This window comes from Podarcis cretensis, assembly GCF_951804945.1.
Source record: "Podarcis cretensis genome assembly, chromosome: 2".
NCBI classification, from domain to species: Eukaryota; Metazoa; Chordata; class Lepidosauria; order Squamata; family Lacertidae; genus Podarcis; species Podarcis cretensis.
Window position 1 is genome coordinate 5,378,638 of NC_137171.1, and position 63,172 is coordinate 5,441,809.

General features: G+C 45.9%; 4 long non-coding RNA genes across 7 annotated transcripts; 1 reads left to right on the forward strand and 3 right to left on the reverse strand.

The window, feature by feature from the left end:
- Positions 1-16,998: 16,998 nt before the first annotated feature.
- LOC307210776 lies at positions 16,999-39,321 on the reverse strand. 4 transcript variants are annotated; one of them, XR_013836094.1, is made up of 4 exons: positions 39,178-39,321; positions 38,975-39,001; positions 22,519-22,599; positions 16,999-17,127 (listed from the first exon to the last, which is right to left on the reverse strand). It is a non-coding gene; the product is annotated as an uncharacterized lncRNA (long non-coding RNA). The 4 variants fall into 4 exon arrangements; XR_013836095.1 differs by lacking the exon at positions 16,999-17,127 and having other exon boundaries at positions 22,427-22,599; XR_013836096.1 differs by lacking the exons at positions 16,999-17,127; positions 38,975-39,001; positions 39,178-39,321 and adding exons at positions 23,316-23,342; positions 23,538-23,660 and having other exon boundaries at positions 22,427-22,599.
- On the reverse strand, positions 30,364-31,657 carry LOC307210202. Its single transcript, XR_013835917.1, has 3 exons — positions 31,469-31,657; positions 31,247-31,273; positions 30,364-30,530 (listed from the first exon to the last, which is right to left on the reverse strand). It is a non-coding gene; the product is annotated as an uncharacterized lncRNA (long non-coding RNA).
- Positions 39,322-49,825: 10,504 nt separating the features above from the next.
- LOC307210802 lies at positions 49,826-53,542 on the forward strand. Its single transcript, XR_013836130.1, has 2 exons — positions 49,826-49,931; positions 53,222-53,542. It is a non-coding gene; the product is annotated as an uncharacterized lncRNA (long non-coding RNA).
- On the reverse strand, positions 51,835-54,817 carry LOC307210811. The gene is made up of 3 exons (XR_013836142.1): positions 54,739-54,817; positions 53,191-53,493; positions 51,835-52,710 (listed from the first exon to the last, which is right to left on the reverse strand). It is a non-coding gene; the product is annotated as an uncharacterized lncRNA (long non-coding RNA).
- Between the last annotated feature and the right edge of the window lie 8,355 nt (positions 54,818-63,172).

Consider the following 63,172-nt stretch of genomic DNA (forward strand, 5'->3'; position numbering starts at 1 on the left):
AAGCTGCTCTCCCTGTGCAAAGGTCAGAGGGGGCAGGGTTTCTGTTGAGGCAGGTGATTAGCTGTGGGAGGAGCTTATCAGAGCTTGCAGGGCAGCGGCGCGCGCAGTTTGATCCATCTTTTAGATTTAGGGGAGCTAGTCTCAAACGTTTGTTGGGGGGGAGTTATTTGTCCTGTCTTCACACTTTTTATGATGGAGGACCGCTGTAGCCACCCCCAACGACACGTTCTCAAGATGGAGGGTGAGGGAACAGCTGCAGTCGCCTGCGGTTCCTGCGCAATGTTTGCCATCTTGCCAAAGGTTGCAGGGAGCTTTACCTGCAGCAATTGCATGTTGATTGCCCTCTTAGAAGACAAAGTCCAGCAACTGGAGGTACGTGTAGCTATGCTCCAAAGAATTAGAGAGCTGGAGTTCTTCTTGGAAGCAACAGAGCACACCGTCTCCACCAAGGAGGAGACAGGGGACTCCCCTGAGAAGGAGGCTAGATCACCAACACAGGAGCCAGATATATGGAGAAACGTGACGCAAAGAAGTAGGAGGCCCAGGGTTCGCTCTGATTGTTTAGAAATACACAATCGCTTTGAGGTCCTCTCCCCTAGCATGGAAGACGAAGAGCAGACTCCATTTGAGGATCTCTCCCTCATTACAGTCGATCAGGTATATGAAGACGGGCAGCAAAGTCAGTCCTCAGGGAATGTGCAGGCGTGCTTGGAACGGACAGCTCACGGAAGAACCCCGACCAAACTTAAGAGGAGGCGTGTAGTGGTGATAGGGGATTCCCTACTGAGGGGAACAGAAGCAGTGATCTGTGGGCCTGACAAGATGTCTTGGGAAGTGTGCTGTCTCCCCGGGGCTAAGATCCAAGATGTAACTGAACGACTGCAAGGAATCATAAAACCCACTGACAAATACCCCTTCCTCTTGGTTCATGTGGGAACCAATGACACTGCAAGCAATAGCCTCCAGAAGATCAAAAGAGACTACGAGGCTCTGGGCAGGAAATTGAAGCAATTAAATGCACAAATTGTGAACAGCTGGTTTCGCAAATGGTGTAAACAGGAACGGTTTGGATTCTTAGAACACGGACTGCAGTTTCTTGAAGATGGACTTCTGGCAAGCGATGGGCTGCACCTCACAACGGTTGGGAGGAATGTTTTTGCCAAAAATCTCAGAAACCTCATCAGGAGGGCTTTAAACTGACTAACGTGGGGGAGGGAGACAGTGCTCCTGAAGGTAGGAGTCTATCAATTGATGAAGATGATCATCCAAATGTCATAGACCAAATGGAGCAAACAGCACGCAGACCTAGTGGTGGGAGGAAAAAATCCTTAAATAAGAGACACGGGGGAATGATTAATGGACTTCAATGTCTGTACACTAATGCGCAAAGGATGGGAAATAAACATGATGAGCTTGAGCTCTTGGTACAGCAAACTAAATATGACATAATAGGCATCACTGAAACCTGGTGGGATAAGTCCCACGATTGGAATGTAATAATGGAGGGATACAATCTATTTCAGAGAAACAGACCAGACAAGAAAGGAGGAGAAGTGGTGTTATATGTCAGGGATGTGTATACCTGTGAAGAGATCCAAGATTTAGAACCTCATAGCCAAAGTGAGAGCATTTGGGTCAAAATTAAGGGAGAGAAGAATAACAGGGACCTCATTGTGGGAGTTTACTATAGATCCCCAAGCCAAACAGAGGACATAGATGATGCCTTCCTGAAGCAGATGGCCAAGCATGCAAAAGGAAGGGAGATAGTAGTAATGGGGGACTTCAATTACCCGGATATTTGTTGGATGTCAAACTCAGCCAAGAGCATAAGGTCAAACAGATTCCTCACTGGCCTTGCAGACAACTTCATTGTCCAGAAAGTGGGAGAAGCAACAAGAGGAACAGCCATTTTAGATCTGGTCCTAACCAATGTTGATGACCTGGTTAGTGGGGTAGAAGTGGAAGGATCATTAGGCACAAGTGATCATGCTCTTCTGAAGTTTACTATACAGCGGAAAGGAGCAGCCAAGCATACTAGGACTCAATTTCTTGACTTTAAGAAAGCCAACCTCATAAAACTTAGGGAAGTGCTGGGTGAGATCCCATGGACAGTAATACTAAAAGGAAAGGGAGTTCATGATGGCTGGGAGTTTGTTAAGAGGGAGATAGTAAAAGCACAACTTCAGGCAATACCAATGAGACGGAAACATGGAAGGTGCCTAAAGAGCCAGGGTGGCTATCTAAAGAACTTTTAACTGAGTTAAGATTTAAAAAGGATGTGTACAAAAAATGGAAAAGGGGGGGAAACCACCAAAGAGGAATTCAAACAAATAGCCAGCACGTGTAGACACAAAGTCAGAAAAGCTAAAGCACAGAATGAACTCAGGCTTGCTAGAGAGGTTAAAAGCAACAAAAAAGGCTTTTATGGGTATGTTTGTAGCAAAAGGAAGAACAAAGAAACAGTGGGGTCACTCAGAGGAGAAGATGGTGAAATGCAAACAGGGGACACAGAAAGGGCTGAACTCCTCAATGCCTTCTTTGCCTCAGTCTTCTCTGATAAAGAAAACAATGCCCGGCCTGAAGAATTTGGAGCAAATGATTCAGCAGAGGAAACACAGCCCAGAATAACTAAGGAGATAGTACAAGAATACTTGGCTAGTTTAGATGTATTCAAGTCTCCAGGGCCAGATGAACTGCATCCAAGAGTATTAAAAGAACTGGCAGATGTGATCTCAGAACCACTGGCAGTCATCTTTGAGAATTCCTGGAGAACAGGCGAAGTCCCGGCAGACTGGAGGAGGGCAAATGTTGTCCCTATTTTCAAAAAGGGGGAAAGAGAGGACCCAAATTATTACCGCCCAGTCAGTCTGACATCAATACCAGGGAAGATTCTGGAGCAGATCATTAAGCAAACAGTCTGTGAGCACCTAGAAAGGAATGCTGTGATCACCAATAGTCAGCATGGATTTCTGAAAAATAAGTCATGTCAGACTAACCTGATCTCGTTTTTTGACAGAATTACAAGCCTGGTAGATGAAGGGAACGCAGTGGATGTAGCCTACCTTCAGCAAGGCATTTGACAAGGTGCCCCATGATATTCTTGTAAAGAAGCTGGTAAAATGCGGTCTTGACTATGCTACCACTCAATGGATTTGTAACTGGCTGACTGACCGAACCCAAAGGGTGCTCATCAATGGTTGCTCTTCATCCTGGAGAAGAGTGACTAGTGGGGTGCCACAGGGTTCTGTCTTGGGCCCGGTCTTATTCAACATCTTTATCAACGACTTGGATGATGGACTCAAGGGCATCCTGATCAAATTTGCAGATGACACCAAACTGGGAGGGGTGGCTAACACCCCAGAGGACAGGATCACACTTCAAAATGACCTTGACAGATTAGAGAACTGGGCCAAAACAAACAAGATGAATTTTAACAAGGAGAAATGTAAAGTACTGCACTTGGGCAAAAAAAATGAGAGGCACAAATACAAGATGGGTGACACCTGGCTTGAGAGCAGTACATGTGAAAAGGATCTAGGAGTCTTGGTTGACCACAAACTTGACATGAGCCAACAGAGTGACATGGCAGCTAAAAAAGCCAATGCAATTCTGGGCTGCATCAATAGGAGTATAGCATCTAGATCAAGGGAAGTAATAGTGCCACTGTATTCTGCTCTGGTCAGACCTCACCTGGAGTACTGTGTCCAGTTCTGGGCACCACAGTTCAAGAAGGACACTGACAAACTGGAACGTGTCCAGAGGAGGGCAACCATAATGGTCAAAGGCCTGGAAACAATGCCTTATGAGGAAGCTGGGCATGTTTAGCCTGGAGAAGAGGAGGTTAAGGGGTGATATGATAGCCATGTTCAAATATATAAAAGGATGTCACATAGAGGAGGGAGAAAGGTTGTTTTCTGTTGCTCCAGAGAAGCGGACATGGAGCAATGGATCCAAACTACAAGAAAGAAGATTCCACCTAAACATTAGGAAGAACTTCCTGACAGTAAGAGCTGATTGACAGTGGAATTTGCTGCCAAGGAGTGTGGTGGAGTCTCCTTTTTGGAGGTCTTTAAGCAGAGGCTTGACAACCATATGTCAGGAGTGCTCTGATGGTGTTTCCTGCTTGGCAGGGAGTTGGACTTGATGGCCCTTGTGGTCTCTTCCAACTCTATGATTCTATGATTCTATGATGGTCACTGAAGATGAGAGAGACAAGGAGACTTTTAAAAGCTCTAGTTTAGATAGTTGGAGGGAAATCCCAAGCCTGTTCTTGGATCCAGCTTCTCTTCCTTTTAAAAAGGCACAAACTAGCGATCAAATTGGTTGGCAGAGCTCATGAAGTGCTGGAGCCCTGAATGAATTAGCAAATGGATTAGTCCCATTTCTGAAACAATGCCCTATACCCCCCCCCCAAAATACACATGAAAATGTATGCATTTGCCATAAGCTATGGGGTATAACTCAGGATTTTAAGCTGCCGCTCATTTCAATCTCCATCTGAGTGGAGGGACCCTAAAATAAGCAACCTAAGAATAGGCTGCTGGATCAGGCCACTGACCCATCCAGTCCAGCATCCTGTTCTCACAGTGACCAACCAGATGCATGTGGGAAACCAGGAGCCCAAGACCCCTCTCCCCTCCCATGGTTTCCAGCAACTGGCGTAAAGCATTGGTGTATAAACACTTGTATACTGTCTGTCTGTCTGTCTCAAGTGCTTATGGCACCTCTGAATTGCTATCTTGTTCCCCTCCTCTTACAATGACTGGTTCTCTGCCACAACCATTGAGATTTTCATTGATTTTTATCGTCTACACCCGAGGGGGAAGACTACTTTCCCCATGTCATTGGTGCCAACATGCACCATGACCACTGGCTCCCCTGCACTGATTGGCTTGGCAAGCAATTCATCCGGCAGTTTTTATGCCCACTGCACACCCAACTATATATTCCAAACAATAGAGTCACCTACTACCACAATTCCTCCACCCCACTGGAGGGTACCTTCGGCATGAGAGGTTACATGATTATCCCCCAAGGTATGGGTCCCTTCTAAGGGAATGCTTCTGTCTTCCTCAAGATGATGATCTCATTCCTCAAGACTTCCATTCTCCATGACAGCAGTGGAGCTGTCATCATGGGCATGGGACCCAGATACCATGTCCCTGACCGCCACCTCCACCACACACACTGCCTCTCTTACACCTAGTTCTGCTACCTTAGTCTCAAGGGAACAAACTTGTTCCTAGGGAGCCAGGAGCTGATTGTACTTCTCACATACCCACAACTTCTGCCCCATAGGGAGCTAATCGTACATAGGGTAGTTGCTTTGGAAGACAATCATCTGGCATCCACACAACATGACCAGTCCAACAAAGTTGATGTTGAAGAATCATTGCTTCAACACTGGTGATCTTTGCTTCTTCCAGTACACTGATATTAGTTCGCCTGTCTTCCCAAGTGATGTGTAAAAATTTTCGGAGACCGTTGATGGAATCTTTTGAGGAGTTGAAGATCTGGAGACTTGCCGTTAAGAACAGTGGCCAACATACAGTTTAGATGTGGAGCATTATGGAAACTTGCATACTGACTGAAGGGATCCAAACATGGCAGCTAAGTTGTTAATTGTTGATTGCAGTGTCCCGTGCACAGCGGAATGATGAGGAATACGTGCACATACTCTATATTGCTTTATTTACATCTCAAAGCTGGTAGATTACAGAAAAACATCTTGCCTCTGCCGGAGCAGAGAAAGCATCCTCTCCCCTCTGAAGCACGGAGAGAATCTCACTGAGAACAGTGAAAAACAGGAAACCAGTGTACGTCACATCCAGTCTCCCTTTCCCGTGAGAAACTCCAACAGTACTCTGACTGGAATGTAAACATTGTCTTGTGACAAGCCTTTCGCTGCACAGTGAAGAGAGCAGAAACCAACATCCTCCCCCTTTCTGTGAACATCACTGGGCAGCGTGTTCGTACAATATCAGTACAAACCCAACTTCTGCACATAGGTACAGTGTTGATCCCTTGATACAATCTTGGACAATACATCAGCAGGAATTTCATTACCTGGCATATAGGACACCGTTACGAGTCCCTTCTGAATACGTTCCCTAGCATGTTGCACCTTCAATTGCAAGTGCTTCATGCTTTGCTTACAACCTTCAGAATTCAGCAAAGCCAAACATGCTTTGTTGTCCTGGTAAACCTGGATTGGACATTTGACAGGGATTTTCATGTCTTTGCACAATTGTAACAACCATTCACAATCTTTAAGTGAATAAGACAGTGCATTCAGTTCAGCTTCACAAGTACTTAAGCTAACTGTTGTTTGCTTCTTGCATGACCAATCAAATAGACCCTGATTGTACATATAGCAAACTCCAGACGTGCTTTTCCTGTCTGTTGTGTCACTTCCAAAACTTGCATCTGCAAATATCTCAAGACCACCAGACTTCTGATTGTTAAATCTCAGTCTGTAATGCATAGTGCCTTTCAAATAGCGCGCTATGCGTTTCAGAGCTTTCCAATCCTTAACAGTAGGATTGTTGACTTGTCTGCTTAGCAAATTACAGCTAACAGCAATGTCTGGTCTTGAACATCTGGCAATGAAGTTTAGCTTGCCTAGCACACTTCTGTACAGTGTAGTGTCAGAAAATGCTTCTTCAGTGTCATCTACCTGATAACCTGTTGTCATCGGTGTGTCTACAGGGTTAGCATCCATCAGGTTTAGTTTGCTTAACACATCAGCAATTTTCCGTGACTGGTGTACTAGAATTTTACCATCTTGATCTCTCTCTATTTCCAGAGATAGGTAGTTGTTTACCTCACCAAGATCTTTCATGTCAAAGTGTTCTTTCAGTTGAGCTAGGGCATTATTGTGCATTGTGACATCCTCCCGAAAGAATAATAAATCATCAATATAAAATAAACAATACAGTTTCTTTTGCCCCTCCTCTTTGACAAATATACATGGATCAGCTTTCCCTTGCTGAAAACCTAGAGAAAACAATACTTCAGTGAGTTTTGTGTGCCAACACCGTGCACTTTGTTTGAGACCATAAAGGGACTTTTTCAGAGCACAAACAAATCCCTGTTTTACCTGTACGCCATCAGGTGGAAGCATATAAAGTGATTCATCTAGAGATCCGTACAGAAAAGCTGTATTCACATCGTGGTGACTAATGTGTAGATTCTCCTCTGCAGCTAGCTTGAGCATAAGCCTAATGCTCTCATACCTCACTGTGGGTGAGTAGGTCTTGTGATAGTCTTCACCTGGTACCTGTGCAAAACCTCTGGCTACCAATCTGGCTTTGTGTCTGACTATCTTGCCATTTTGATCAGTCTTCGCTTTGAAGACCCATTTGCTTCCAAGCAGTTTCATTCCTGGAACTATTGGAACAAGTTCCCATGTTTTGTTCCTTTCCAAGGAATCAAGCTCAGCCTTCATGGCATTTAACCATGGCTCAGCTTCCTTTGAACCCAAATCCTGGATTTCTTGGAAACTTGAAGGTTCAAATACCTTCTTGGAGCTTTTAACAGCTGTTACTGCTATCTTGGCAAACTCATCAGCAAATCTCTTTGGAGGTCTGCCTTTTGTTGCTCTTTGTGACCTGCGAATTAGCCTTAAGTCTTCAACACTCTCCTCTTCCTTCTTAGGAGAAAAGTGACCTATTGTGAACAATGGTTCTTCCAATTCTTGATCAGAGCTTTCAGAGGGTCGCATAGAGGCTTTCGCACTCTTGAAATCCTCTGAATCACCTGATTCAGTTTCAGACTCAGAATCAGAACTTTCATCAGTGGGTGTGGGTTGCTGTGGTTGCTTTTGACTATCTTCAGTCTCATCACTGTCATCAGGGTAACATTGGAAAATTCCCACATTCTCCCCCCACTTGGCATTGTACTCAACACTTCTTGTGAGCTTAATTGTCTTTGAGTCAGTCATCCTTATTCTGTAAGAACCTTTCTCATAACCTAGAAAGATACCATGCAAACCACGCTTGTCTAACTTGGAGTTTTGTGGTGAGTGAACCCACATGTCAGAACCAAAAATTTTCATGTGTTTGATGTATGGCTTTTTGCCAAACATCTTCTCATAGGGGGTACAACCAATCGCTGAAGATAACCTGCGATTATAACTGTAAACAAAACACAAGAGAGATTCGGCCCAATAACTCTCTGGAAGATTGGCATCATGCAGCAAGGTTTTTAACCCTTGAAGCAATGTTTGATTTGCCCTCTCGCAAAGTCCATTCTGCCATGGCGAGCGAGGACTAGACAAATCGTGTCGAATTCCTTTCTTAGACAGAAAAGCTTCAAACTGCTGAGAAATGAATTCCCCCCCGCGATCAGTGAAAAGAATTTTTATCTTCTTACCATGCACATTTTCCAACCAAGCACAGAATTCCTTGAACCTAGGAAAAGCCTCTGATTTCTGCTTGAGATTGTACACATAAATATACCTGGAAAATGCATCAATGAGAACCATGAAGTACCTATTACCACCCAAAGAGGGCGCTAGTGGTCCAACCAAATCAGCATGAACAATTTGGTATGGTTCTGTAGCTTGCCTACTAGACACCTTACCTTTCGCAGCCATTTTCACCTTGTTTGCTGCGCATGCCTTGCACTTCATGTGGTACCTGCAGGGTTTAATAGTCATACCTTCAACCAAGGCAGGCATTTTAGATACTGCCTCAAAATGCAAATGACCAAATTTTCGATGAAAATCATGAATACAATCTGCATGCAAACTTTTGTTAGAACCTGCAATGCAACAAGTGTCATCCTGCACAACATCATCATAATACAAAACATATAAACGATCAACATATTCAGCATACAATACATAATCATTTTTCTTTGTGATGATGCACCTTTTGTTCTTAAAGGAAACGTCAATGTTCCGCTCATTCATCTGTCCAACGCTGAGCAGATTATGTTTGGCATCTGGCACATAAAGTACATTCTGTATCGATAAGTCCAAACTGTGAAGAACAACAGTTCTGTAGCCTTTACTGGGAATTGTGTGGTCATCCGCCTGGTGAATCGCACCTTCCTGCGGTGTAAAAGACACGAACAGTCGCTTATCATTGCACATGTGATGGGTTGCAGCCAAATCAACAACGAAGAAAGATCTAGACGTCTTCTGGACCTCTGCAACTTTTGGAGTGAAGCGTGAGACCATTGCTTTGGGCTGCGTTGTCCTGGACACCGGACCTTTGCCTTTGCTTTGGCCTTTTCCACGCGATGAGCTTTCGCTGCGCTGCTCTGTTTTGGCCCTGGGATATTTGCATTCCCTCTTCATATGGCCTAGACGTCCACACGAGTAGCATTTCACTGCCTTCAAAGCTTTGGCGCCATCTGGTGGTTCCACTGCACTCTGGGATGACGTCTGTGAAGACTCCCCCTTTCCCATGCAGCCAGCACCCCGGCGATCTGCTTCATTCAGAATCACGGCAGTAACATAATCCACTGTCAGCTGAGCGGTAGGCCGTACAGCAATCTGAGTCACAACAGACTCCCAACCTGAACCCAAAGATTGTAGTATCATGAAGGAATACACAGCCTCTGGAAAGTTGAGTCCTCTCTGTTGCAGCTCATGTCTCAGATTCTGCATCTCCATCAGATGTGTACGCACATCTCCACCTTCAGCAAGAGCCATATTATGCAGCTTGTTAAAATAAAACATAGTAGATCCAGCTTCTGTCCTCAAGTGAGCCTCTCTCAAAGCGTCCCAAATTTCTTTGGCTGAGGTCTTATCACGCAATAGACAGAGCTCTTCTGGGGATACTATCAATGTAAGAGTTCCCCTTGCTTTGGAATCTTTAGCTTCCCATGCATCTGTAATTGGAGCTGGGGGGGTGTCTGTAATAACTTCAAACAGACCCTCTTTCCGCAGAATAGCCTCTGCATAGAGAACCCAGTCCGTATAGTTTTTCTTATTGAGCTTGGGAATCCCACAAGCATCCTGAAGGGCCATCATGACTCTGGCATTAGCCTTCTGCGTCATCTCTGCTGCTTTAAACAAGCTGCTTTATACAAGCTGCGTCTGTGCTGCTTCAAGCCTCATTCCAAAGGCAAGTTCAAAACAGCCTCTGCCTGTGAGCCTGTGCCACTCTGCTTAACTGCAGCTGCCTCAAACCTCATTCCAAAGGCACTTTTAAAAGTTACTTTCGATTTCCCCAGCATAGCCTTTGCCTATGCCCGGCAAAATGGCCATAAAAGTTCAAAGTCCAGCCATAAAGCCATTAAATAGATGCTGGCAGGCTGCCCGGAGCAGTAGCACATACCTCATCAATCATCTTGACGCGCAGAGATAGCGTCCGATCCGTCCCTCTGCATTCCGCTCCTTTTGCCGGCATTCAGATGACTGCGTCTTTCTGGGCCCATAACCAAAAATGTTGATTGCAGTGTCCCGTGCACAGCGGAATGATGAGGAATACGTGCACATACTCTATATTGCTTTATTTACATCTCAAAGCTGGTAGATTACAGAAAAACATCTTGCCTCTGCCGGAGCAGAGAAAGCATCCTCTCCCCTCTGAAGCACGGAGAGAATCTCACTGAGAACAGTGAAAAACAGGAAACCAGTGTACGTCACATCCAGTCTCCCTTTCCCGTGAGAAACTCCAACAGTACTCTGACTGGAATGTAAACATTGTCTTGTGACAAGCCTTTCGCTGCACAGTGAAGAGAGCAGAAACCAACATTATGGAAACTTGCATACTGACTGAAGGGATCCAAACATGGCAGCTAAGTTGTTAATCGATTATACCTCAAACAGAAAGGGGCTTGTTTCAAATATTTACAAATTAGTATTAAATATAGAATTCAGCAGCTAGACTAATGTGAGAATGTAACTTAGGTAGCCAAACTGGTGAAGCATCCTGGACTCTGGTCTAGTCCAAGCCTCCTTTTAAGGGTATTTCTGCCCAATACAGAGAACTGTATTGAAAGATCACCTTTGAGTGTCACCTCACATGTTGTAAAATGCCTTTGAGCAATCCTAGACTGTTGGAGAGAGTGCCAACCTATTGGTTCATATATGCATGTGTAGTAAACTTCAAAGTTTTGAGGAACTACAATTCAGAGAAATTGGCTTAGTGGTGACATAATAAATGTTGCCCTCTCCACAGTTGGCTTTGCAGGACATTTTTGTGACAGATGTTGATATTACAAACAAAAAACAGGGCTATTATTGCCAGACATTGGAATAACTTCAATTAGAATCTCGGTATCAAAGGTTTGGCAAATAGCACTTTTGGGGGAAAAGCATACAAAATGTAAACATTAGCTGGTCAAGCTAATTGATATATACTTTGGTAGAGACCATTGCCTGGGCGAGATTTCTTTTATGCTGATTAAACATCTGCCTTACAACAGATAAAGATCCCCTCCTCGGTGAAGTTTTGTTAGACCCCTTTCCTCCCCCAGGGCTACAACGGTTTAACATAAAGGTACAGCAACTCGGGCTGTCAGTGGAACTTTTGCGAGCAATGTATCCACCATCTGCCAAGGCTATAATAAAAACAAGGTTGTGGGACATTGAACGCCAGGAACTAGCAGCAGCAGCAAAGAAAATATGTTCCCCTCTTCACTTTCAACTTCCTTGGGCACATGAAATTAACCATAATTATCTTGAATTTTTGCTTAATCCTCAAGAAAGAAGGGCATTTTCGCTGGCCAAGTTTAATTCAAATCCATCAAACCTCCTTTGGGGAAGGTTCTCCGGAATGGTGGAAGGAGAAAGAATTTGCCCATGTGAAGACCATCAGGTGGAAACTCTTACACACATGGTTCTTAAACGTAAATTATATGCTGATCTCCACCAGCAGTTCCTAGATCAACTCTGCATCCCCAAACAGAAACCAGAGTTGGGGGTCATACATTTATTATTACTGGGGAATGATCAGGAGCTCACCAAGTCAGTGGCTAAATATCTTTATTTGGTTTTTTGTCGTCGAAACACATTGCAGACGTCTGATCTCTCTGGAGACCTAGAGATGTAACGTTAGACTGCTTTGCCTTTTTTCATTTGACAATAGCTTTGTGTCACTGGGGAGGTGATAATTCTGTATTGATTTGCTATGGATGTTTGTATGTGATTCCAATAAAAGGTTTAATGATGATGATATATACTTTGGCTAAAGGCTGGTGGGGATTTATTGACTATGCCAATAGAAGAGACCTGGGAATGGCACTTTCCCTAGAATAGTCACATTTACAGACTTGGGACTATTGTTTTCCCTTTTGGTAATATTCTATGAATGTAACAGACATAAGATTGAAAAATGAATTTGCACAGGTTTATTTTCTATTTGTGTATATATTTTGATTTTTTTTTAAAGATCTCAGCTACAGCCAAAGAAATATAGTGCCATGAGATTTAAGGATAGGGGAAAATGCAGCTCTTCTTTCTAAAATGATTGATTGATTGACTTATTTGCCCTGTGGAAGCAGGCTGTGATCCCTGCCATCCAGTTGGCTGTTGGGCACATGGGAACCCTGTCCAAAGAATTTTGACAGGAGAGTGGGACAACCCACATGTCAATCATGTCATATAATAGTGATGACATGTAATTTCTATGTGATTGACAGGGATCTGGCCCATGAAACCAAAAAGATTATACAGAATTGCAGTGCTCTCAATCACTACTAGTTGTGATGGATAAATGGAACTCCCAGATGCAGTGGGTGTGCTAGGGATGCCATACGTCTGGATTTTTAAAAAAACAAACAAAAAAAGCTCAATGATTTCGGGATCTTCCAAAAAAGCTCAACAACTTTTGGGGTGTCCTGGTTTTTACCATTTGCAATTGATTGACAGAGGAAGCTTGGTGTTGCATTCATTTCCTGCTTGTTAGTGTCATAGAGAGTCAGCTGCTTGACCCCTGTGGGAAAGCGGGAAGCCCATCTAGGTAAACCTTTGCACCCTTGCTCAGATCTCGCATGGCTCTGTCTGCTTCGGTTTTTCCAATCTGAAGCCTATTGTTTTAAGAAAGATATTCTCTGTGTGCTGATATATGTGAAGAATGACTATCCACAATGTTCCTTGGAAGTACGGTAATTTGTGTAAATAATAAATTGCTTACCAATGGGATTAGGATTAGAAACGGTTTTACCCTTTCCCCCCAGACAACCTTTTAAAAAGTTCCACAGAAGACATATGCAGGCTGGACGTTGCCAAAAGGGACTTTGTGGGTAAGCCTCCAGTCTCCATTTGGCAACATCAATATGGTTTGCAGGAGAACCAATGCAAAACAAAGTGGCCACTTTGGGCAGTTGTCAAACAGATCCCACAAAGCCTTCATGCTCTCTCCCAAGTTTCTTTCCCCAACAATCACCCAGCAACAGCAACAAGGAGCAGCAGCCATGGAGTCAGACAATGAGATCAGTCCAGAAAAGTAGAGATTGCCTGGGGAAGCCCAAACAAATATCCCGTTGCCAACCTGGAGGGCTGGCAGCAGCCACGAACATCACCCCAAGGCCGCCCAGCTCTCCAAATAGCTTGCAGCACCCAGGAACACTGCAAGGCCCTGGCACACTGTTTCCTTTAAGGATGGGGGTACACCAGGGCCCCCAACAACTCCCAGCCCTATCAAGAGATGTATAATTGCTTTAAGGGGGACCTTGCAGTATGGACTCAAAGGGCAGAAAGGGTAATCATTTAACTGGGGTGCTCCTGCACACTAGCTCTCATTGTTATCCTGTTCTCGGGCAGACAGACAGCTACAAAGGAAAAGGCAGCAGCACCTGCAGCACCACTGGAGGCAAATAGGGAGAGAGAGCCACACCTGCAGAGAGGCAGGTGGCTGTCAGGAGAGAGCCAGCAATAAATCACACAGAGTAAGTGAAGTTAACTCCTTATTAGAAGAAACAGGATCTGCTCAGGAGCGCCAATCCTAAAGAGCACAGCATCTCTTCTTTGGTAGGTCTTGCCCCCAGGAGGCAGTTGTGGAGACTCAAGGGCCCTGCCTACCCACAGCTGCCTTAGTCTCCCCCTCTCCTGGGTCCTTCCCAAGCAATATGAGACTGCACCTTTGCGCCTACCTTTACTGCGCCTGCTTCATACTTCTCTTGGTCCTGGGAGATCAGGTGGGAGGGGAGCTTGTCGCAGCAGCAAGAGGAGGTACTCTTTCAAATATATAAAAGGATGTCACATAGAGGAGGGAGAAAGGTTGTTTTCTGCTGCTCCAGTGAAGCAGACACGGAGCAGTGGTTCCAAACTACAAGAAAAAAGATTCCACCTAAACATGAGGAAGAACTTCCTGACAGTAAGAGCTGTTCGACAGTGGAATTTGCTGCCAAGGAGTGTGGTGGAGTCTCCTTCTTTGGAGGTCTTTAAGCAGAGGCTTGACAACCATATGTCAGGAGTGCTCTGATGGTGTTTCCTGCTTGGCAGGGGGTTGGACTCGATGGCCCTTGTGGTCTCTTCCAACTCTATGATTCTATGATTCTTGCTTCTTCACCAGCCTGCCTTTTGGCCTCCCTCCTGACGCTTCTCTCTCTCCCCCCCCCCCATCTTCTCCCTCTTCTCTCCAGGCTTTGGGTCTCCTTCCCTTGGGGTTCCCCACTGGGTGCCTCCCACCATTCCTTTGTGTCCGGCCAAACTCCAAGCAACCACTCCTCTCATTCCACTCAGCCACTCTGCTCTTGGCTTTCACCGTTCTCACTCGGGCTCCCTTCACAGGCAGCACTGTGCACACAGGCGCATGTGCTGCACCAGGCCCCTGTTATGTGTTTCCAATCCGCTCCTTTCACCCCCACAATGCTAGGTCCTGTTTTCAGTCAGTTTTAGGGAATCCACACGCATGTGAAGACAGGCTCCAGTGGGTTGAGCGGACAAGACCCAAAGTGGGTCCAACGGATTGAGTGGACGAGACCAAGAGTGGGTCCAAGGGTCAAGGAGGAAGTTTCTGTAGAAGGAAGTAAGGCGCAGATGGGGCTCGTGGGCCTAGGGGAAGCAACGGTGGCCCCCTCATCAGGGAAGGCAGGTGTTGAGCAGCTTCTTCTCCCCCCTCAACCCTCACCCAGTCCATTAACTCCCCCCTCCAGAGGGGCTGAGAGGACAACTGCTCCCAGACCCCTCACACCTTCAGCCAACTGACTGGGTGCTGCAGCCTTTTCTGTCTCTCAGGGATGGCAGGTTTGAGTGGGAGAAGCATCGTCTCAGCTCTCACCAGTCACTGCCCCCGGCTGTGATCTCCCCCACTCTCCTCCCCACTTTTATGTAAGTGCAAGACACTTATTAAAGGAGTTAAGCAAGGCTGCATTTTAGCTCCAACACTGTTTAATTTATGAATAAATGACATTGTCAATAGTCTAACATCTCCGGAGTTTCATGCTCCAAAATTGGCTGCAAAGGGCATCTCAGTCCTACTATATGCAGGTGATGCGGCACTCCTATTCCAAACAAACGTCGGCCTAAAAAGATTGATGAGGGCATTCACAGGATACTGCCAAAAAGAACAACTGGCTGTGAATTACAATAAAACCAAAATCATGTCGTTCTCCAGAAACCATAGGGCCTATAGATGGCAGATAATCAGATGATTGAACAAGTTCAAGTAATTAAATATCTTGGACTTGTTTTTCAGTCAACAGGGTCCTGGGTAGCACATCTGAATTACATAAAGGAAAAAGCATCTCAAAGTGCCAAAATTTAACTGTGTTTTTTTCCACAAAAAGGCAGTAGCTACATACGCTCAGCACTAGAAGTGTTCAGAGCTAAACCCCTGTGCCAGCTACTACATAGGGCAAAGATTTGGCCTAATGCACACCTTGACTCTATAAAAACCGTTCAGTCCAAGTTCTTAAGGCAAATTTTCTCTGTGCCATCTGGTGTTCCAAACACTTCATTGCGCTTGGATGCCAACCTTCCCTCAGTTGAATCACAAATTTGGTACAGGACATTTACTTATTGGCTTTGTCTGAATTTAACCTCCACCGATCTATTACCCTTAATATTGCAAGACCGTCACGAAACTGTTACTCAAAAGCTCCACTCCTCTGGGTTATCACCCCAACAGTTATTGACATTGGCAAAGAATTTAATTAGACAGTGTCTATACGACATTGAGCAACAGAATAATTTAGCTACCATAAGAAAATTTTGTCTGTGGTACAATTTTCCCCCACCTAGCCTCCTCCACACATCTGTGTCCTATCTGCAAAACTTAACAGTTTTAAAATACAGACGTGCCCTTGCCTATGCAAGATTGAACGTACTACCGGCTGCGGTTCTCAAGGACTGCTTCTGTCAAATTCCTCATGAAAAACGATTATGTCCATGTGGAGACGGCAGTTATCGAATCCGTAGCGCATGTACCACCAGCTTGCTCTCTTTATAAAGATATGCGTAATGAGGTTATTACCCCTCTTCTATCATCCATACCAGGCCTTTCATTCACTGCTACAGGGTCCTTCCTTCTTGTAGACCAAGATTACCAGGTGACAGCAAACACGGCAAAAATTTTGGCTGGGGCAATTAGAATTAGATCTACCATCTGACTAACCTGTTTTTTACCTAGTAAAGAAAGCCCACTCGTTCATATGCTTTATTTGTGATCAAGGACAGTTATTAACTCTTTTATTTGTATAGTTGCAAATTCTCAGAACGTTTTTAGTATAACCAACCATCTAGCTATATCTATATTTTATTGTACTTGATTTCTTTGGTATGGTTTGTGGCTGTCTATCTATCTGTCTTCTTCTTTTATAGTTCCACAACAGATCAACACTTTGTGTTTGTTTTTTAAATAACTACTACACCTCAGATTTTGATTTAAATTGCTGTACTGGATTATCTCAAATGATAAAGTCACTGGTGTGAATAAAAGAAAAATGTATGTCTCTGTAGTTCTAAATGTGTTCCTGACTGACTGGGGCTGATCCTTCAAGATCTAACAGCATGATGGTTACTGGCACTGCTATTGGTTTCTGGAGAGTTCTCACATGGTACATGAAGGATGGAAGAATAAAGGCAAGCATTTCTCACACTTTGCAACTAAAATGTTTACTTTATTGGTATCATCATTCACTGTTATTGTCAATTTATCTGCACAAGGATTTTTAGGCTGAAAGGAATCTTGTTGACATCCAAATCCTATTAGCGCCACCATGAACAAACTCCTAAGAGACTGCATAGAATACGGTCTTGATTCTCAGAGCTATGGCCAGTATCATGTTCTGCAGTATCTGTAATGAGAGTTGAAGACAGAATTGTTAGTTCCTTTCAGGGACACAGACTCCATGGACATCCTGTGCCCTTAGCAGCTCTGCGCTGTCACAGCAAGCCTGCCTTGTTAGTTTACTTAAAGGAAGGTCTTGCACATCAAAGAGGGTATTTCTAGAAAGTCTAAATGATTCTACCCTAGAACAGTTGGTCATGGAAGTGACCAGAAGGGTGGCAATTCTGGACATTCAGAACCTGGTGGAAGATGTGTTGTCAAGCCAGGAGAAAGCAATGCCCACAGTGCTATTAAACTAAACATACATGTAAATGGCCAATTGCCAAAAAAACCCAACACAGTCATATTTGATATGGAAATGGAGGCAGACAGTTTTGCTGATCAACCGTGGTTCACATTTTGAATGCCAATATACTCACCCGTCCCGTGTTCACCTTCATATGGTCCTAGAGGGAGAAATTAGGAAAGCGTGAGACCCCCTTCCAGTCATTGGCAGCCTAGGTTGGCTGAAGTTATTCTAAAGGTAAAGGTAAAGGTACCCCTGCCCGTACGGGCCAGTCTTGACAGACTCTGGGGTTGTGCGCCCATCTCACTTAAGAGGCCAGGGGCCAGCGCTGTCCGGAGACACTTCCGGGTCACGTGGCCAGCTTGACAAAGCTGCATCTGGCGAGCCAGAGCCGCACACGGAAACGCCGTTTACCTTCCCGCTGGTAAGCGGTCCCTATTTATCTACTTGCACCCGGAGGTGCTTTCGAACTGCTAGGTTGGCAGGCGCTGGGACCGAGCAGCGGGAGCGCACCCCGCCGCAGGGATTCGAACCGCCGACCTTTCGATCGGCAAGTCCTAGGCGCTGAGGCTTTAACCCACAGCGCCACCTGCGTCCCTGAAGTTATTCTACTGCCCTATTTACCTAAACCTCATGAAAATTCATCAGCATTTGGGGGCCAATTTCCCCTAATAAACGCATTCTCCTAATCCTTCCATCAGTAAAAAGGATAAATGGGTGTCAACTACTTACGTGCGGACACCATGGCAAAAGCAACCCAGACAACCAGAAGGAGGACCCAGAATTTCATGATGATCACTGAAGAGGAGAGGAAGATTCTCAAGATTCTTGGAGGGACGTCACAAACTGACGGTTCATCTGGATCCAACTTCTCTTTCTTATAAAGGCACAACCTTCCAATCAAATGTGTTGGCTGAGCTGATGTGGTTTTGGAGCCTTGAACGGATTAGCTAGTAAGCAACCTTTGTCTGTGAATCCCCCCCCCCCCCGTGCAAATAAACAAGACAGCATGTGATGGTGCGTGCAATGTGCCATGGGCTATGTGCCCTTTCTTAGGATTAAGTCTTGGTTTTTAACTGCCACTGTATTCAATCTCCACCTCACTTCCAAGGAGGGACCCTTAGATAAACTAAGGCCAACAGCCACCCAAGTGTTTGTGAAAGCGCTCAAACTCCTTCACAGACTGCCAGCTGGGAATGTGGCCTTCCACTGACATAGCAGAATTTGAGGATCAAAGTGGAGAAGACCTTTCCCTTTTCCCTTCCTACCACCACATGCTTTTCAAAGTTGTTTTACCCATGTTCTGTAATTTCTTCTCCCATTCTTCTTTCCACAGTCAACTTGTACCTTATTCCCTTCTTCAAAACCTGCCACTTTCTTTCATCTCATTTCTGGTTCTTTTACAATCCCTTTCTTCTCCTAGATCAGCTGTCCTCTTTTATCCACTTCCTTTGTATTCCCTGTTAATTTATCACTAATATCAAAGGTTAATAAAGATTATCTCGCTTTCAGATTCCCTTCTGCCCTTTAGCCCTCAGACCTTCTATTTCCTTCTTCTTCTGAACCTCTGTCTGGTGGACACTTGTCCTCAACATGAAAGGAGTTGCTGGTGGTGGCATTGGCCCTGTCCAAAGGCTATGGCATGGGTAGGGGCTGGGGCAAGCAAGTGAGGAAGCCCTGGGCAGGCTGTGACATTGTGACCCCCCTGAAAGTGACCCAGAGCCAACAGCTTGGTATGGGTGCAGACCACTCTTTGAGGAGCACTGGTCTAGACTCCAGGTCACTGGTTCTCAAAGGGTGTAGCACATCACACTGGTGTGGCAGGAGAGAAGGGAAAGCGTGGCGAGAGGAGTCAAGGACAACAATCAAAGAAACATTTCAGTGCAGTATTGTATGGATAATTTTTTTTATATGTACAGTCATACCTCGGGTTGAAGTAGCTTCAGGATGAATATTTTTGCGCTCTGCGGCGACCCGGAAGTAACAGAGCGTGTTACTTCCAGGTTTTGCGGCTTGTGCATGCACAGACGCTCAAAATGACGTCACGCACATTCGCGGAAGCAGCGAATCGCAACCCGCGCACACGCAGATGCATGGGCGCGGCTTGCGTTCACTTCAGGGTGAGAACAGGGCTCCAGAATGGATCCCCTTCGCATCCAGAGGTACCCCTGTATTTACAGACTATTGATAGATTCCCGCCCCCCAAATCAAGAACTGCTAGGAGTTGTTTCTTTTGGTTTTCCAATACATTTCTTATCAATAAAAAAAATGGCATGGAACATGAAATTTTTTATTGTAAGTGTGGCCCAGAGAAAAATGTTTGGGGATCACAGCTCTAGGTACACATGATGCAATACAGGACATGCTCTAGCATCCTTCTTATGAAGCATTCTGTTCAGGAACATATCTGGGTTGCTGCAGGCAGCTAAGGCTAACGGGCCAAGGAGTTGTAAAGGCCCATCTAAAGAAAGAAGAAAGTGCTCACAAGATTTCTAGAGAAATGGAGGAATGGTTCCTGCCGAAACTTTCCTGGTAGGGAATTCCACAGGGGAAAGGTCAGTCCGTAGCGAAGGCCAGCCGAAACTTACAGCCTTCGTAAACCACCAGAAGTGTGCCATCGGAAAATCTCAGCCATCACAATGAAGCAGATCGTCCCTAAGGTGTTTTGGTCCCAAGATGTTTAGGTCTTTAAAAATTATCACAAGGTTTCCTAGAGGCTTCTACATTATTGGGTTCCTGAAGCTTGGACTGTTATGGGGGCCCCATCACAAGAGGCAAAGAGGTTCGGGTAATCACTGTCCAGTGGCGTAGCGTGGGTTGTCAGCACACGGGGCAAGGCAAGTAATTTGCGCCCCCTAACCCGTGGATTTGCACCCCCTAACCCTAACCCCCAGATGTTGCGCCCGGTGCGGCCGGCCCCCCCTGCACCCCCCACGCTACGCCACTGTCACTGTTATCCTCTTCAATGGGGTTGTTCCACAACAGATCACATTTCTTAAAAAAACAACCACACTACTACATCTCAGAGTTTGATTATAATTGTTTGCTGGATTATCTCACATGTTAAATCACTGGTGTGAATAAAACAAAAATGTATGTATTTTTTATAATAATTTTTATTAGTTTTCTATTACAATCCAATAATAGCCTCATTATAAAAAATACCAATTTATAATACAATCATTCAAATTCCAAATTATATAATTTAGGTGGCCCCTGCATGCTAGATTTGATGGTTTGATGATTTTCTTTATTTCTGTGTTCCAAAATCTTATTAATTTCAATAACATTCCGGTCAAAATAATAATCCCTTATACAACAACTGCAATATTAATAACTTCCATTCATGTTGACACATTAAATGATTTGTAGAACTACAAGTGTTATGTCTATCTTTTCCCTGTTGCTGCTGTTCTCCATCATGCCTTGGGCGGAGCCGATATCTCATTGTAGTTTCAGAAATTTATCCATTGCTCCGCCCCGTGCTTCATTGTTTTACAACTTTAAGAACAGCTGCAAAAATCACCCTGTCCCAATAAATAACCTGTTTTCACCATTTTCCCTCTCAGCCTGGGAAGAAGCGTGGTCTCTTGAAGTGCAGATGGATTAGTAATGAACCTTATCAGTTCCTTGGCAAGATCGCAGACTTATTTTATCCTTTCGTCCAACTGAAGATAAATGAGCAATTATAGTTCCAATTAAATTATACTCCAAGTCCTTTTAGTGTTATTCAGTTCACTTTGTAAATAGTAAAGGATGGGAAACGGTCAGCTCTAAGTTTCCATTGTAAACCTTTCACAAAATAGAGCTTCGCTCCCCCCCCCCTTTTTTTACAGACACAGTTCCATTTAATGTTGTATTCCAGCTCTATAATCCATTTTCATCCCTCCTTACTTGTACATATATAATGTGAATTAACGTTCAAGGGAGGTTTGCCAAATCATAAATACAGAGGAAGAAACTTCATATAAAGAAGCTGCAGGCTCCCCTCCCCCACACCGTATTTCGCACTGACTGAAGTTTTCTCTCAGATTCAATCCTTAACGACCTTGCAGCTGGTTCTGTTCCGCAGTTTATTATCTCATCTCTTCTAGCATGTGCCTGTACTTTAGTCCGAATTAAGCTCTAATTAGCAGAAGAACCTCTGCTTCTTAATGCCTGCGTAGGAGGGTTTTCAGCAGGGTAAGTACTTTTGCACTCAGCCCCTCCCTGCCTCCCGCTTTCCATTCTGGAGCGAGAGCCAGGTACTGATATGAACTGGGAGTGAAGCCCATTCCCCTCTGTCCCTGGGGGGAACTTGCAAGGATAAGTACCCTCAATCATTCTTGTTTTTCCTTCGCCAACGATCTCCCGCTGTCGTGGGAGCTGCCTCCGCTAAGGCAGACCGGAACTGGGAGCTGAAAAATGTATGTCTTTTAGTTTTCGAGTTGTGTGACTCAGATTGGGTCTAGTAGACCCAAAAAATTAAGCAATGTGGACCAAAGGTGCTTCTGTGATTAGGGGCCCTGAAACTTAAGTTTCATTCATTTCATAGTCTCTGGTCTTCTCCCTTAATGTCCCATGATGTCAGCAGGCAAGGCATTGTGAGCCCATGGAGTGATTCTCAACCACTTTGGCTGAGCAATCGTATTCGTACGACTCTAGAGAAGCTTGTGTGCAACTAGGGAAATATGCTGAATGACACGGCCCAGTCAGAAAAAGAGATCAGGTGCTACTACAGCTTTGATGTACATCTGTGAAGGTGGGGCTTGGAAATGCATTATTAAATAATTTAACGTGGAAATGTAGTTCAAAATGTGTTCCTTACTGACTGGAGCTGATCCTTCAAGATCTAATACCATAATGAGTCCTGACACTGTTGATTGGAGTTTTCTGACATGGAGCCACATTCATATTTTGCATATGGTACATGAAGGATGAAAGAATAAAGACAAGCATTTACCACACAAAGTTGTTGCGACTAAAATTGCTACTTTATTGGTATCATCATTCAGCATACAAATGTGTTATTGTTGACAACCAAATCCTACTAGCGTCCAAGACCACAAATTCCTAAGACACTGCATAGAATACGGTCTTGAGGCACAGAGCCTTGGAGAGCATCAAGCTCTGCAGGTATAGGATCTGGAATGAGAGTTGAAGACAGGATTGTTAGTTCCTTTCAGGGACACAGACTCCATGGATGTCCTGTGCCCTTAGCAGCTCTGCGCTGTCACAGCAAGCCTGCCTACTTAGTTTATTTACAGGAAAGTCTTGCACATCAAAGAGGGGATTTCTAGAAAGTCTAAATGATTGTACCCTAGAACAGTTGGTCATGGATGTGACCAGAAGGGTGGCAATTCTGGGCATTCAGGACCTGTTAGAAGATGTGTTGTCAAGCCAGGAGGGAGCCGTGCCCACAGTGCTATTAAACTAAACATACATGTGAATGGCCAATTGCCAAAAAAATCCAACACAGTCAAATTTGATTTCAAAAGATGAAACAACCAAAAATCACAGGACGGGCAAAAGTTGAAAAGCAAAGTGAAGAGGGTCATATCAGTGATGGTCACCTACTTGGGTGGTTCTAACAGAGGATTAGATAAATTCATGGAGGACAAATCTATCACCTGCTACGAGTTGAATGCAACTGCAGGTGGGCAGAGTACTGCTGCGCTCATAGGATATTGCAGGCTTCCCAGGGGCATCCTGCGGCAACTGTGGGAACAGGATGCTAGACTGGATGAGACGCTGGCCTGATCCAGCCCGTTCATCTTATGTTCGTAGGGAAGGGTAGGAAACGGAGACAGACAGTTTTGCTGATCAACCGTGGTTCCCATTTTGAATGTCAGGATACTCACCGGTCCCGTCTTCACCTTCATATGGTCCTAGAGGGAGAAATTAGGAAAGCGTGAGACCTCCTTCCAGTCATTGGCAGCCTAGGTTGGCTGAAGTTATTCTACTGCCCTGTTTACTTAAACCTCATGAAAATTCATCAGCATTTGGGGGCCATTTTCCCCTAATAAACACATTTTCCTAATCCTTCCATCAGTAAAAAGGATAAATGGGTGTCAACTACTTACGTGCGGACACCATGGCAAAAGCAACCCAAACAACCAAAAGGAGGACCCAGAATTTCATGATGATCACTGAAGAGGAGAGGAAGATTCTCAAGATTCTTGGAGGGACGTCACAAACTGACGGTTCACCTGGGATGTCACAAACTGACAGTTCACCTGGATCCAACTTCTCTTTCTTATAAAGGCACAACCTTCCAATCAAATGTGTTGGCTGAGCTGATGCGGTTTTGGAGCCTTGAATGGATTAGCTAGTAAGCAACCTTTGTCTGTGAACACCCCCCCCCCCGTGCAAATAAACAAGACAGCATGTGATGGTGCGTGCAATGTGGCATGGGCTATGTGCCCTTTCTTAGGATTAAGTCTTGGTTTTTAACTGCCACTGTATTCAATCTCCACCTCACTTCCAAGGAGGGACCCTTAGATAAACTAAGGCCAACAGCCACCCAAGTGTTTGTGAAAGTGCTCAAACTCCTTCACAGACTGCCAGCTGGGAATGTGGCCTTCCACTGACATAGCAGAATTTGAGGATCAAAGTGGAGAAGACCTTTCCTTTTTCCCTTCCTACCACCACATGCTTTTCAAAGTGTTTTTACTCACAGTGGCGTAGCGTGGGTTGTCAGCACCCGGGGCAAGGCAAGTAATTTGCGCCCCCTAACCCTAACCCCCAGATGCTGCGGCCGGCCCCCCCCCCCTGCACCCCCCACACTACGCCACTGGTTGCATTCATGCCACCTTGAGATTTGTTTGATTATTGTTCTCATTTGACACCATCTATAACTTATTTTTGGCCCGTCTTACTGATATTTGGGTAGAATAATAAACTGTTTCATGTTTATGTCCCTGTGCATCTGATTAAGAATGAACACAAATGGCCTTGCAAAATGCAGGCTATAAGAACCAGAAGATAAGCTTTATTTCAGACAGCAAATATGACTCAGGCTCCCAACAGACCCCTACAGATCAGGAAAGCTGCATTTCGTGGAGTGGTGGTGATGTCGGGAGCAGAGGCATAGGGGGGCGAGCAGAATCCTTTATTTGCTCACTATTTCCTTGCTGGGACACAGGTGGTGCTGTGGCTTAAACCACAGGGCCTAGGACTTGCCGATCAGAAGGTCAGTGGTTCGAATCCCTGCGACAGGGTGAGCTCCCGTTGCTCTGTCCTTGCTTCTGTCAACCTAGCAGTTTGAAAGCACGTCAAGTGCAAGTAGATAAATAGGTAAATAGGCGGGAAGGTAAACGGCGTTTCCATGCGCTGCTCTGGTTCGCCAGAAGCGGCTTAGTCATGGCGGCCACATGACCCGGAAGCTGTACGCCGGCTCCCTCGGCCAATAAAGCGAGATGAGCGCCGCAACCCCAGAGTCGGCCACGACTGGACCTAATGGTCAGGGGTCCCTTTACCTTTTTATTTCCTTGCTGCAAATTGTTCCTGCTGGAATTGGCATTCTGATACACAGAGGTGTAAAATCCAAAATGGCAGGTCCCCAATTGACAGGAGACATGACTGACCAGAAAGTGAGCTGCTCTGCGACCCAAGAGGAAGCACAAGGAGATCCATTCATTTATAATTACAGAATTTATATTTATATCCTCCAATTGGACATGGGCTGTAGCTCAGTGCTAGTGCATCTAATGTACGCATTTTAGTGTCTTCCAAAACAGCTCCCACACAGAACACCTGAGGGTCATCCAGCCCTGATGGGGCCAGGCTCAGGTTCTTAGGCAAGGTCGCCCATCAGCATTTCCTTGGGTTTCGCCCCACCTCATTCATAGCCTTCATTGTTGTAAAGGCTTTTATTCTAATCCTCTCTTTACGCCTAAGGGAGACTCCTTGCCCTGCTTCCCTGGTTCTTATTGACTTGATTTGTTTCCTGAGGCTCGCGGGACTTGCGTCTGTCACTCTCCAGCCGGGACACTCCTCTGCAATTGTGGGAACACCTTGTACCACTTACATATATTCTAGGATCGCAGTGTTGGCTATCCAGACAATCTGGAACCTCGTGGCTTTGTTTTAGCAAGAGGAGGAAGGCCGCCTTCTGCGAGGGACAACACCCCCCCCCCTTTATAATTTAATTCAGTTAAAGCAGAAGGAACCTTTGCCAGTTCTGGCATCGCGGGAGGGAGGCAGATTATTCCCCCCCTCCTTTTCAGGGCGGCTTACAGGCATCGGGCCATTAAAAACGGAGAGCGGAGGGTGGGCTAGGAGCCTTGGATTTTTATAGTACTAAAATCAGCCTCGCCCTTTGGGCATTGGGGAGGCTTCGCCTGCAGTCTCCAGATTCCGGCCCCCTTGAAGGAGCGGCCAAGCTCTTCGCTGCTATACCCGCCCTAGACATAGGTTTCAAAAATCGAATATTGGGAAGGGGACGAAGCCGGGAAGAGACTTTCTTCCTCCACTTTGCCTTGCGTTGGGCAAGCGCCATCTTCCCTCCAGAAGGAAGCGGGGAGCCCGGGCGACTCTTGCCCCCCCCCCCGCTGCCCGTTGGCTCTCTCGCGCAGTCCCGGTGGGCAGGCGGGCGCTCTGCACATGCTCGCGGAGCCTCTTTCTCAGCTGCGTGGGGCTTCCTTCCCTGGATCTGGTTTTCGTGGGAGGAGCGAGGCCGTGGCGCCCGCGAGCATGTGCAGAGGGCCGCGGAGAGCGCGGGCGGCCTTACCCCTGCGCGACTCCACCTCCGCCCGGGGTGGCTCCCCGTCCTGGGTCCCTCCCCCGATGGCCGGGAGGAGGCGGGCAGGCGCGCTCGGCTGTGCCTGGCTCGGAGGACCAGCCTCCCTCGACGGGGCGCTCGTGGGGAAGAAGGAGCGCGGCGCCGGCGCTGTCGCCGACTGGACGGCCGGCCGGGATCGCCCAGGGGGAATCGGCGCTCTGTACGTGCTCCGGGGCTGGCTGGCCGCTGCGGGGAGACTTCACACACCGCTTTCTGAAGTACGGGCGACGCAGCCTCCGCGAAGCGCTCGGCACCGTCGGAAGAGCCCTGCGCGGCCCGAAGCTTGCTGCACTGTCCCTCCCCCAGATAGTCCCTCCCTCGCTCTCTCTCTGCTCCGCACAGTGGGCGGCGACCCGGCAGCTCGGATTCGCACAGCCAGCACTGTGAGAGAGAGTGTGTGAACCAGGTAGGGGCAGAGAGCTGCGAGTGCGCCCCCCAAAATGTTGCGCCCGGTGCGGCTGGCACCCCCTGCACCCCCCACGCTACGCCACTGTTTACTCATGTTCTGTAATTTCTTCTCCCATTCTTCTTTCCACAGTCAACTTGTGTCTTATTCCCTTCCTCAAAACCTGCCACTTTCTTTCATCTCATTTCTGGTTCTTTTACACTCCCTTTCTTCTCCTAGATCAGCTGTCCTCTTTTATCCCCTTCCTTTGTATTCCCTGTTTATTTACCACTAATATCAAAGGTTAATAAATATTATCTCGCTCTCAGATTCCCTTCTGTCCTTTAGCCCTCAGACCTTCTTTTTCCTTCTTCCTCTGAACCTCTGTCTCATGGCCACTTGTCCTCAACATGAAAGGAGTTGCTGGTGGTGGCATTGGCCCTGTCCAAAGGCTATGAGATGGGTAGGGGCTGGGGCAAGCAAGTGAGGAAGCCCTGGGCAGGCTGTGACATTGTGACCCCCCTGAAAGTGACCCAAAGCCAACAGCTTGGTCCGGGCCCAGCCCACTCTTTGAGAAGCACTGGTCTAGACTCCAGGTCACTGGTTCTCAAAGGGTGTAGCACATCACACTGGTGTGGCAGGAGAGGAGGGAAAGCGTGGCGAGAGGAGTCAAGGACGACAATCAAAGAAACACTTCAGTGCAGTATTGTATGGATATTTTTTTTAATATGTACAGTCATACCTCGGGTTGAAGTAGCTTCAGGATGAATATTTTTGCGCTCTGCGGCGACCCGGAAGTAACAGAGCATGTTACTTCCAGGTTTTGCGGCTTGTGCATGCACAGACGCTCAAAATGACGTCACGCACATTTGCGGAAGCAGTGAATCGCAACCCGCGCACACGCAGATGCATGGGCGCGGGTTGCGTTCACTTCAGGGTGAGAACAGGGCTCCAGAATGGATCCCCTTCGCATTCAGAGGTACCACTGTATTTACAGACTATTGATAGATTCCCGCCCCCCAAATCAAGAACTGCTAGGAGTTGTTTCTTTTGGTCTTCCAATACATTTCTTATCAATAAAAAAAAAATGGCGTGGCACATGAAATTTTTTATTGTAAGTGTGGCCCAGAGAAAAATGTTTGGGGATCACAGCTCTAGGTACACATGATGCAATACAGGACATGCTCTAGCATCCTTCTTATGAAGCATTCTGTTCAGGAACATATCTGGGTTGCTGCAGGCAGCTAAGGCTAACGGGCCAAGGAGTTGTAAAGGCCCATCTAAAGAAAGAAGAAAGTGCTCACAAGATTTCTAGAGAAATGGAGGAATGGTTCCTGCCGAAACTTTCCTGGTAGGGAATTCCACAGGGGAAAGGTCAGTCCGTAGCGAAGGCCAGCCGAAACTTACAGCCTTCGTAAACCACCAGAAGTGTGCCATCGGAAAATCTCAGCCATCACAATGAAGCAGATCGTCCCTAAGGTGTTTTGGTCCCAAGATGTTTAGGTCTTTAAAAATTATCACAAGGTTTCCTAGAGGCTTCTACATTATTGGGTTCCTGAAGCTTGGACTGTTATGGGGGCCCCATCACAAGAGGCAAAGAGGTTCGGGTAATCACTGTCCAGTGGCGTAGCGTGGGTTGTCAGCACACGGGGCAAGGCAAGTAATTTGCGCCCCCTAACCCGTGGATTTGCACCCCCTAACCCTAACCCCCAGATGTTGCGCCCGGTGCGGCCGGCACCCCCTGCACCCCCCCACGCTACGCCACTGTCACTGTTATCCTCTTCAATGGGGTTGTTCCACAACAGATCACATTTCTTAAAAAAACAACCACACTACTACATCTCAGAGTTTGATTATAATTGTTTGCTGGATTATCTCACATGTTAAATCACTGGTGTGAATAAAACAAAAATGTATGTATTTTTTATAATAATTTTTATTAGTTTTCTATTACAATCCAATAATAGCCTCATTATAAAAAATACCAATTTATAATACAATCATTCAAATTCCAAATTATATAATTTAGGTGGCCCCTGCATGCTAGATTTGATGGTTTGATGATTTTCTTTATTTCTGTGTTCCAAAATCTTATTAATTTCAATAACATTCCGGTCAAAATAATAATCCCTTATACAACAACTGCAATATTAATAACTTCCATTCATGTTGACACATTAAATGATTTGTAGAACTACAAGTGTTATGTCTATCTTTTCCCTGTTGCTGCTGTTCTCCATCATGCCTTGGGCGGAGCTGATATCTCATTGTAGTTTCAGAAATTTATCCATTGCTCCGCCCCATGCTTCATTGTTTTACAACTTTAAGAACAGCTGCAAAAATCACCCTGTCCCAATAAATAACCTGTTTTCACCATTTTCCCTCTCAGCCTGGGAAGAAGCGTGGTCTCTTGAAGTGCAGATGGATTAGTAATGAACCTTATCAGTTCCTTGGCAAGATCGCAGACTTATTTTATCCTTTCGTCCAACTGAAGATAAATGAGCAATTATAGTTCCAATTAAATTATACTCCAAGTCCTTTTAGTGTTATTCAGTTCACTTTGTAAATAGTAAAGGATGGGAAACGGTCAGCTCTAAGTTTCCATTGTAAACCTTTCACAAAATAGAGCTTCGCTCCCCCCCTTTTTTTTACAGACACAGTTCCATTTAATGTTGTATTCCAGCTCTATAATCCATTTTCATCCCTCCTTACTTGTACATATATAATTTGAATTAACGTTCAAGGGAGGTTTGCCAAATCATAAATACAGAGGAAGAAACTTCATATAAAGAAGCTGCAGGCTCCCCTCCGCCACACCGTATTTTGCACTGACTGAAGTTTTCTCTCAGGTTCAAACCTTAACGACCTTGCAGCTGGTTCTGTTCCGCAGTTTATTATCTCATCTCTTCTAGCATGTGCCTGTACTTTAGTCCGAATTAAGCTCTAATTAGCAGAAGAACCTCTGCTTCTTAATGGTGGCGTAGGAGGGTTTTCAGCAGGGTAAGTACTTTTGCACTCAGCACCTCCCTGCCTCCCGCTTTCCATTCTGGAGCGAGAGCCAGGTACTGATATGAACTGGGAGTGAAGCCCATTCCCCTCTGTCCCTGGGGGGAACTTGCAAGGATAAGTACCCTCAATCATTCTTGTTTTTCCTTCGCCAACGATCTCCCGCTGTCGTGGGAGCTGCCTCCGCTAAGGCAGACCGGAACTGGGAGCTGAAAAATGTATGTCTTTTAGTTTTCGAGTTGTGTGACTCAGATTGGGTCTAGTAGACCCAAAAAATTAAGCAATGTGGACCAAAGGTGCTTCTGTGATTAGGGACCCTGAAACTTAAGTTTCATTCATTTCATAGTCTCTGGTCTTCTCCCTTATTGTCCCATGATGTCAGCCCATGGAGTGATTCTCAACCACTTTGGCTGAGCAATCGTATTCGTACGACTCTAGAGAAGCTTGTGTGCAACTAGGGAAATATGCTGAATGACACGGCCCAGTCAGAAAAAGAGATCAGGTGCTACTCCTGCTTTGATGTACATCTGTGAAGGTGTGGATTAGAAATGCATTATTAAATAATTAAGCATGGAAATGTAGTTCAAACTGACTGGAGCTGATCCTTCAAGATCTAATACCATAATGAGTCCTGACACTTGTGTTGGTTGGAGTGTTCTGACATGGAGCCACATTCATATTTTGCATATGGTACATGAAGGATGAAAGAATAAAGACAAGCATTTCCAACACAAAGTTGTTGCGACTAAAATTGCTACTTTATTGGTATCATCATTCAGCATACAAATGTGTTATTGTTGACATCCAGATCCAACTAGCGTCCCAAATTTCCTAAGAGACCGCCTAGAAGACGGTCTTGAGGCACAGAGTCTTGGAGAGCATCAAGCTCTGCAGATATAGGATCTGGAATGAGAGTTGAAGACAGGATTGTTAGTTCCTTTCAGGGACACAGACTCCATGGATGTCCTGTGCCCTTAGCAGCTCTGCGCTGTCACAGCAAGCCTGCCTACTTAGTTTATTTACAGGAAAGTCTTGCACATCAAAGAGGGGATTTCTAGAAAGTCTAAATGATTGTACCCTAGAACAGTTGGTCATGGATGTGACCAGAAGGGTGGCAATTCTGGGCATTCAGGACCTGTTAGAAGATGTGTTGTCAAGCCAGGAGGGAGCCGTGCCCACAGTGCTATTAAACTAAACATACATGTGAATGGCCAATTGCCAAAAAAATCCAACACAGTCAAATTTGATTTCAAAAGATGAAACAACCAAAAATCACAGGACGGGCAAAAGTTGAAAAGCAAAGTGAAGAGGGTCATATCAGTGATGGTCACCTACTTGGGTGGTTCTAACAGAGGATTAGATAAATTCATGGAGGACAAATCTATCACCTGCTACGAGTTGAATGCAACTGCAGGTGGGCAGAGTACTGCTGCGCTCATAGGATATTGCAGGCTTCCCAGGGGCATCCTGCGGCAACTGTGGGAACAGGATGCTAGACTGGATGAGACGCTGGCCTGATCCAGCCCGTTCATCTTATGTTCGTAGGGAAGGGTAGGAAACGGAGACAGACAGTTTTGCTGATCAACCGTGGTTCCCATTTTGAATGTCAGGATACTCACCGGTCCGGTCTTCACCTTCATATGGTCCTAGAGGGAGAAATTAGGAAAGCGTGAGACCTCCTTCCAGTCATTGGCAGCCTAGGTTGGCTGAAGTTATTCTACTGCCCTGTTTACTTAAACCTCATGAAAATTCATCAGCATTTGGGGGCCATTTTCCCCTAATAAACACATTCTCCTAATCCTTCCATCAGTAAAAAGGATAAATGAGTGTCAACTACTTACCTGCGGACACCATGGCAAAAGCAACCCAAACAACCAAAAGGAGGACCCAGAATTTCATGATGATCACTGAAGAGGAGAGGAAGATTCTCAAGATTCTTGGAGGGACGTCACAAACTGACGGTTCACCTGGATCCAACTTCTCTTTCTTATAAAGGCACAACCTTCCAATCAAATGTGTTGGCTGAGCTGATGTGGTTTTGGAGCCTTGAACGGATTAGCTAGTAAGCAACCTTTGTCTGTGAACACCCCCCCCCCCGTGCAAATAAACAAGACAGCATGTGATGGTGCGTGCAATGTGCCATGGGCTATGTGCCCTTTCTTAGGATTAAGTCTTGGTTTTTAACTGCCACTGTATTCAATCTCCACCTCACTTCCAAGGAGGGACCCTTAGATAAACTAAGGCCAACAGCCACCCAAGTGTTTGTGAAAGTGCTCAAACTCCTTCACAGACTGCCAGAATGTGGCCTTCCACTGACATAGCAGAATTTGAGGATCAAAGTGGAGAAGACCTTTCCTTTTTCCCTTCCTACCACCACATGCTTTTCAAAGTGTTTTTACTCACAGTGGCGTAGCGTGGGTTGTCAGCACCCGGGGCAAGGCAAGTAATTTGCGCCCCCTAACCCGTGGATTTGCGCCCCCTAACCCGTGGATTTGCGCCCCCTAACCCTAACCCCCAGATGCTGCGGCCGCCGCCCCCTGCACCCTCCACACTACGCCACTGGTTGCATTCATGCCACCTTGAGATTTGTTTGATTATTGTTCTCATTTGACACCATCTATAACTTATTTTTGGCCCGTCTTACTGATATTTGGGTAGAATAATAAACTGTTTCATGTTTATGTCCCTGTGCATCTGATTAAGAATGAACACAAATGGCCTTGCAAAATGCAGGCTATAAGAACCAGAAGATAAGCTTTATTTCAGACAGCAAATATGACTCAGGCACCCAACAGACCCCTACAGATCAGGAAAGCTGCATTTCGTGGAGTGGTGGTGATGTCGGGAGCAGAGGCATAGGGGGGAGCAGAATCCTTTATTTGCTCACTATTTCCTTGCTGGGACACAGGTGGTGCTGTGGCTTAAACCACAGGGCCTAGGACTTGCCGATCAGAAGGTCAGTGGTTCGAATCCCCACGACAGGGTGAGCTCCCGTTGCTCTGTCCTTGCTTCTGTCAACCTAGCAGTTTGAAAGCATGTCAAGTGCAAGTAGATAAATAGGTAAATAGGCGGGAAGGTAAACGGCGTTTCCGTGCACTGCTCTGGTTCGCCAGAAGTGGCTTAGTCCTGCTGGCCACATGACCCGGAAGCCGTACGCCAGCTCCCTCGGCCAATAAAGCGAGATGAGCGCCGCAACCCCAGAGTCGGCCACGACTGGACCTAATGGTCAGGGGTCCCTTTACCTTTTTATTTCCTTGCTGCAAATTGTTCCTGCTGGAATTGGCATTCTGATACACAGAGGTGTAAAATCCAAAATGGCAGGTCCCCAATTGACAGGAGACATGACTGACCAGAAAGTGAGCTGCTCTGTGACCCAAGAGGAAGCACAAGGAGATCCATTCATTTATAATTACAGAATTTATATTTATATCCTCCAATTGGACATGGGCTGTAGCTCAGTGCTAGTGCATCTAATGTACGCATTTTAGTGTCTTCCAAAACAGCTCCCACACAGAACACCTGAGGGTCATCCAGCCCTGATGGGGCCAGGCTCAGGTTCTTAGGCAAGGTCGCCCATCAGCATTTCCTTGGGTTTCGCCCCACCTCATTCATAGCCTTCATTGTTGTAAAGGCTTTTATTCTAATCCTCTCTTTACGCCTAAGGGAGACTCCTTGCCCTGCTTCCCTGGTTCTTATTGACTTGATTTGTTTCCTGAGGCTCGCGGGACTTGCGTCTGTCACTCTCCAGCCGGGACACTCCTCTGCAATTGTGGGAACACCTTGTGCCACTTACATATATTCTAGGATCGCAGTGTTGGCTATCCAGACAATCTGGAACCTCGTGGCTTTGTTTTAGCAAGAGGAGGAAGGCCGCCTTCTGCGAGGGACAACACCCCCCCCCTTTATAATTTAATTCAGTTAAAGCAGAAGGAACCTTTGCCAGTTCTCCCATCGCGGGAGGGAGGCAGATTATTCCCCCCCTCCTTTTCAGGTGGGCTGTTGATTGATTGGAAATATTGCTCCCTCGCCCCCTTTGAGGGTTTCAAAGTCCATCAAAGGGCGGCTTACAGGCATCGGGCCATTAAAAACGGAGAGCGGAGGGTGGGCTAGGAGCCTTGGATTTTTATAGTACTAAAATCAGCCTCGCCCTTTGGGCATTGGGGAGGCTTCGCCTGCAGTCTCCAGATTCCGGCCCCCTTGAAGGAGCGGCCAAGCTCTTCGCTGCTATACCCGCCCTAGACATAGGTTTCAAAAATCGAATATTGGGAAGGGGACGAAGCCGGGAAGAGACTTTCTTCCTCCACTTTGCCTTGGGTTGGGCAAGTGCCATCTCCCCTCCAGAAGGAAGCGGGGAGCCCGGGCGACTCTTGCCCCCCCCCCCCCGCTGCCCGTTGGCTCTCTCGCGCAGTCCCGGTGGGCAGGCAGGCGCTCTGCACATGCTCGCGGAGCCTCTTTTGTAGCACCCTGCTTGTGGTTAACGCTTAGCTGGAATGAAATATTCAACGCAGCAATAGAGAAATTAAAATAATAATTTATTTGTCAGACAAATAAATATGAGGCACAGTGGTATATGGTTACCAAGCTCTGGCCTGGCCTCTTGCCATTCTGGCCAGCACTTATATTTCCTTAATCCAGCCCCCTTGCTCCTCCTGTGGCTGCCTCTGTCCAATCAGCCTGGTTAAAATTCCTATTGGCTGTTTGCTAGAACCAATCACAAAAGATACACCCATTTCCTCTTGCCCTTTTATGGGAATCAAAAAGCTATATATTCTTCTATCTATAAATGACAAATAAGTAGTAATATATCTTACATGGGGGACGCAGGTGGCGCTGTGGGTTAAAGCCTCAGCGCCTAGGGCTTGCCGATCGAAAGGTCGGCGGTTCGAATCCCTGCGGCGGGGTGCGCTCCCGCTGCTCGGTCCCAGCGCCTGCCAACCTAGCAGTTCGAAAGCACCTCCGGGTGCAAGTAGATAAATAGGGACCGCTTACCAGCGGGAAGGTAAACGGCGTTTCCGTGTGCGGCTCTGGCTCTGGCCACAGCAGCGATGTCACGCTGGCCACGTGACCCGGAAGTGTCTCCAGACAGCGCTGGCCCCTGGCCTCTTAAGTGAGATGGGCGCACAACCCCAGAGTCTGTCAAGACTGGCCCGTACGGGCAGGGGTACCTTTACCTTTACCTTTTTATATCTTACATGTGTCTCAACAAGGAATCTTAATTACCAGCTCACCTCTTGCCCTCCTTGCCCTATTGCCTTCCAAAACAGATGGTTAATCTTGAATTTTTATCTTAAACATATGTCAAAGATTTTGAGTTCACATCAACATTGAGAGATCTCCTTCATTTGAAGGTTTCTAAACAAAAGGCCTGACAACCATATATCAGGAGTGCTCGATGGCGTCTCCTGTCTGGCAGGAGGCTGGTGGCTGATGGCCCCTGTGATCTCTTCCAACTATATGAAATAAGAATCTAGCATTTCTTAAATCCTTTGCATAATTATATTTAAACTAATATATTTAATACATAAATAACCTTTTAAAAGGAAAAGAAATCTTAAAAGGATCTTAGTTTAAGAAAGAAACAGCTTTAGAAAAGACTTCCCAAAAATGCTCCCTTTCTGCCAGCTAGATGCTTTTTCACTGCTCTTGACCTTTTTAACCTTAGGAAGAAGATATGGCTCATTTTACTATTTATCCACCCTTAATTTGTAGGGTCAGTGTAACCTTGGCTGTCAGCCTGTAATTCCCTTTTTACGACTTTGAGAATTGTTTTCTGCTATAAATCAGGGGGCCCCCTTGTCTAGGAGAAAAACATTGCCAAGGTTCTTAGGCAGCTGGTCTTCTGCCTGGCATAAAACATTTGAAGATCTTTAAGCTCATTTTTAAAATACAAGCCCTGATTAAACATATAAGCTTTAATAAAAATGCAAGCTTATGATTAGATGCCTCACTTTCTCAGCTGCGTGGGGCTTCCTTCCCTGGATCTGGTTTTCGTGGGAGGAGCGAGGCCGCGGCGCCCGCGAGCATGTGCCTTTCCCCTGCGCGACTCCGCCTCCGCCCGGGGTGGCTCCCCGTCCTGGGTCCCTCCCCCGATGGCCGGGAGGAGGCGGGCAGGCGCGCTCGGCCGCGCCTGGCTCGGAGGACCAGCCTCCCTCGACGGGGCGCTCGTGGGGAAGAAGGAGCGCGGCGCCGGCGCTGTCGCTGACTGGACGGCCGGCCGGGATCGCCCAGGGGGAATCGGCGCTCTGCACGTGCTCCGGGGCCAGCTGGCCGCTGCGGGGAGACTTCACGCACCGCTTTCTGAAGTACGGGCGACGCAGCCTCCGCGAAGCGCTCGGCGCCGTCGGAAGAGCCCTGCGCGGCCCGAAGCTTGCTGCACTGTCCCTCCCCCAGATAGTCCCTCCCTCGCTCTCTCTCCGCTCCGCACAGTGGGCGGCGACCCGGCAGCTCGGATTCGCACAGCCAGCACTGTGAGAGAGAGTGTGTGAACCAGGTAGGGGCAGAGAGCTGCGAGTGCGCCCCCCAAAATGTTGCGCCCGGTGCGGCCGGCACCCCCTGCACCCCCCCACGCTACGCCACTGTCACTGTTATCCTCTTCAATGGGGTTGTTCCACAACAGATCACATTTCTTAAAAAAACAACCACACTACTACATCTCAGAGTTTGATTATAATTGTTTGCTGGATTATCTCACATGTTAAATCACTGGTGTGAATAAAACAAAAATGTATGTATTTTTTATAATAATTTTTATTAGTTTTCTATTACAATCCAATAATAGCCTCATTATAAAAAATACCAATTTATAATACAATCATTCAAATTCCAAATTATATAATTTAGGTGGCCCCTGCATGCTAGATTTGATGGTTTGATGATTTTCTTTATTTCTGTGTTCCAAAATCTTATTAATTTCAATAACATTCCGGTCAAAATAATAATCCCTTATACAACTGCAATATTAATAACTTCCGTTCATGTTGACACATTAAATGATTTGTAGAACTACAAGTGTTATGTCTATCTTTTCCCTGTTGCTGCTGTTCTCCATCATGCCTTGGGCGGAGCTGATATCTCATTGTAGTTTCAGAAATTTATCCATTGCTCCGCCCCGTGCTTCATTGTTTTACAACTTTAAGAACAGCTGCAAAAATCACCCTGTCCCAATAAATAACCTGTTTTCACCATTTTCCCTCTCAGCCTGGGAAGAAGCGTGGTCTCTTGAAGTGCAGATGGATTAGTAATGAACCTTATCAGTTCCTTGGCAAGATCGCAGACTTATTTTATGCTTTCGTCCAACTGAAGATAAATGAGCAATTATAGTTCCAATTAAATTATACTCCAAGTCCTTTTAGTGTTATTCAGTTCACTTTGTAAATAGTAAAGGATGGGAAACGGTCAGCTCTAAGTTTCCATTGTAAACCTTTCACAAAATAGAGCTTCGCTCCCCCCCCCTTTTTTTACAGACACAGTTCCATTTAATGTTGTATTCCAGCTCTATAATCCATTTTCATCCCTCCTTACTTGTACATATATAATTTGAATTAACGTTCAAGGGAGGTTTGCCAAATCATAAATACAGAGGAAGAAACTTCATATAAAGAAGCTGCAGGCTCCCCTCCCCCACACCGTATTTTGCACTGACTGAAGTTTTCTCTCAGGTTCAAACCTTAACGACCTTGCAGCTGGTTCTGTTCCGCAGTTTATTATCTCATCTCTTCTAGCATGTGCCTGTACTTTAGTCCGAATTAAGCTCTAATTAGCAGAAGAACCTCTGCTTCTTAATGGCGGCGTAGGAGGGTTTTCAGCAGGGTAAGTACTTTTGCACTCAGCACCTCCCTGCCTCCCGCTTTCCATTCTGGAGCGAGAGCCAGGTACTGATATGAACTGGGAGTGAAGCCCATTCCCCTCTGTCCCTGGGGGGAACTTGCAAGGATAAGTACCCTCAATCATTCTTGTTTTTCCTTCGCCAACGATCTCCCGCTATCGTGGGAGCTGCCTCCGCTAAGGCAGACCGGAACTGGGAGCTGAAAAATGTATGTCTTTTAGTTTTCGAGTTGTGTGACTCAGATTGGGTCTAGTAGACCCAAAAAATTAAGCAATGTGGACCAAAGGTGCTTCTGTGATTAGGGGCCCTGAAACTTAAGTTTAATTCATTTCATAGTCTCTGGCCTTCTCCCTTATTGTCCCATGATGTCAGCCCATTGAGTGATTCTCAACCACTTTGGCTGAGCAATCGTATTCGTACGACTCTAGAGAAGCTTGTGTGCAACTAGGGAAATATGCTGAATGACACGGCCCAGTCAGAAAAAGAGATCAGGTGCTACTCCTGCTTTGATGTACATCTGTGAAGGTGTGGATTAGAAATGCGTTATTAAATAATTAAGCATGGAAATGTAGTTCAAAATGTGTTCCCTACTGACTGGAGCTGATCCTTCAAGATAATACCATAATGAGTCCTGACACTTGTGTTAGTTGGAGTGTTCTGACATGGAGCCACATTCATATTTTGCATATGGTACATGAAGGATGAAAGAATAAAGACAAGCATTTCCAACACAAAGTTGTTGCGACTAAAATTGCTACTTTATTGGTATCATCATTCAGGATACAAATGTGTTATTGTTGACATCCAGATCCAACTAGCGTCCCAAATTTCCTAAGAGACCGCCTAGAAGACGGTCTTGAGGCACAGAGTCTTGGAGAGCATCAAGCTCTGCAGATATAGGATCTGGAATGAGAGTTGAAGACAGGATTGTTAGTTCCTTTCAGGGACACAGACTCCATGGATGTCCTGTGCCCTTAGCAGCTCTGCGCTGTCACAGCAAGCCTGCCTACTTAGTTTATTTACATTAAAGTCTTGCACATCAAAGAGGGGATGTGCAAGAAGATGTGTTGTCAAGCCAGGAGGGAGCCGTGCCCACAGTGCTATTACACTAAACATACATGTGAATGGCCAATTGCCAAAAAAACCCAACACAGTCAAATTTGATTTCAAAAGATGAAACAACCAAAAATCACAGGACGGGCAAAAATTGAAAAGTCATATCAGTGATGGTCACCTACTTGGGTGGTTCTAACAGAGGATTAGATGAATTCATGGAGGACAAATCTATCATCTGCTACGAGTTGAATGCAACTGCAGGTGGGCAGAGTACTGCTGCGCTCATATGATATTGCAGGCTTCCCAGGAGCATCCTGTGGCAACTGTGGGAACAGGATGCTGGACTGGATGAGACATTCGCCTGATCCAGCCCGTTCATCTTATGTTCGTAGGGAAGGGTAGGAAACGGAGACAGACAGTTTTGCTGATAAATAGTGGTTCCCATTTTGAATGCCAAGATACTCACCGGTCCCGTGTTCACCTTCATATGGTCCTAGAGGGAGAAATTAGGAAAGTGTGAGACCTCCTTCCAGTCATTGGCAGCCTAGGTTGGCTGAAGTTATTCTACTGCCCTGTTTGCTTAAACCTCACCAAATTTCATCAGCATTTGGGGGCCATTTTCCTAATCCTTCCATCAGTAAAAAGGATAAATGAGTGTCAACTACTTACGTGCGGACACCATGGCAAAAGCAACCCAGACAACCAGAAGGAGGACCCAGAATTTCATGACGATCACTGAAGAGGAGAGGAAGATTCTCAAGATTCTTGGAGGGACGTCACAAACTGACGGTTCATCTGGATCCAACTTCTCTTTCTTATAAAGGCACAACCTTCCAATCAAATGTGTTGGCTGAGCTGATGCAGTTTTGGAGCCTTGAACGGATTAGCTAGTAAGCAACCTTTGTCTGTGAAACCCCCCGCCCCCCCCCCCCCGTGCAAATAAACAAGACAGCATGTGATGGTGCGTGCAATGTGCCATGGGCTATGTGCCCTTTCTTAGGATTAAGTCTTGGTTTTTAACTGCCACTGTATTCAATCTCCACCTCACTTCCAAGGAGGGACCCTTAGATAAACTAAGGCCAACAGCCACCCAAGTGTTTGTGAAAGTGCTCAAACTCCTTCACAGACTGCCAGCTGGGAATGTGGCCTTCCACTGACATAGCAGAATTTGAGGATCAAAGTGGAGAAGGCCTTTCCTTTTTCCATTCCTACCACCACATGCTTTTCAAAGTTGTTTTACCCATGTTCTGTAATTTCTTCTCCCATTCTTCTTTCCACAGTCAACTTGTGTCTTATTCCCTTCCTCAAAACCTGCCACTTTCTTTCATCTCATTTCTGGTTCTTTTACAATCCCTTTCTTCTCCTAAATCAGCTGTCCTCTTTTATCCTCTTCCTTTCTATTCCCTGTTTATTAATCACTAATATCAAAGGTTAATAAATATTATCTCGCTTTCAGATTCCCTTCTGCCCTTTAGCCCTCAGACCTTCTTTTTCCTTCTTCCTCTGAACCTCTGTCTCGTGGCCACTTGTCCTCAACATGAAAGGAGTTGCTGGTGGTGGCATTGGCCCTGTCCAAAGGCTATGGCATGGGTAGGGGCTGGGGCAAGCAAGTGAGGAAGCCCTGGGCAGGCTGTGACATTGTGACCCCCCTGTATGTGACCCAAAGCCAACAGTTTGGTACGGGCGCAGACCACTCTTTGAGAAGCACTGGTCTAGACTCCAGGTCACTGGTTCTCAAAGCGTGTAGCACATCACACTTGGTGTGGCAGGAGAGGAGGGAAAGCGTTGCGAGAGGAGTCAAGGACGACAATCAAAGAAACATTTCAGTGCAGTATTGTATGGATAATTTTAAATATATGTATTTACAGACTATGGATAGATTCCCCCTCCCCCCAAAAAATAAATGAGATCTCATTTTAGTTTCAGAAATTCATCCATTGCTCTGCCCCTTGCTTCCTTGTTTTACAACTTTAAGAACAGCTCCAAAAGTCACCCTGTCCCAATAAATATTTTTTTTAATATAATATTTATTCAAATTTTAAAGATTACAAAGAGAAAAGAGAAAAAACAAGAAAAAGAAAGAAAAAAACCCAGAAAAAATACAAACAATTAAAAAAACAACAGATCAAACCTTTACATAACTTTATTTCCTCTGCTTATTTCCTTGACCTCCTCACACCTCCCTTTTTTGTATTCTAGTTCAATTAGATACTTCAGCAAATCCTTTCCAGCTTTGTTTTTATCCTAATAATTTATCTTAATATACTGTAATTTTACATTCTCGTCTTTCACCAGTTAACAAATCCATTTTTACCTAATCCTTTATATCATTTCTGCTAAAACCACATTACTTCATTCCAACATCCTTCTAACATTCCTTAATTTTACAATGTTTCTGTAGATAAACTTTAAATTTCTTCCAATCTTCTTCCATCAACTCTTCACCTTGGTCTCGGATTCTGCCTGTCATTTCCCCTGTCCCAATAAATAACCTGTTTTCACCATTTTCCCTCTCAGCCTGGGAAGAAGTGTGGTCTGTTGAACTGCAGATGGCTCAGTAATGAACCTTATCAGTTCCTTGGCATGTTCACAGACTTATTTTATCCTTTCGTCCAACTGAAGATAAATGAAGATAAATAATACTTCCAATTAAATTATACTCCAAGTCCTTTTAGCGTTATTCACTTCACTTTGTAAATACAGTGGTATCTCGGGTTACATACGCTTCAGGTTACAGACTCTGTTAACCCAGAAATAGTACCTTGGGTTAAGAACTTTGCTTCAGGAAGAGAACAGAAATCATGCTTCGGCCACGCGGCAGCAGCAGGAGGCCCCATTAGCTAAAGTGGTGCTTCAGGTTAAGAACAGTTTCAGGTTAAGAACAGACCTCCGGAACGAATTAAGTACTTAACCCGAGGTACCACTGTAATAAAGGATGGGAAACAGTCAGCTCTAAGTTTCCGTCGTAAACCTTTTGCAAAATAGAGCTTCACTCCCTTTCCCCTTTTTTTTTACACACACAGTTCCATTTAATGTTGTATTCCATATCTATAATCCAGTTTCATTCCTCCTTACTTGTACATATATAATTCTAATTAACATTCAAGGGAGGTTTGCCGAATCATAAATACAGAGGAAGAAACTTCATATAAAGAAGCTGCAGGTTCCCTTAACACACACAGTCTTTTGCACCGAGTTTTCTCTCATGTTTAAACCTTAACGACCTTGCAACTGGTTCTGTTCCACAGTTTATTATCTCATCTCTTCTAGCATGTGCCTGTACTTTAGTCCGAACTAAGTTCTAATTAGCAGGAGAAACTCTGCTTCTTAATGGCGGCATAGGAGGGTTTTCAGCAGGGTAAGTACTTTTGCACTCAGCACCTCCCTGCCTCCTGCTTTCCATTCTGGAGCGAGAGCCAGGTACTGATATGAACTCGGAGTGAAGCCCATTCCCCTCTGTCCCTGGGGGGAACTTGCAAGGATAATTACCCTCAATCATTCTTGTTTTTCCTTCGCCAACGATCTCCCGCTGTCGTGGGAGCTGCCTCCGCTAAGGCAGACCGGAACTGGGAGCTGAAAAATGTACGTCTTTTAGTTTTCGAGTTGTGACTCAGATTGGGTCTAGTAGACCCAAAAAATTAAGCCCTGTGGACCAAAGGTGCTTCTGTGATTAGGGGCCCTGAAACTTAAGTTTAATTCATTTCATAGTCTCTGGCCTTCTCCCTGAATGTCCCATGATGTCAGCAGGCAAGGCATTGTGAGCCCATGGAGTAATTTGCTCCCTCACCCTTCCCTCCCTGAGCTGGCTGTGGTACCCAGGCAGAGAATGACACCCCCCCCAGGTGTCTCTAAGGCCAGACAGCTCCCTCCTTCCCTGCTGGCACCTGATGTCAGGGGGTAAGTTTTTGTGTGGCCTCACTTAGTCAGCCTCCCCACAGCACTTGGGCACTGGGTTCTATCATATGCCTCTGAACCACTACCACTGGACAATGAGGAGGAGACTGAAAGACAATGGCACCATTTAGCTTTCCCGCTAGACACACTCCACCCTTCAGTTTTCCCCTGGCTAACTCTATTTCTTTTTAATGCCTTCAACAAGTCACCATGTATTTAGGTTGAGCTGCATTGAGGATAAAGACACTGAGTTTGAGACCCATTTACTTCAATAGCCTTCAGTTGCTGTATCATCTAACCAAATTTGATTCTCTTCTAGTCAATCTCAGTGCTTGGTTTTAATAATAAACAGGACCAGAAACAGCATATGGTGAGGCTTTAGAGAATAATCCAGAAATGGTACCTCAGAAGGGTTGAGTATGGTTATGCAGGTTGTTATGGAAATTACCGGGGGGGGGGCACATCTTTAAAGTTAAATATTACAAATATTATGCCTGAATGTGTCTTTTCAACTTGACAGCTCAGGGAAGTTACCTAGCTTTAAAAATAATATAAAATCATCTCCTATCCCAGTTTCCTCCATTCCAAAGCTATTTTCCCCTTGAAAAAGGACTCCAGGAAGTTCTCAGAGGCGACAATTGCTGGGCTCATTGTTAGCCAAAGGAAGCCAAATCTCATCACCTGACTCGCCTCATGCTCCAGACATGCTAAGGAACTTCTATTGTACTTTTGGGTGGTGGATAATCTTATACCTGAGTCTTGCCCTGCCATGTCTGCATATGCTAATCTTGTACCAAGGACTTGTCTGGACATGTTTGCCAAGGTTAACCCCTCCCCTTTTGTGACATGTCAGTGATGTAGCAATGATGCTGTACGAACTGTATTCAGGGATATGGTGGGAAAGTTTTAAAAGTCTTTGTCACCCCATCCTCAGGGTTCAAATTTGCTCTTTGAACCTATTGCGCAATAAACTTTGGTCTACAGCTATTTGCTCCGGTTGGCTGGACTCCTTCCTTTATTCCACAGGGACCCGCGGGCTCAGCCCGACAAGCTGGGTGACTGAGCAGCCTTGCACCCAGATTTTTCCCCTAACATGGTAAAGAAGAGACACATTATTTTTCACCACTGTGCCACACCTGGGGGAAAATGGTGAAATGAGTCCCATGTTTTTAGTGGACAAGGTTTGCACACACAATCAAAATGTGAAAAGGCAGCACTCACTTTGGCTGAGCAATCGTATTTGTACGACTCTAGAGAGGCTTGTGTGCAACCAGGGAAATATGCTGAATGGCACGGGCCCAGTCAGAAAAAGAGGTGAGGTGCTACTACTGCTTTGATGTACATCTGTGAAGGTGTGGATTAGAAATGCGTTATTAAATAATTAAACGTGGAAATGTAGTTCAAAATGTGTTCCTTACTAAACTAGAGCTAACAGCCACCCAAGTGTTTGTGAAAGCGCTCAAACTTCTTCACAGACTGCCAGCTGGGAATGTGGCCTTCCACCTGACATAGCAGAATTTGAGGATCAAAGTGGAGAAGACCTTTCCCTTTTCCCTTCCTACCACCACATGCTTTTCAAAGTTGTTTTACCTATGTTCTGTAATTTCTTCTCCCATTCTTCTTTCCACAGTCAACTTGTGCCTTATTCCCTTCCTTAAAATTTGTCACTTTCATCTCATTTATCTCATTTATGGTTCTTCTACCCTCCTTAATTGTTGGACGGTATGTATCTTGTTCCTTTGCACCACTGCAATTGGACTTGATGAGGAGGAGACTAAAAGACAATAGCAGTTTTAAACCAACAATTAAGCATACATAATTTAATCCCTGGCACATAGTCTTTGGCACATGGCAACCATCATCACATGCTTTCTAGTTTATTTCTGCCAGTGTTTCTGCCAGTGTTTGCTAATCTATTCAGGATGAAACGGTAGTTTCATCAGCTCTTCCAGCATGCTGGAATGGTGCTTCATACGTTCATGACTACAGGATGAAGGTCCAGGATGAAGGTATATATTTATATTTGTATGTAGCCAACTCCTGCCTTTTTTATATATATCTCAAGGCTTTTATATGTTATTTTCCTTTTATGGTTTTACCTGCATAATGCCTAATAAAGGTTTGATAAGTAGTAGTAAGTAGTAGTAGAAGGTCCATCAAAAATGAAAACAACAAGGAGGGGGAAGGAGGATGAAGAGCTGGATCCAGACTCAACTGCAGATTGTTTGTGACTTCCAATTATCTACAAGCAACTTTCCGTGAGCTAGTGCCCTTCAGATATTTTTAGCAGAAAAATCCCGTTAGAAATTATACCTATGACAACACAATACCTTAATTTACGACTGATTCAGTGAGGCACAGTCCACAGATTATACACTGTATAGAATATGTGATCAAAAAGGAAAAGCTTGGCAAAGGACAGCAGATGATGACAATGTGAACAGGAGCTGGAACACATTATATTATCTGCAAATGTTGAAGGTAAATTTTCTCTGGATGGGCAGAACATTTGCCACATGACCCCCATCCAAATATTTGCCCATCCAGAGAAAATTTACCTTCAATATTTGCAGAGGACTTTTGGCTCAGTACCAGTGTTTCCAGAGATAATGTAGTGGAATCCAACATTTTGCAGTATTTGAGAGCCAGCATGCCATAGCAAGCAGCATTTGAAAACACCTAGAGCAGTGATTGAGTGCAACACATGCACTACACAGACAGGCAAGCATTTTGGCTTAGAAAACTGAACTATTTCTTCACAGCTGAGAAGGCAGCCCTCCCCCCCAACACATTGGATCATTCTGAGCCCAACAGAGAGCCCAATTGCACCCCAGGATCACAACAGGATATCACCAAGACTACAGCAAGGTCAAATCTGTGCCTTGTTGAGCCTCCAAACTCAAACAAGCCATCCACATGTGACCACATCTGATTGGTAATGTGAAGTGGCTGTTCTGCTCCCTTTCACTCCCAGCTCCACATCATGGGTGAATCCAAGGTTTGAGCCTTGAATGTGGCTAATGGTTGTGAGGGAGATAAGGAGGCAGTTAGTGGCTTTGCCAGGTTCCCTGCCTTCTGCAGCCCGACCAGTATGATCCGAAGCTATAAGATCCAGCTCCTTGGGAAGTAATTTCTTTCTGCTTTCCTTTTTCTGAGGCCAGCAGGGGTGATCTAAACTAAATATGATGTCACACTGTGAGTAGTGCCAGACCCTCCCCTGCCCAAGACCACCACTTAAGAGCAAGAGAGTACTATATTTTAGGTCACCAGTCCCTTTTGGGTTTCTAACCAATCTTCTAAGTACTGGCATTCCACGGCCACCCTTCAGTACTAAAGGCTCTGACTTTGCCACACGCTTGATAGCTTGGTCAAATACAGGGCATAGGCTGAATGATCAAATCTTTATTATTTTAGTAACATGTAACAAATTCTTATATAGTTTTCAGTAGCAGTGTTTGCATACTTTGGATTTCAAAGCATTGCTGATAACTCTATTCCTAATGCACATCTTAATCTTGTGCTATCCCTTACTCCTTCACCTCCCACCCTGCTCTTTCCCTCACACACCTGTTCTAACCACCTTCCACACCTTCAGCCAATCAGCACACGGCACACCCCAACATTCCACCCCTTCCTTATCCCCCCCCCTTGCACCTTACCTGGTATCTTACAAATTATACAAATAACCTGCATAATGTTTAAGCCTATATCTCTTAATATGCAAACCTGTGCAAGTTAGTTACAATGACGAACACCACACAGGGCCGGCCCAACCATAAGGCAGAGTGAAGCAGTCGTCTTGGGCTGTTGAATTCCATGGGGCTGAGCAGTTGCCTGCAGTTGCCACTCCTGCCACCACCGCCAGGGTCACATGGCAGCCTCTGGTGAGATCTCAGAGAACTCTTGCAAATCTTGCTATGGCAGGACCCCAGTAAAGAAGGCTTTGACAGAAGCAGGGGCGGAGGTGGCACCTTTCCATTTTGCCTCAGGTGGCAAAATGGGCTGGGACACCCCTGACACCACAAGTCTGTTTTGCTACATATGTTTCGGAAAACCTCTTTTTAGCTTTTTGAAGGGGCTGGTTACTGCCCTGCTTTAGCAGGCTGAGCTACAACCTACAACTCCATTTACATTTCACTAAAGGATCTCATATGGTTAGATGGTGGGGCGTTCACAACATCAGCTGTTGTTACCAATTACTGCTACTATGGAATGGTCACGGAGCTTTTTTCTTCTTCCCCATTTCATTGCCATCTGACCCCACTGCTTTCAACTTTTTCTCTCGCAGTGTTTGTCTGTCTATTCACATAGGCACACTTATAATTAATGCACCACTTGATGGGAAATCACTTCAAAGTGGTTTCCAAAGCGGTTAAACCGAGTGGCCAAAGAGAAACTATTACATACCCTGTTTTCGAGGGACAGTCCCGGAATTTCAGAAGCTGTCCTGGTTTCTGGGTTTTCCGTTTCCCTTCCATCCACGTCTCTGAGAACAAGAAAAAGTGTATGTGTTTATGTGTGTGCAAAAACAGAGTCCTGTTTATCTTGAAAATAAAATACCTGCACCGAATGAAGGAAAGGGTGGCACTGGTGTACTAAGCCCTTACTATAACATTGAAGGAAAAGGTCCCCAGTCCACTTTACATTCTTTAATTGCAGGTGACGGGTGCAAATGTGCATATGACGTCTATGTGTTCAGCAAGATCAAATGGGGAGAAGCATCCTGATGTAGAATAGGATGTCCCTATTTCCTTCAGAGAAATGTTGGAGGGTATGCTATTATGGAATTTACCTATGAGAGGGTTGTGGTTTTCAACTGCACCAAATAATGTTTCTGCTATGCCCGAGAATGGGTGAACTGAGGAGCAAATGGAGCTGTGTTCTTGCACCTAAAATAAATCAGGCAAGGCCAAGCAGCCCCTGAGTTTGAGGCGGGGCCAAATTAAACACCAGTTGACATCCCTAATCCCTACTGTAGTCTGCTCTGTCCCCAAAATCTGTATGCATTTTCCCTTGACTCTGTCCACAAAGTTAGTTTTTTTACAGTAGACCCCCAACTCATATGGGGCTTTTGTTCCAGGGATTATGCATAAAGCCAAAATCACGTATAGTCATAATATTTTGGGTGCAATGGTGGATAGGATTTCCAAAGTCTTTTTACTCCTTCATTTATTCATTTATTTCAATTTCACCAAGCACATAAAGCTGAATGCATACGTTAAATGCATGTAAGGTGCAGGTCTGCTGAATACATTTCTTGCCTCATATCATTCAGTTCTGTTTCCCCTTTTTTACTTGGTCTGCCATGTGACAAAGAAGTTGGCATAATAATTATGGGGATCGTCTGCCATATCAAGATATTGTCCTTTCCAGAAGATCCATTCCCTGATGGTGCGATTTCGGTAAACTGTACCTTGTTAATTTGTAAAATCCAAAGAATGTTGCTCTCGCCTCTAATCCAATCCTGAAAACTCTTATTGTTTCTCAAAGTCCTGTTTATTTGAGATAGCCATCCGCACCCCTTATCCCATTGCCTTCTCTCAATTGTTTAGGCAAAGCCAGCATCCATTCAAGCATTCATTCATCAACTTTATAAGTTATTACAGTGCACTGGGAATTAAGATAGAAATAATAGACGTAATTTGTTCAGTTCAGTTCATAAATTGATTGTTCTACTTAAAGGCCACGACAAAGTTGTAGCAATAGTATTAATAAAATAATACAGAACAAAAGTCCATGATGAAGAAGAGAAGATATCAGAGACACAAACAAGCTTCGATTTAGCGTGTTTTCATATTAAAACTCTGAATCACCACAACAATTTATAGCAATTTCATCTAATTTCATCTAATTTGCTGGTGTGAGCAAAGGTTTCAGAAAGGATCTCTTGGTTCTTTCACCCGAGGGACTTTGCTGTAGCGACCATCCAAACCTGCAGTGGGCATCACTTGCAGGAGAAACGCAGCTGAACAAAGGCACCCTTTTCTGCCATTGATCAAGAATGCTAAGTCAAGGGCTTCAGCTTTCCACTGGACAAGCACAGTGCGGCCACCATTATACCTTGCTTCTTGATTCTTGTCCATGGAGCAGGGACAGCGGAGAACACTGACTCAGAAGGCGGTGGGCTTTCAATGGCTGGAAGTCACCAGATGGCCAGCAACTGACGTGTCGCAGAAGTGTATTTTCTGCATTGTCAGAGGGTTGAATTGGATGGGTTTTGAGGCCAATTCCAAGGGTTGCAGTAGAGCCGTCTTTCCCATAGGGCTTAGTGGTGCATTGAGCCAGGGCGCTGGTCTCTCAGGGGTGCCCCAGCAAGTGGGGGAGTTGCGTGGCTTTGCCAGTGGCCTCCCCTTTCCCTGCACGCCTGCCAGCTGCTCCCCGCCAACCATAAGGCTAGTGGGCATGCAGCTTCCCTCCCAAGTCTCTTCGGGAGGAGATCAATCCCCGTAGAGGCTTGGGAGTGAAGTTGCATCCCTCCCAAGCCTCTGCGGGAGGAGAGTGTAGCTTCCATCCTAAGCCTCTGGGGGGATCACTCTCCTCCCAAGGAGGCTGGGAGGGGAAGCTACGCTCTCTTCCTGCGGAGGCTTGGGAGGGATGCAACTTCACTCCCAAGGCTCTGCGGGGATCGCTGTCCTGCAGTGGCATGGGGAAGAGTTGCACACACCCCCGGATGACTGGCCGTGCGCAGCCATGGCCACCTCAAGCCTATCCATGGTAATTTGGAGGCGCTGGGCGGATATTTGCACCCCGGTGCTACATCTGCTAAAGACAGCCCTGGGTGGCAGAGTATGTTTTGTCTCACTACACTGAAGACAGACACAGTTGTAAAATTTAAATGGGATTTTTACTTAGTATCAACAACCATTTCTGTATTTGACAGCAGTATGAAAATAATGCAAAAGAGAAACTAGAACAGACAATTCAGGAAGGCCACTTCTCTTTCTGTCCCTAGGTACAAGGCTTATTTGTTGTCTGATTTTCTCTCAGTGCAGTGGGTCTTTATTAAAGGCTGTTGCTTATTCTGATATCAACCCTATGGTTCTCTTAACAATGAATGGAAATGGATTGACGGCTATTCAAAGAACAGAAAGCAATGTGAGTGAAACAATTTTTTAAAAAAGGAAATGGTAATTTGAAATGAAAATATTCCCCTCTGAGCATATTTTACAATATATTCTCTAATCTTCAGTTGAAGAAAAAGAAACTTTGACCAAGCCCTCATGGAAAGAAGCACATTTTTGGCAAAAAGTATACTTTGGCCCTTAGCCAATGAAAGCATCATTTGAAAGCTTCTGTTTGCTTTTTGCTTTTTTTGTGAGCAGGATTATTTCTGATTAATTAACTGGTTCATGACATATATCCTATAAGTTCTGATTGGTCCTCAGTGTCTTTATAGGCCAACCGAAGCACTCGACTCACCAGTTCTTCCCAGCTGGAAGCCTCTGCCTGATCCCTCTTTGTAGCTCCGAGGATGAATTTGTGGCTCCCTCTCCTGTTTGCAGGCTCCGCCTTTGTTTTGGTGGATATAGGTAAGTTCTGTTTGTGAGCACCTTCTCTTTGGCTCCTCATTCAAGAGTAATGTCCCCTGGCTTAATAGCCATTTTCAATCTTGTGCTTTAGATGGGGCTTCAGTTCAACAATTTATAGTCATTTGCTTGCCAATTTATAGTCATTTGTGAGCTCGAGGAAGAAGGAGGAGGAGGAAGAGAAGAGAGAGAAGAGAAGAGAAGAGAAGAGAAGAGAAGAGAAGGGAGGAAAGAGAGAGATTGAACCAGAAGGCTTTTGGCAAACAATAGGTGGCAGACTCAGAAATCTGAAAAGCTTAGTGGCTTTTGTTTTAAAAACTGTAAAAAGGCAATACCTTGCAAAATAAATGTGTAGTTGGAGAGTTTCTTCAAACCTTTATTTTCAAAGATGAACTGCATCAAATTCCTTCCCACCCCTCATCCCTACTTGAGATCACTTTTTTTGGAGGAAACCAAGAGAGAATCTTCAGTCAATAACCAAGAAACCAGGCGATGTCTTCCACCAACCCTATGCTACAGACCTCCAGGTATAGGGCACTATATAAACTCAATAAATAATAATATTAATAATAATAATAATACAGCCTGAGGGCCAAAGACAAAGCAACCCATTAACTCTTAGCAGGTAGGAAAATCAAGGGATTCCTTCTGAAACTTCAGTGAATTACTACAAAGGTGCTCTTGGAGGAAACTGATTTTCTAGATCCATTTCTATCAGGGTTTAGGTTTGGTTTTGGCACAGAAACTGTATGATGACCTCTGTCAGGAGAGAGACAGGGGAAATGTCTCCTTGTTAATTCTCCTAAACGTCTCAGTGGCTTTCAACCATGGTATCCTTCTGGAGAGCAGTGGCGTGCAGTGAAATTTTTCGTAGGGGAACAGATAGGGTTGTATGTGGAGTTTGGGACCTCAAGGGTCAACCAGTCCAACTGCCTGCAAAGCAGCAACCTCCATTCAAGCATCCATGACAGATGCCTAAAAACCTTCCACAGCCTCCCAAGGAAGTCCATTCCCCAGCAGGTCAATTTGCCAGTTCCTAGCAGCTTGCCAAAATAAGAAAAGTTTGGCTTTGCTTTGTTTTTTGAAAAAGAACCCCAGGCAGAAAATGGTTAAAATACAATTTTTAACACACACTCCCTTTCTTCATCATCTCCCTTCCTATGACCATGTTGTTATTGGTTGTTACATGTTGCTGCTGATCCTTCAGGTTCTGGCAGACTGGGGCTGGGGTTTACTTTATTAAAATCCCATGCTTTCAAAACACACACACACACACAGTGGCTGAAGGAGAGGAGGGAGGAAGTGAGATATTAAGGTTGCATGGATCTTGCCTTCCACCCCCCAACTCATAGGTACTTCAGGCTTTCCAACTGCTCTTCCTTAAAAATTGAAGGGGAAGGGGCTGCAGTTCTGCTTCAAGCAGCTACTTCCTGCTCATTGTGTGTATTGCTTTGCAGGGTCCTGCTGTTTTGCAGCCTTTGCAGAGGTACTGAATGAGAGAGAGAGGCACATGCACATGCACATGCACACATATACACATACACATACACGGAGCCTGGAGAAACTGGCTAAGCAGGTACACTGAAAGGTCCTGCCGGGAAACTTTAAGGGGACTAGGTTAGTCCCACTAGTTCATGGACTGCACATCACTGCTGGAGAGGATGTCCAGGTTAGGGTGTTTTGGGATGGTTCTGGTACTACATGGATGATAATTTCAAGAGGGTGATGTTTAGGAAGTGCTCTTTGGCTCCATAGAGCCTTCAATGTGGGGTTCCTCAGGGTCTGATTTTATCCCCCAGGCTGGTTTCTACATGAAACCACTGAGTGGGGTCATCTGCAGATTTGGAATACATTGTCGGCAATATGCTGGTGACACTCAGCTTCGCTTCTCCTTTACATCTGCAGGTGGGGCAGTGGTTGTGCTGGACTATTATCTTCACTTGGTATTGGACTGGATGAGAGCCAACACACAGAAGCTCAATCCAGATGAGCCTGAGGCACTGTTAGTGGGCAGTTCCCTAGACCAGATGGATGTGAAGTAGCCTGCTCTTGATGGGGTTATGTTGCTTACCAGGGCAAGACGGTTTGAACGTATTACACTAATCCTGGCCAAACTGCATTGGCTGCCAATTAGTTTCTGAGCCCAATTCAAAGTGCTGGTTTTGCCCTATAAAGTCTTAAACAGCTTGGCACCACAGTACCTCAAGGACTGTCTCTCCCCATGTGAACCAATTCGGACGCTGAGATCAGCATCTGTGGACTTTTTCAGGTGCCTCCTCTGCAAGAGGTCCAGAGGGTGGCAACGCAATAATGGGTCTTTTCTGTGGTTCCATGTTTGTAGACTGCTCTCCCCAGGAAGGCTCGCCTGGTGCCTTCATTACATATCTTTAGGCGCCAGGCAAAAACATTCCTCTTCTCCCACACCTTTGGCTAATTAAACTATCTTTTGCCTTTGAAGCTTTACATTGGGGGGGGGAGTATTGTTTTTGTTTGTTATATTGCAAACTGCCCTGTGATCCTGGGATGAAGGGCAGTATAGAAATTTAGTGAATAATAATAATAATAATAATAATAATAATAATACAAAAGGTAACACGCTACAGTCCTTTATACACTTAGCTGGAGGTCACATCCAATTAACTCAATAGGGTTTACTTCCAAATAGGATTTCCCCAAATCTGATTAAGGATTTCTGCATAATATTTCAGAAGAATGAACTATTAAAGCAATGTAGGTTCAGAGTCTGCTGGTGGGCTTCTCTGATAATTTTGCCAAATAGCAACTTTGAAAATATGGACTTAAGGTTAATAGCAAAGCTGAACAATGAACTGGATGTAACTAAGTCCATTATTATAGTGGACCAGCTTCGGCCAGGAGGAAGAGGAGAATGCAGCTGCTCCCAAGAGGACAACCAGAAGGAGGACAGTGTATGAACATTCGGAACTAGACAGAGTTGTTGGGTTTTCTATATTCTTTTTAGGTTCTGTGAAACAGAGAGGGGAAGCTCCCAATTTCCACCAAATCATGCCTATGGTGCTACCCTGTGGTCTTGTTTATTCGTATAAGTTGTGCCTCATGGCTCTGTACCCCTGGACCGTGAATTTTTTTCAAGCTGCTAGAGGTGTCAATGGCCAACTCTGTGTAGGGGGAAGATTTGTTGGTTTTGCTTGTTACTGTGTTATATATTTCTGTGTGGTCCTTGGACGAAAGGAGGTATAGAAATTTAAATAATAGTAATAGTAATAATAATTCAGAAGAATACAGAGTTGTCAGGTTTTGTGTATTCTTTTTAGGTTCTGAGAAACAGAAGCGAACTGCTTTCGGTTACTTCCAGTACATGCCTACATCGCATCTGTGTAGTATCCTAGCTTCAAAGGTCTATGAGCGCCGCCGGGTTGAGCCCCCCTGGTTCCTAGTATCTTTGGAAGCCGCTAGAGAGGCCAGCACCCTGCTCCAGTTGAATATGACAGTGGGCAACGCAATTACTGGAGAGGAATGTCTCTTAATGACAAGACTGAGAAGGCGTCCCAGAAGATTTGCTGTTTGAAAAGATGCACATACCCCTCTGTAATAATAAAAGCAGAGATTGATTCCTGGTAAGGAAGCAAAATAAACCTGGGTTTTGTTTTGTTTGTTCTTCCTGAAGTGTATGGATATAGTGCAACTAAAATGAATCTTGCTTGTGAAAATTAGGATTTCCCGTCCTCCTCCACAGGAAAAAAGACAACAAAGATCAAGGGCAGTTGAAATGATTAAAAGTAGTCCACAAAACTTTAGTTTAACATGCAATTCCACCCTACATGATATTCCTGTGAATCAGAGTTTATTTCATTCCCTTGTTGTAAGGGCTGTCTATACCATCCTGCAGGAATTGAAGCAAGTGAGGCACATCAGCCAAAGGTGGAATAGGATGCATAGCAGATTTAAGAGGATTCACCTGGTTTGGGGGTGGCGGGAGAGAAAGGAATGGTCAGTGGAATGGACATTGCTATGTGCTACCATGTGGAACGCGGATGGCACTGTGGGTTAAACCACAGAGCTTAGGACTTGTTGATCAGAAGGTTGGCGGTTCGAAAGCACATCAAAGTGCAAGTAGATAAATAGGTACCACTCCGGTGGGAAGGTAAACGGCGTTTCCGTGCGCCGCTCTGGTTTGCCAGAAGTGGCTTAGTCATGCTGGCCACATGACCTGGAAGCTATACGCCGGCTCCCTCAGCCAATAAAGCAAGATGAGTGCTGCAACCCCAGAGTCAGTCATGACTGGACCTAATGGTCCGAGGTCCCTTTACCTTTACCTATATGCTACTATGTGTGGGGGGGGAACCACTTAAAGTCCATTCACACAACCGAGTCCCTTACTCACTAGCAACAACAAGTCACCCCTGAGAATACTCTAAAAGCAAAGTTTTGTTTCCTGCCTGAGCAGAAAAGGCTACAGCGAGTGATGAGAAAAGCCATCAGAGGCTGGAACCCAGATCTTTGTTTACACACAGTTTTTATAGTCATATGAGTGCAAGGCATTCAGTGGTATGGTCTAACAGTCACCCTAGCCACAAAGACAAGTGTTTCCACACAGAAGATGGCTAGGTGTTTTTCCTGCTCATATATCTAAACCTTGCATGCTTCTGTCACTTTCCATTGCACACTTCTCTATTCTTTCTTGCTCATCTCTTAAGCCTGGTTGCTCCTTGATTACAATAAGAATAAAAACGATTATGTTACACCAAAAGGGTGTTTGATGGGAAGAAATTCATAAATGAAATAAATAATGATCATTAGCCTTGTGATAAATAAGAACAGGGGAACTCACAGTTGCAGTGCTGGGCATTATTTTGGGAACATCACATCATTCGGACATCCAGGCAACACCACAGCGCTGAGCACAACAGACTTAAAGAGGACCAGAGCATCCGCTATATGAAGAGGGTTCATTTCCAATCATATTTTGTATGTTTGTTGTATGGAGTTATGGAAAACATTTCCTGATGAGTATGATCAATTGCATTATCATCATCCTCATTCTCATTTATCTGCCACCCGTCTGGCTTCCCCAGCCACTCCGGACAGCTTCCAACAAATTAAAACACAGTAAGACAACAAACATTAAAATCATCCCTAAATCATCATAATAATGAGCCACGTTAAAATATGACGTCCACAAAGGAAAGTTGTTGTTTTTTTCAAAATGCCAACGTTACGCAAATACACAATGCTTACATTTACTGTACATGAATAATTATTATTGTTTTGAGCATTTGTAGTATGTTTAGTACTGTACAGTCATACCTCGGGTTGCGAACGCTGCGGGTTGTGCGTTTTTGGGTTGCAGACCGCGCTGAACCCAGAAGTACCGGAATGGGTTACTTCCGGGTTTCGGCGCTCGTGCATGTGCAGAAACACAAAAATGACATCACGTGCATGCGCAGAAGCGCCAAATTGCATCACTCATGTGCATAGACACGGCGCTGCGGGTTGCGAACGTGCCTCCCACACGGATCACGTTCGCAACACGAGGTATGACTGCATTAAAGTGGGAGGGGCTGCCCCCTGTGGTTTGCTGGTTTCCTCCAGTGTGGATGCAGGATCAGGGCCTCAATCAGCAGCACTTACTAGTGGAGAATATATATTCTCTGCTTAAATGATGAGCAGGTCAGAGGACTTAAACAAGAAATTGCTTATTATAGAACTACAGTATATAGAACAGGTCTTCTCTTCTTTTGCTACCCTCTAATTTTGCCTCCATAGTGTGTGGATTGTTTGTAATCTTGACAACCTCTCCAGTACTCTTTCCCGCTCCCTGACACCGCCATTGCTACGTGGCTTGCTGCATCACCTGGCCCCTGGGCATTTCCTGAGCTGCGTGGCGCTTGTTCTATTGGCTGGACTGAGTGACGCGTCACCTACTTCAATGACTGTTGTACCAAAACTGGTGCCAACATTCTGGGCCTGTCTTGTTCTCAACCGCCCACACTAATCTATGATGCTAGAAGCTGCCAATGCCAGAAGTGGGAGTTGGCAGTAAGTTTTTAAATTATTGGCACTGACTAATAGAAACAGTTAAAAAAAGGCGCTATTTCTCCCCTTTCCTTATTTGATAGTGTGTGTTTGTGGGAGGGCGTCATTGCTTTGTTTTTGTTTCATTATGTATTTCGTGTTCTCATTTTGTATTCTTTTGTTATGAACTGCCTGTGATCTTCAGATGAAGGGCAGTATACAAATACCCATCACCATCGTCAATCCAGTTATTCAGTTCAGTATTCATTGTTATATGTGTGCAAACAGAGAGGGCCTTTTGACTTGCCCTGGCCCTTGTGTGATGGTCCAAAACAGAAATAAGCTGACCTGTCCATCCTTAAATCCAAGGGAAGTGTAGCCTTGTCATCCGGTGATTTGGGATGAATAGCTATGGGCTGCCGCAGCACAGGTAGGAAGTTCATGAACGATGTAATGACACGAAGTGGGGCAGCTCACAGAGATTGTCACCAATGCATCCTCCTGACATGTTTCCCATTGAGGCATTCTTATCAAAATGAAGAAGGAACATTGCTGGGCTGCTTCACTGCCACTGGAAGGGCCATTCAAACTTTGTTGTTGAGAGAGGGCCTCCGACCATAAGTTTCAAGCAGCACCTGCTCATCTGTCTCTACCACCCTCTAGATTTATGCTTTTTGGATAAACACAGAAGCCTTGTGCACGCAAGTAGGAGTTGGGAGGCTGCTCCCATAGGCAACATGAAGCCTCCTTTCACAGCTGAGTTGCTGGGGTCAGGGAAGGTGGAGGCAGCCCGGAAGCTGCATCTTAGAGCCATTGCACCACCATCACATGGGAACTTCCAAGCAGCTCCTGAAGCCAGCCAGAGCCAACTGCTCTGGGCTGCTGAGACTGCCACTGCTGCGTTTCCCAGGGACATTAGATGAAATCTGGAGACATTCTGGGGATAGAATTTGTCCAGGGACTTATCTGCAAATCCGGGGACTGTCCCCAGGAAACGGGGACGTCTGGTAACCCTAGTCTGCCCACCGCCTCTCCCTCAGCCACCCTACAGCTGAGGTGGAGGCCGCAGAGGGGCTCCATGCATGGGCAGCTTGCCCCACCCTCGACTGCAGGACGCACGGGCACACCCGGCACCAGAGCAGCTAGCTATGCCGCTGAGAAGAGCCCTGCTGAATCCCATCTCACAGAATCCTGTTCTCACAGTGGCCAGCTAGATACCTATAGGAAACCCTCGAGCATATACCTTCCAATACATATGTACCCACCAGAAGGAGCTTGCACCTTTGCTAGTGCTGTGTCCATGAACATTTGAAATGCACAATATTATTGCATATACTGGGCTGTTTACAGGGCAGTGCTGGATTAAACCCAGTGGAAGCCCCTTGGCAGTCAAATTCTGGGCGGGGGGCAGGCCTCGTGCGCACGCTGGAATAACATTGAACTAAGAAAGCTTGATTGTCATTTTCTTTCAAGATCAAATCAATAGTATTTTGATCCATTGTCACTGGACCCCTAAAAAGTATGGGGCGCATAGGCCAGTGCCTACTCTGCCTATTTGGTAATCCAGCCCAGCCCCTTTGGCTGGAGGAGAGAGAAGAAACAGAAGTTGAGAGACGCCTCCTGATGCGCTGCAGCTGTTCCCCACAATGAAATGGAAGGCTCAACATTTGTCAGGCACTTTCGGATGCTCGGCAGCCCTGTGTGGTTACAACAACCCTGTAAAGTAGGCCAGTGCTATGCGCTTCCCAAATTGCAGCTGAATCCCTCGCAGATTGGCATCCAACCTCTGCTTAAAAGCCTCCAAGGAAAGAGAGCCCACCACCGTCACAGAGAGTCTTACCATCAGAACGTTCTTCCTAATGTTTAGTCCGAATCTCCTCTCCTGTCCTCCCCTGTGGAGCAGCAGAAAACAAGCTTGCTCCCTCTTGCAGCCCTCAGATATTGGCTCTCCTCTCTCCTCTCAGTCTCCTTTTCTCCAGGCTAAACATACCCAGCTGCCTCAACCGTTCTTCATGAGGCTTGGTTTCCAACTGCCTCAACCGTTCCTCATCAGGCTTGGTTTCCAGACCCTTCATCATCCTGGTTGCCTTCCTCTGCTCACCTTCCAGCTGCTCAATATCCTTCTTCAACTAGCCTGCACTGACCAGCAGCAGTTCTCCAGGGTTTCATATGGGGGACACACATTCCCACCCCCCCGGAGATGCTGCCCAGGACAGAAGACCTGTATGCAAAGCAGATGGTTGAATCCTGCACTATGGAGACCCCAAGCCTGCCTTAAAGGACGTGGGGATGGTCTCCCTTTGGAAATGGGGCAGCAGGAAGAAGGATGTGAAATGTCAAGGTGAATCTGCCGAGAGAAGATGCAGCAGGCGGAATAGCAAGTGCCTCCAAGTTCTGACAAAGGAGCATCACCTCTCAGGAGAGGCCAGGTCCGGGGGGGGGGGGGGGGGTTGCCACGGTGACAAGGACCTGTCCTCCTTTGTGACATCACTTGCTTCTCCCTTAAAAGGCATCTACTTGCAGGGGCCATTGTGGGTTAGTAGTGAGGCAAGTGGAGGAGAGAGGAGTTTGTGGTGGTGGTTGGAGAAGATAAGGAGAGGTGTTCATTTGATTGTTATTTTGATTTTTATTTGATTTATTACTTTTATTTGATTCATTTTATTTGATTTATTTTTACTTTTTCATTTTAACACTTTCATTTTACTTTTTTATTTTTTGTTCTTTATTTCCATATTTTTTATTTTACATTTTTATTTTGTACACATTTGGTATATATTTTGTAAATATTTATTTTGTGCATAGAGTAGTAGTTAGGGGTAAGGTAAGTGTTGGGTTAGGGCGGGGCTGGGGTGGGGTCAGAGTTAGGCTTGGGTGGGCATTTTAGAGAGTTAGCTAGTTTAGAGAGGAGGGTGGGAATTTTTCGTGAACAAAATGTGCAGACTGTAAGTAGGATTCCTTCCCTTTCTCTTGGTCTCCTGGGGGTGTGGTGTGAGTCCTGGGGTCCCCTGAACAGCCTTGGCTCTCTGGAAATTGACCCAGCTAGTCTTCTCCAGAGAGCTCAGCTCCTCCACACACTTCCCCCGTCTTCCCCTTTTCTCTCCCCTCTTATAATTTATTATGACATTCCGAGCCCACTTTCCTCCCAGGAGCTCCAGGTGGCCTTCATGGTTTTCCCTGCCACCAATTGTTATCCTCACAATGGCCCTGCAAAGTAGACTAGGCTGGCCCAAGGTCCACCAGGGAGCTTCATGGCTGAGAGTGGATTCGAACCCTGCTCTCCCAGGTCCTCCTAGTCCAGCCCTCCAACCACTACACCTCTGCCTGGCTCCATTTTACATCTCTCTTGCTGCCCAATGGCATCAGCCTTCTCCCCCTTCCTGGGGGTCTCTCTGGCTCCAAGGAAGACTCCACCACCTTTCTCATGTTCTGCTCCTCCTCTTGGACACCTTGATGCTTGGAGGACCCTCCTAGGGGTCTCCTCCCTCTTAGGAAGGGCAGGGCTGTCCTAAGAAGACAAGGCAGAGAAGCCCTTTAACAGCTGGCAGTGCTTCTCTTTCCTTTGGGCTGGAGCTCTTGAACCCATAGCACTTGGGGCCTCCTTTCTTTCTCTCTCTGCCAGCCCTTCGTGCTCTGGGCTGCCTCTTTCCAGCTCTGGTGATGCCCTTTCAGGTCACTGAACCGCAGAGAGATGGAAAGAATTGGGCCAGACGCCCCTCCTCACACACAAACACCCCCCAAGAATTGGGGCTGCTGGCTTCTGAGTCGCTCTCTCTGCTCATCTCTTCTAAGTTCAGGTGCTTAAGACAGCTGATCAGCTGCAGCAACAGGGTGGCCTCCCTGCAAGGCCTGGATCAGGTGAGCAAGTGGACCTCCTTTTTGAGACAGAGGAGGGCAGGAATGGGCTAGGGGGGCAGCTAGTCGAAAGATGCACAGAACCAGAGGGCTGGATCCGACCCAAGGTCCATCTGGGTCAGCGTCTGGAAACCCAACCCCCCCCCCCGCGATCAACCTCTTTTGTGGGGTCCAATGGAGGAAGCAGTGGGCTGGGCTGCGGGGCAAGGCGGGGAGGCAGTCATCAGCAGGAGGAGCACCTTCTCTGGGGAGCCATGTTCTGGGGCAGGAGGCCAGGATTGGCCCCCAAGGCCTGGGGTGTCCCTCCCCTGTAGTAGGACTTGGAATTCAGGAGAAAACTCTTGGGGCATTGAAACTTTTCCGTATTCTATCATATCATAAGGATTTTTTGGGGTCATTTGCAGAATATGGATAGATAGCTTTTCAAAATGAGAGCAAGAGAAAGGCTTCTTTGTGTCCATGAGATGAGTCTGTTTGTCTCAAAATTAGACCTACAGTCATATCTCGGGTTAAATCTTTTCAGGTTGCGTCCCGCAGCGACTGGGGAGTACCGGAAAGGGTTACTTCTGGGTTTTGCTGCTTACGCATGCGCAGACGCTTAAAATGAAGTCACGTGCATGCGCTGAAGCGACAAATTGTGACCCGCGCACACGCAGACACGGATTGCGTTCTGCTCATGTTGCGAACAGGGCTCCGGAATGGATCCTGTTCACAACCAGAGGTACCACTGTAATATAAACGTGATTGCTTGGCAAAAGCAAGCTCACACCTCCCATTGAGTTTGTATACATACTTAAAGTACATATGTAAGAGGCTTGTTTATAATTGCATTTTGGAATGATTCATGTTCTTATGTAACTGCATTGTTTTATACTTTCGGGAGGTCCCATGATCATATTATAAAGTAGTTGTGTTCTATGCTGTAAGTCAACCAACTGCTAGTTGCTGTTTCGTTTCCCAATGTATTTCTTATCAATAGAAAATTAAGTGTGGCACAATCCAATTTTTACTCTGAAAGTGCAGCTTAGAAAAAATGTTTGAGACCCACCGCAGTAACTCTTTGGCCTTAACGGGATGCGGATGGGAAGGTCAGACGTAGCGGTGACGCGAGTGATCCGCGATCCGCCTGTTCTAGCGCTCCAGCTCCGCCTTCGACAGCCCCGCGCGCCCTCCCTCTCCTCGCTTCTCCGCCTTCGGGGACGATCGCTGCCCTCCCTCCCTCGCGATTCTTAAACCGCTTTCCGCCTCGGTTCTTTTTGTTATATTCTATTTTATTTTGTAACCCGCGGGAGCGGGATGCCCAGTTAAAAGGAGATGGCGCCTCCCCCCATAAAAACGAGACCGCCGTCACGAACAGGATTCGAACCTGTGCGGGGAAACCCCATTGGATTTCGAGTCCAACGCCTTAACCACTCGGCCACCGTGACTCTCGGGCCAAGGCTGCGCGGAGCTTCAGCTAGACCGGCCCGCCAGGCGGCCTGGACCGACCGCGAGAGCGCGAAACGGGCGGCGGGGAGAAGACCGGCGGCGGCGGCGGAGGCGGAGACCCCAGCGCCGCGTCTCCCTTCCGCTCGCCTCGCCGCCTCAGCTTCGCGACCCCCAAATTCCCCTCAGCGCAGCGCGGACTCCATTTTTAATACGAATATTCCCGATAAATTCAGCCGTCGCTGTTCCCTGCCTTCCCGCCCAGCCACGCAGGTCCCCTCAGGCCGCGCTGAAAGCCGCGCGGGCTTCGGGCTCCTGAGCATGTGCAGAATTCCCGCCTCCCTCACTGCGCCTCCGGGGCAGGTTTCCCGTCTCCTAGGAGGCTCCCGAGGGCATCGCTGTCCCCGTCGCCTAGCCTGGGATTTCAAGGGCCCCGAGGTCACGGCAGACACGGAAACGGAGCGACTCCCAGCCCGGCAACGAGGCCAGCACAAGCCTCTTCCCCCGGGGGGCTTGTTGGGGTTGGACTAGATGACCCGGGGACCCTTTCCGACTCGACAGTTCTGCGCTTCTGTGTCCTGCACGCCTTCACTTTGAATCCTGGGCCTGTTTGCCTCGCCAGCTTCCTTCGAGAGCACAGGCAGGATATATATTCCATAAATAAGGAGCCTGGAAATGTGTTCATGGGCATCACCACTAGTTAGTATTTCACATGCTGCAGAGCTAAGTCTTGGTACAGGAAAAAGGTGATCGCCCCATCCTTGCACTCTGTGCTACCTGGACACTTCTGCTGCCACTCCTTGTTGCGTACACAAAACCAGTTGGTTTAATAATAATAATAATTTTATTATTTATACCCCACCCATCTGACTGGGTTTCCCCAGCCACTCCGGGCGGCTCCCAACCGAATACTGAAAATAATACAGCATTAAACAATTAAAACTTTCCTAAACAGGGCTGCCTTCAAATGTCTTTTAAAAGTAAAATAGTTGCTCATTGCCTTGACATCTGATGGGAGGGCGTTCTGCAGGGCAGGCGCCACCACCGAGAAGGCCCTCTGCCTGGCTCCCTGTAACCTGGCAGTGAGGGAACCGCCAGAAGACCCTTGGAGCTGGACCTCAGTGAACGATGGGGATGGAGACGCTCCTTCAGGTATACTGGGCCAAGGCCATTTAAGAATCGGCAACCTCCTGTAAAAGGATGTAGTTAAAAGGCGAGGTCCGTCCTTGCATCTCCCAGTCGTGATAAATGGTGGCTAAAGTGTGTTGTGGGGTGGGGTGGGGGGAACCTTCCTGCATTAAACAACATGTCCGGCACTCAAGACTGCAAGACTGTCTGATCTGCAAGCTTCGCTCCTTTATTCTAGACGTGCAAGGAACACTGGCACTGGCTGCTCACATTCTGCATGAAGTGCCTCTCTCTTTTAGGATTGCTTTGATTGCCTTCTAGTTTGGCCCTTAGAATAACAGAATCATAGAGCTGGAAGGGACCCCAAGGGTCATCTAGTTCAACCCCCTGCAATGTAGGAATCTTTTGCCCCACATGGGGCTTGAACCCACAACACTGATAGTGCTAATGATAATGGAAAGGTGAGGCATTATTCCCAAGGGCTCTGGTGCAAAAGAGTGAATAATAATGCCATGAAGGGTGACCTTGGGCCAGTCGCCATCTCTTAGCCTAACCTAATTCTCAGGGTTGTGACGATGAAATGGGAAGGAGAATCCTGTGCACCTTGAGCTCCTTGGAAGAAAAAGGTGGTATATAAATGTAATAAATATAATGATATAAATGCACCATACGAAGCTGCTGTTTCTGAGATGTCATGTAATCAGAATAGTTTTAATATAACAGACCTTAAACAGAAAGATGCTTAGAATATCTGTTGCCCCTCTGAGCACGCACTGGAGCCACCCAGAGTGGCCTGGGAAACCCAGCCAGATGGGCGGGTATAAATAATAAATTATTATATTTTT